This window comes from Oryx dammah, unplaced genomic scaffold, assembly GCF_014754425.2.
Source record: "Oryx dammah isolate SB20612 unplaced genomic scaffold, SCBI_Odam_1.1 HiC_scaffold_4, whole genome shotgun sequence".
Taxonomy (NCBI): domain Eukaryota; kingdom Metazoa; phylum Chordata; class Mammalia; order Artiodactyla; family Bovidae; genus Oryx; species Oryx dammah.
This window is the reverse complement of record NW_024070188.1, coordinates 55,343,322-55,415,410: the sequence shown is the minus strand read 5'-3', so window position 1 is coordinate 55,415,410 and position 72,089 is coordinate 55,343,322. Positions and strand designations below refer to the sequence as shown.

The 72,089-nt window shown below is 38.1% G+C and overlaps 1 protein-coding gene and 1 pseudogene across 1 annotated transcript; both read left to right on the top strand.

Moving 5' to 3' along the window:
- Positions 1-17,855: 17,855 nt before the first annotated feature.
- On the top strand, positions 17,856-18,362 carry LOC120862777 (annotated as a pseudogene).
- A 17,063-nt stretch (positions 18,363-35,425) lies between these two features.
- Positions 35,426-71,548, top strand: TMEM244 (transmembrane protein 244). Its single transcript, XM_040238877.1, has 6 exons — positions 35,426-35,550; positions 58,787-58,872; positions 60,726-60,799; positions 63,985-64,110; positions 68,667-68,711; positions 70,559-71,548. The coding sequence occupies exons 1-6, from the start codon at positions 35,518-35,520 to the stop codon at positions 70,651-70,653; spliced, it is 459 nt and encodes a 152-aa protein (XP_040094811.1). The 5' UTR covers positions 35,426-35,517; the 3' UTR covers positions 70,654-71,548.
- Positions 71,549-72,089: the final 541 nt, after the last annotated feature.

Sequence of the window (72,089 nt, the reverse complement as noted above, 5' to 3'; positions counted from 1 at the left end):
AAGCTCTTCCCTTGTCCTCCTGGAACATTCTCTCCCTGGCAAGCTCTGCTCTGGGCTGTGCTCCTGTATTGTCTGCAGTGAGACTGCAGAGGCTAATCCCATGGTAGGGAACAATATCTGTTCTCGCTATTCTTATTTTTGCAGCTAAATTTTAATCATATTTCATTTTTTTAATATTAGGATTCCAGGACAAGCAAAAGCTTTTATCAAACGAATTAAGAATAATTGGTAGAGCAATGTTTTACATCAGAAAAGTTTCTCTATCTCTCACATCATACCATACAAATATAATTGTTTCTCCCTCATTCAGGACAGTTCATTTTGATACATCTTTATTGAGCAACTCTACATAACAAGTATCACGCAGGAAACAGGGTGTTTAAAGATGAATACAAAATGATTCTTTCAATTTCAGGACTTCAAAGTTTGTTGGGAAAGACAGATGATAAGAAAATAGTTTTAATACCTTTCTGTTCGATAAAGGTCTACAGATATGGACCATATCTGTAGAGGGGAAATCAGCCAAGCTTGGGGTTTCAGAGAAGACTTTCTCAATATCTTTCCACCAGGTCTGGTGCAGTTCAATATCCCTGGAGTTTAGAGAAGAGTTTGTTCTGACTACATTGGACAGCAGGAAAGGTAATTTTAGAACTAAAGATGGTTTTGTCCTTTGGCAAGAACATAATCATTTATATTACTTAATTCAGCAAAGAGCTTTCTTTTTACACACAATAACTAATGAGTTGTCCATCCTGTCTCAACAGAGCAACTTGTAAAATAATGATATTATTAGGTCTATTGACTGGAGAGTGGACTTTGATAAACTTGTAAAGCAAAGTCTCCTCTATCTATCTCAAAAAAGAACTACTCTACTGACAACAGAGGACTGATCTTCAAATTAGAGTCTGTGCACACCTGGGAGCATCTGGAAGCTTTCCAAGGCCCAGGAATAGAACTGTGATTTTAAGGAAATCAGTTTCCAGATCTTCAACGTCCATGTGTATGCTGTCCCAAAACTCTGTTAAAATTGACTTTTGTACTTTCCTATTTTCCATGTCTCCTTTTATAATTCCCCTTCTCACACTCTACAAAAGAAAAGTAAAGGATTCCACCTTTCCTGAATTGAATTTTGCTCTATTGTATTTTTCTTGGTTGAAAAATTTCACCAGCAGAAAAGGAGAGGACAATTTCAAATAGTGGTGAAAAAGTGAATAACTCATGTGATTGGTTAACAAATCCTTCTAAGTAGAAGTTTCCTTAAAATTTTTTTTCATCAAAATTAAATGAGAATCTAACAAGTTCTTAATCAATAGATCACTAAAAAGCAATTTTTGTAATAGATCACTATGGATACAGTATTTGTTATGTAACTCAGGAGTTCAAAGAATTGAGTAACAGGGCTATAACAAATTTCCTCCCAGTTCTGCCTACTTATTTAGCTGCACTGTGTTTCTTAGTGCTTACATCTACAAAGATGAAGCCAAAATATAAGTTTTCCATTTTAATAATAAGTAATATTCATATGTAGGGCCTCCGTGGTGGCTCAGATGGTAAAGAATCTGCCTGCAATGTGGGAGACCGGGTTCAATCCCCGGGTCAGGAAGATCCCCTGGAGAAGTGAATGGCTACCCACTCCAGTATTCTTGCCTGGAGAATCCCATGGACAGAGGAGCCTGGCAAGCTACAGTCCATGGAGTCACAAAGAGTTGGACATGACTGAGCAACTAACACTTTCACTTTTTTTTCAATATTCATATATAGATATAACCTCATTTATCTCATTAAAAGATGCTATTTCTGAGAAATGTGTAGTGTTTAATGGACATTTATCAATATTTATAATAAATATTATTTTGATCATTTGAACATTAATAATCAGAATGATAACTCAATCCAGATGGAATTTTTAATACTTAGAGTCTCTGTTCACTAAATTTTTAAATGCAAATGATACACATAAAGTGTTATAGACTAATAAAAGGATCCTAAGTATAAATATTCATCATAAATATATATATATTACAGTTCTCATGAAGAAATTACAAATATGTTTTGGAAGATAAAAAGGGAAAAAATTAGGTCTCTTACATTTAAGGAACAATTTGTTTATATATTTAAACTGTATATGGGTAGATAAAATTGCTTTGATAAAAAATATCCAATTAAAAGAGCAACATAGCTTTTAGTTTAAAAGGCCAGTGTTTCCAATGTTCTGTTTTATTTTAAAAGGCCAATGTTCTCTTATCTTCTGAACTTTTAAAAAACTTTTGATGTTCAATATAATACAATAATTTAAAAATATTTGAAAAAATAAGGTACAGCATGGTGATTATAGTTAATAATACTGTCTTGTATATTTGAAAGTAGCTAAGACAGTAGATCTCAAAAGTTCTTGTCACAAGAAAAAAAAATCATAACTATGTGTGTTAATAGATATTAACTAGACTTTCTGTAATGATCATTTCACTATATATGAAAATATTGAATCATTATGTTGTATACCCAAAACTATAATGCTGGATGTCATTTTTTAATCTCAACAAAAAAATGAAAATAAAAATAAAGCAGAAGGAAAATTGAAGGAAAAGAGAGGCAGGAGAAAATGTTTGGGGTGATGGAAACATTCACTCTTCTGATACTGTTTATGGTTTTTTAGCAGGATATGCTAAACTGGAGAAGGCAATGGCACCCCACTCCAGTATTCTTGCCTGGAAAATCCCATGGATGGATGAGACTGATAGGCTGCAGTCCATGGGGTTGCAAAGAGTCAGACACGACTGAGTGACTTCACTTTCATTTTTCACTTTTCATTTTCATGCATTGGAGAAGGAAATGCCAACCCACTCCAGTGTTCTTGTCTGGAGAATCCCAGGGATGGGGAAGCCTGGTGGGCTGCCGTCTATGGGGTTGCAGAGTCGGACACGACTGAAGTGACTTAGCTGCAGCAGCAGCAGCTGCAGGATATGCAAATGGGGAAACATAAAAATGGATAATTTAAGCACATGCAGTTTATTGTATCCAATTGTATCTTCATAAAAGATGCTAAAAAGAAAACTAAATAAAAACTTACTGACTAAATAAATATATATATTTGAAAGGATAGAAATATTTCCAAAATTGGTTAAGAAAGTCCATGAGCAAAAACTGAATTTCCTGGACTAAAGGATGCCTCCTGACACGGTCCCTGCTTCACCTGGAGAAAGTTAAGCTTTTCAGGTACTGAAACTAGATGCTATAGACAGTCCTCACCTTTTTAACATCTGAAAACTCTTTCATGAATAAGATAAAGTGTTTCTGCTTGTCTTTAAACTGAGTATGAGCTCCTGGAGGAAACAGACAGGAAGGTCAAGGGAACTGTTTTATCAAGAAAGTTGAACTCACAAATACAGCTTACAGTATGCATTTATTTCGGTGACTCAGAAACAAAAAGACGGTAAATACATTCTTTAAATCTACTCCATTATTCTAGGCTGAAAACATTTAATGCTACAAATATGTCTGCACTTTAAATTACTCTTAGTGGTAATGCAGATAAGATCTCACACATATCAGTATTTAAGGGAAATGGAAATTAAAAATATACTAACGGCCTATTTGTAGAAATGTCTATTTAGGTCTTCTGCCCATTTTAGATTGGGTTGTTTGGTTTTCTGTTACTGAGTATAATAACTCATTTTTATTGTAGTTCCTCAAAGTATTAGCCCATGACTTTTTAGGGGGTATAAAAAGCTCCTTAGCCACATATGATCTGAGAATCACTGAAGTAGGAGGTTTTTCTGAGTCTCAGTCTCCTCTGTATGAAATAAGAACCTCAATACTTTAGAAATTTATTGTATGACTAAATAAAATCATAAGTAAAATCACCTAGACTACAGTAGTCATTCAGTAGATGAAAGCTCTTTTTGTACATACATATAGACTATTTTAATAATGATATCTAACTAATGTCATGGAATATACTGTTCTATATTCTTTATATTAACTTATCCCCCAAGCCCTCTGAGAAGGGTAAAATTATCAGCTTCATTTTATAGGTAAAGAGACTGAGGCCCAAGGTCATTGTAATTATCAGTTTTCACTAGGTATTGTTGTAATAACAAATAACCTCAAAGTTTCAGTAGCTTAAATAGTACATACTTATTTCTCACTGAAGTTATATTCTGGTAGCTGCCTGCCATTTTCCTCAGCTCTTTTTATGGGTCTTCTCAATGCAGACCCCAGGTTGAAAGAGTAGCCAGTTCTAACTGAGGGCACATCATTTTCTTGGTAGAGGGAAAGATCAAGAGAAATGGTGGAAACATACAACAGCTCCTAAAGCTGCTTGCTAGATACAGTATACATCATGTTTCCTCACATACCACTGGCCAGGGCACACACATGATCAAGCCCAAGATCAATAGTGTGAGGAATGCAATGTATTATCCGCTTACAAGAAGGGGAAATTATTATTTGGGAAGAATAATGCAGTCTATCACAATTATGCAACTTGTAGGTAACTGTGTTGATATCCAAATCTAGAACCAGAGTCTGCATTCTTCACCATAACATCATATTTTATTTCCAGAGGGATGAATCAAATGGAGAAATAAAATCCCAGCAGCACTCTTCTCCTATATTCAACATGCTATAAAAATTGAAAACCTTATAGAATACATGAAGCCAGACAAGAAGCCCTAGGACAAATTCAAGGTCACTCAAGGCAACAGTATTTTATCGTCAATGTATCTCCAATAATAGAGAGATACCTTACTTGGAAAGCACAGATGAGATCGAACCTAACAATATATGTCCCTATTCCAGTTCCATGGTAATGACAAACGTTTGATTTTAAGGCCAAATATCTGCTATCCTCATTGTTAAAAAAAAAAAAAAAATTTCATTTAAGACAAAATAAAGCTCACTTTCTCACCAAGTCCATTTGTCACTCTTTGTACCATTAGGCTTACATTCCTTAATCCACAGATGATATTGTATTAACCAGATATTTTGCACTGTCATAAATGCATATATGATAGTATCCTTATAATTTTCTCTTTTGTATAATTCTATGTGTAGATTGTTTGCCACCTAGTGGCAGTTGTTTTCAATTCAAACATTAATATTCATGACCAATTTTAATTAGTTTTTTTAAGGAAAGATCCCAAAGTCATAAAATGTTTAAAAGTGTTGACAATGACATTATTCTGCCCTAGCAATCTTTAAAAAAAATACCTTGCAAATTTGGTTTATATTTAATCCTTGACAATGATAGATGAGGCAGTGTATTCAGAAGTCATTTCCTGTTGCAAGAAGAATGTAGAGAATGATAAAATGAACATTTTAATTTTTAGTAAATAATACTAAGATGTTCTTTGGATGTGGTGGTTTTCTGTTTTGCTTTCAGAGTTGCAAAACTCACTGATTTATCACAAGCACTCTTTGGCCTATGTGACTCTGAGGATTTAGACACTGTTGCTGGTGGTCATGTTTATACTTTTACTATCTTATTAAAAGTTATTATAGAGTCAAATATAAAATACTAGGCAGCAAGTTTAGAAGAAAATTCTAAAATATTGCAAATAAAAATAAGATAGTAATTCACATCAATCAAACTAGCAAAAATTAGAATCTGGTTAGTGAAAAATGTGTGCAATGCTGGTAGAAATATAGGTCAGTGCTGCCATGCAAGCCAGCAATATGACAACACTTAAGTATACGCTTATTCTAGCTTTTGCACAGCAAAGGAAATAATAAACAAAATGAAAAGAAAACCTACAAACTGGGAGACAATATTTGTAAATGATGTGACTGACAAGGGATTTCCAAAATATACAAACAGCTCATACAACTCAATAACAAAGAGAAAACAACTCACTCAAAAAATGAGCAGAAGACCCAAATAGACATTTCTCCAAAGAAGACATCCAGATGGCCAATAAGCACAAGAAAAGATGCTCAACATTACTAATTATTTAGTTCAGTTCAGTTCAGTTGCTCAGTTGTGTCCAACTCTTTGCGACCCCATGAACCGCAGCACACCAGGCCTCCCTGTCCATTACCAACTCCCGGAGTTCACCCAAACCCATGTCCATTGAGTCGGTGATACCATCCAACCATCTCATCCTCTGTCGTCCCCTTCACCTCCTGCCCTCAATCTTTCCCAGCATCAGGGTCTTTTAAAATGAGTCAGCTCTTCGCATCAGGTGGCCAAAGATTGGAGTTTCAGCTTCAACATCAGTCCTTCCAATGAACACCCAGGACTGATCTCCTTTAGGATGGACTGGTTGGATCACCTTGCAGTCCAAGGGACTCTCAAGAGTCTTCTCCAACACCACAATTCAAAAGCATCAATTCTTCGTTGCTCAGCTTTCTTTATAGTCCAACTCTCACATCCATACATGACCACTGGAAAAACCATAGCCTTGACTAGACGGACCTTTGTTGACAAAGTAATGTCTCAGCTTTTTAATATGCTATGTAGGTTGGTCATAACTTTCCTTCCAAGGAGTAAGCGTCTTTTAATTTCATGGCTGCAATCACCATCTGCAGTGATTTTGGAGCCCAGAAAAACAAAGTCAGCCACTGTTTCCCCATCTATTTGCCATGAAGTGATGGGACCGGATGCCATGATCTTAGCTTTGTGAATGTTGAACTTTAAGCCAATTTTTTCACTCTCCTCTTTCACTTTCATCAAGAGGCTTTTTAGTTCTTCTTCACTTTCTGCCGTAAGGATGGTATAATCTGCATATCTGAGGTTATTGATATTTCTCCCAGCAATCTTGATTCCCACTTGTGCTTCATCCAGCCCAGCATTTCTCATGATGTACTCTGCATAGAAGTTAAATAAGCAGGGTGACAATATATAGCCTTGACGTACTCCTTTTCCTATTTGGAACCAGTCTGTTGTTCCATGTCCAGTTCTAACCATTGCTTCCTGACAGGTTTCTCACGAGGCATGTCAGGTGCTCTGGTATTCCCATCTCTTTCAGGATTTTCCACAGTTTATTGTGACCCACACAGTGAAAGGCTTTGGGTTAGTTAATAAAGCAGAAATAAATGTTTTTCTGGAATTCTCATGCTTTTTCAATGATCCAGTGGATGTTGACAATTGGATCTCTGGTTCCTCTGCCTTTTCTAAAACCAGCTCAAACATTTGGAAGTTCACGGTTCACATGTTCCTGAAGCCTGGCTTGGAGAATTTTAAGCACAACTTTCCTAGCGTGTGAGATGAGTGCAATTGTGTGGTAGTTTGAGCATTCTTTGGCATTGCCTTTCTTTGGGATGAATGAAAGGAATGAAAACTGACCTTTTCCAGTCCTGTGGCCACTGCTAATTATTAGAGAAATGCAAATCAAAATGACAATGAAGTATCACCTCATACTGGTCAAAATGGCCATTATTAAAAAGTTTACAAACAATAGATGGTGGACAGGATGTGGATAAAAGGGAACCCTCCTACACTATTGGTGGACATGTAAATTGATGTAGCCACTGTGAAAAAAAAGGGCTTCCCAAGTGGTGGTAGTGCTAAAGAACCCACATGCCAGTGCAGGAGTCACAGAGACGTGGGTTCGATCTCTGGGTCAGAAAGATCCCTTGGGAGAAGGCACGGCAATCCACTCCAGTATTCTGGCCTGGAGAATCCCATGATCAGAGAAGCATGGTGGGCTATAGTCTATAGGGTCACATAGACTCAGATAGGACTCAAAGGACTTAGCACACACTATGAAAAAAAGTATGGAGGTTCCTTCTGCTGTGTATGTGTGTGTGCTCAGTAACTTCAGTCGTGTCCAACTCTTTGTGACCCTGTGGACTGTAGCCCGCCAGCCTCCTCTGTCCATGGGATTTTTCCAGCAAGAATACTGGAATGGGTTGCCATGTCCTCCTCCAGGGGATCTTCCCGACCCAGGAATCAAACCAGCATCTCCTGTGTCTACATCGCTGGTGGAATTCTTTACCACTGAGCCACCATGGAGGTTCCTTAAAAACCTAAAAATAGAGTTACCATGCGATCCAACAATACCACTCCTGGGCATATATCTGGAGAAAACTCTCATTCAAAATGATACATATGCCCCAATGTTCATAGCAGCATTTACAATAGTCAAGATATGCTGCTGCTACTGCTGCTGCTGCTGCTAAGTCACTTCAGTCGTGTCCGACTCTGTGCAACCCCATAGATGGCAGCCCACCAGGCTCCCCCCGTCCCCGGGATTCTCCAGGCAAGAACACTGGAGTGGGATGTCATTTCCTTCTCCAATGCAGGAAAGTGAAAAGTGAAAGAGAAGTTGCTCAGTCATGTCCGACTCCTAGCAACCTCATGGACGGCAGCCCATCAGGCTCCTCCGTCCATGGGATTTTCCAGGCAAGAGTACTGGAGTGGGGTGCCATTGCCTTCTCCGAGTCAAGATATGGAAGCCACCTAAACTGACGAACGGATAAAGAAGATGTAGCATATATATACAATGAAATACTACTTAGCAATAAAAAAGAATGAAATAATGTTATTTGCAGCAACATGGATGGACATAGAGATTATCATACTAAGTAAAGTCAGTCAGATAGAAAAAGACAAATAAATACCACATGATACCACTTAAATGTGGAATCTAGAATATGATACAAATGAACTTATTTGCAATACAGAAACAGACTCATAGACATGGAAAACAAATTTATGATTACCAAAGGCGAAAGGGGATGGAGGAGGAATAAATTAGGAGTTTGGGATTAGTAGATACAGACTACTATATATAAAATAGACAAACAAGATCCTACTGTATAGCACATATTTATTCTAATCTATTTAATTCTAATAATTTAAGCAGATTAGAATAACTTGGAAAAGGACATGGAATTGGGAAATGGATATAAAAAGGAACAAGTGAAGGGACAAATAACTCAGCTAATATGAAAGAACCTCACAGGGGTCCATGGGCCTTAGACTGAGAACCAGTGATGATAAAGATCAACTCAGTCTCTGAACATGAGGTCAAAATAATGACGGTTGTGTCAAATTTAAGATCAAATTAAAAAGCAGTTGTTTTAAAAACAAAATTTCCTTTCCTAAGCAAAGGAAATTTTCTCTCAAATTGAAGTGACAATTTTTTTAGCTGGATGATTTTTGTTTGGGGTTAATTGTAGAAGTTATTTATATGTTAAGTGGTCGTTGAGATTTTGTTTTGTTTTATTTTATTTATTTATTTTGCTTGCTGCAGTCTTATTTATTACAGAGAAAAAAATGAAAGCCAAGTAAACATCCAGTAACAGAGAAATAGTTCAGCCAATTGGAATCACTGTAGGGATGTTATGTGAGATTTTTTTTATAGTTATTAAATGGACAAAGTTTTGAGCTTAAAGGTAACAGTCTGGTACAAACACTTGGTGGAATATAGATGGGAAGTGAATAAAAGGGAATAAGATAAAAGTAGAGATATTTAAGGGGAGAAATAGTTGTGGTCAGCATTTCTCAAAATCTGAGAGTCCTGCCTCAAGTGGGAAACCAATGCTAGGCTTGTGTGCTTAGTTGCTTCAGTCATGTCCAAACCTGTGTGACCCTAGGGACCACAGCCCTCCAGGCCCCTCTGTCCATGGAATTCTCCATGGGTTGCCATACCCTCCTCCAGGGGATCTTCCCAACCCAGGGATCGAACCCACATCTCTTACTTCTCCTGCATTGGCAGGCAGGTTCTTAACCACTAGCACCACCTGGGAAGCAATGTTGCACCTGCTCCATAGAGAATGATGGTGTTGTCAGAGCACCTTTTACTCCACTTTTCAGACTCACAGGGAACAGGAGCACCTTAAAGCTATAGAGATAACCTGTGTTAAGCAAATGCACCTGTTTACTTCACCTAACTTGGTGCTTCTCAGACTTACTTGATTAAGCCACCTCTGTTTCTACAAAGAAAGCCATTAATATCTGCCAAACATGGCTTTCACAGCCATTTGGGAAAACACTAGCTTTAGTGAACTGCCTACCATTATCCCTTCATTTTAACCTATATTTTCCATTTCACCTGTCTTTGCAATGCCTATAACTTATATCAGTTTCCTTAAATTATACACACACAAAATGGTAAAAGTACATGCTTCTTAAAAAATTTTAAACAAGAGTAGATTTTGTCTCAAAAATGAGACCATACCATACATCCAGAGCTGTATTTCCCTTTTTCATTAGCAGATCTTTTCAGTATAGTCACATCACATATATTGTGCTTTTCAAACAACCACAGAATATTCCAGAATAGGGACGTAAATGACCAAGGGCATGTTTTAGTACCAGGATGGAGGAAGGAGACAAACCCAAAGGACACAGATAGTCCTTTAAGGGAGGGACCCAGTGAAGGCTGCATCAGGCCAAGGAACATTAGCTCTGGACAGCATGAAGGAGTCAAGAGGCACTTTTAAACAGGGGCAGTGGAGGGGAAAATGCTGTAAAAAAACAAAGGCTATAAAATGAGAAATCATGGATATTAAGATTAGACTAGGGAGGAAAATGATATACGTATAGAATCAAAACAACATTAAATATAGTTTTAAATATTTGCAATATACCAGGTCCTAGGCTAGGTGCTTTAGCTATATTTTTTCCTTCAATCTTCAGCATTCCTTCCTCAAAATTTTGTAAGACAGGTTTTAATACCTCCATTATACCTGTAAGGAAACCGAGAATTCAAAAATTCAAGCAAGTTGGTAAAGGTAGCAGTGCTACTAAATGACAGGCTGAGTTGACTCCCCGTCTGTCTGACTTGAATGAGGCAGGACCCCAGTCATCACCTCACAAGTAGCATGTACTAGGGGAGAAAGGCTGTGACTGTTCATACTTGGTGGGGGTGGGGGTGGGTGGCGCCATGGCTCAGGACCAGCCATTTATGCTTGGTGACTTTTTTCACGGCACAGGTGATGTGGGTGGGGGTGTCAATATCAAGGTGGGGGAAAAAATGCCTCAAGGCTTCTTTTCCTGAATATAGAGGTTGTTTTCTATCTCTTTCCTTTCAAAATCAGCTGAAGAGTGTTATAAAACCATGTGGCTTGAAACTCTGTAAGCACACATCCTTCTGGGGTCTTCTCTACACTTTCTGACCACACTTTCTCAAAAAACGGTCACTGGCCCTCTACCTTCAGGAGGGGACTTCCCTTCCTCAGCTTCCCATCTCACAGAGCTCTCCCAGCTGCACCCTCAGCATGGCCCCAGGGTGTCTTCATGTCATTAAACTGAGAGTTTCTGGAGAGGAGAGTGACCCACATCTGCATGAGTTTAGTTCTTCACCCTGCTGGGGCTGGCACAGCAAGGGGCACAAAGGCAGGGACTCAGAAATGACTGTTGAATGGATGGGAAGACAACCAGCCATATTCAATAGGGAAGAGGAGACAAGTGTATAAGATCCACTTCCTTGGTTTCCATGGGAATGACATGAGTGGGAAAGGCAAAATGATATGAATGGACATAATGCTTAGATGATTCTCTGGGAAAGGAGCTGGAACATGCGCAGCTCACTTGACAAAGAGGAAGAAAAATAATTAAATGTTTGTATTTTCAAATGTTTTACTCAGTGTTAACTATCAATAGATCAGGTATAAAGTAAAAGTGCAACCATATACCCTTTATATATATGTGGGCTTCCCGGTGGCTCAAATGGTAAAGAATCTGCCTGCAATGCGGGAGACCCAGGTTCCATCCCTGGGTCTAGAAGATGCCCTGGAAAAGGGAATGGCAATCCACTCGAGGATTCTTGCCTGGAGAATTCCATGGACAGAGGAGCCTAGCAGGCTACATACACTACATGGGGTAGCAAAGAGTCGGACACAACTAAGAGACTAACACACACACACATATGTATTTGCGGGGCTTCCCTGGTGGCTCAGTGGTAAAGACTCTGCCTGCCAATGCAGGTATGTGAGTTTGATTCCCTAATTGGGAAGATCCTCTGGAGAAGGAAATGACAATCAACTCCTGTATTCTTGCCTGGGAAATTCCATGGACAGAGGAGCCTGACAGGGTACAGTCCATAGGGTCACACAGAGTTAGACATGACTTAGCAACTAAACAACAACAATGACATATTTGTACATGTCTACACATACAAAATACATATACAATTTTATCTTACAAATGTAATAACTATACAGAAATATCTGTGTGTAAATATCTATATCAAATATACTTTATAGGCCCCTAAGAAGCTTAGTCATCTGTATAGAAAAATCCAGCTCTTGCTGGTATATACAGTTATAGTCACTGACATATCATGGTTTTATTTTATGAAACACTTCATCATAAATTAGTCCCTTCCATGTTGAGGGAAGATTTCCCGAACAAAAAGTTCTCACAATAGAGATGTTGGTGAGTCACTCTCATTTTGGTGACTCATGCTACTTTGGTTTTATAACCTTTTGAGTAATATGATAACAGTAATGCTTAATTTGTATGTGCCTCTACAGACCTCTGAAAATCACCTAGGCAGTGTGGAGCCACAAATAGAGGCTTTCAAATTTTAATTCCAGCTATACTCCTTCTGAAGTATGTGCATTTGGGTAAGTGCTAAGCTTTCATTTCTCTCTGTGTAAAGAATCTACCTTAAAACAGCCACTTTGAGGATTAAAGAAGGTAGTCAAACAAACGTGTTTTGCTCCCAAATGTTAGAAGTATTTCTATCCTCCTGCTTCTCCTCTCAATGACAATAAAAGTGTAAGGGAGTGGGTAACTTCCCTGATGGTCAAGATGTTAAGACTCTGAACTTCCAATGCAGGGGGCACAGGTTTGATCCCTGGTCGGGGAACTAAGATCCCACATGTCTTGTGGCATGGCCAAAACAAATAAATAAATAAAGATTTTGGAAAAGGATGACTCCAACATTTAAAAAGTGTCACGAATTCGTCACTGGACATTCAATTAAGTTAAGCCATGAATTTATATACTGATTACCAGAGTGAGGCTAAGATCAGTTCCCACTTAGATGGTCTGTGTTGAATTCTCATTTATTGTCAAGGGCTTTCTGTGTTGTCTAGTCTGACATTCAGCCTTCCCTGCAAGGAAAGCCTGAAATCAAGAAGCACGTTGAGCCTTGATGTCTCACAGTATCTTTGAGGGTAGATCATATTGTGTAGATAATAAAAGTGAGCACAGAGAAATTAAGTAATCTTGCCCAAGGTTATAACAAAGCTAGAAAGCATGAGTGGACAAAATTGGAAAGCTAGTGCTTTATATTCCAGAACTCTCTGTGACTTCCTGTTATTGTTGTGACTCCTTTACTTCCTATGGTTTGTACGCTGCAGCGATTTGCAACAATCCAAGGAAGATAAATTAAAGGCCTCTCTGTGCCAGCCTCCAAATGTTTCAATTCAACCAGCATTTCCTGAGCCTAAATGGCAAATGTTAACTCTCATTGTTTTGTCCATTCTACTCAATCCTCCCTTACTCTTCTTCCTGATGACTGGAAATCTACCACTGAAAATTACATTTTAGATAAATGGTTAGCTCTCTGTTAAAATACAGACTTTTTTTCCAAATCAGTATCTATTCTTTCCCCCACCGTATCAGTAATCTGTGCCTTAAGTGAATTAGCTTGGCTGCATTTTTATAATGATGAGCAAGGAATGTCACAGGCCAGTAAAAAATGAAAAGGGAGGCTGTGGAAACACTGTACAGGGCTTCCTCATACAACACCCTGACTTTATTCTCTATTCAACTAGGTCTGTTTTGTCCCATAAAACAGTCCAGGAAAGGATGTGGGATGCGTACATGGTAGAACACCATGCAGTTGTTAAAATGATATTTTCAAAGAAAATTTAATGAAATGGTAGAATACTCCTAAAGAATCAGTAACTGAAAAACAGTGACATAAATTAGTTTACCACTTGACTGTAATTTTCTACTATATATATATACGTATGCATATATGTGAGTATGCATGTGAGTGTCCGTGAATGTGTGTGTGTGTGTGTTAGTACTGATATGTTGGCTGAGTCAGAGATGAGATTATGTGAGGTTGGCCTGCAGCATTCAATCCACCGCAACCTGGCAGAAGTCCTTGGTGAGTTTGGGGCAAACCAGTCTTCTGCCTATCATAAAATCTGTCAAAACCAGGAGCTGTTGCTGATGAAATACAAACAAAAGAACTCCAAACTGTAAGAAGGGTGAAGGTGAAAGGGCTCTGAGACCATCTACCTCCTTTCCATATCCCAGGGGTAAATGCAACATTTCTTGTGGTGGCTTCCAGAAATGTATTCTCATGCAAGTATGGATCTCACCCTTATCATTTTTTTTTTTTAGATATATGGAATTACAGTCTTCTGCATCATTTTACTTTATACTCCATGTACTTTAACTTTTCATATCAGTATTTGTTTTATTTCATAAAATTTTATGTAATGCTTTCTATGTGTCAAGCCATCATCTAGCACTTTGCAAACACTGAATCCTTTAATCCTCATAAAAACCTATGAGATGGGTATTGTTCTTGTGTCCACTTAATAGACAAGCAAAGTGAGGCACACAGAGACTGTAATTCATGCTGTAGTGGTGGGGTCAGGTTTTGAATGAAGGTATGGCTCCAGAGTCTGCACTGAGGTTTCAAAATCGATTTCTAATCACTAAGCTGAGCCTCTGTTTGGTATGTACAGACAGTATATACAAATCTTAGTATATACATGGGATTCCCTGGTAGCTCAGTCAGTAAAGAATCTGCCTGCAGTGCAAGAGACCCAGGTTTGATCCCTGGGTCAAGACAATCCCCTGGAGAAGGAAATGGCAATCCACTCCAGTATTCTTGTCTAGAAAATCCTATAGACAGAGGAGCCTGGCAGGCTGCAGTCCATGGACACAACTTAGCAGTCAACTAAACCACCACCAGTGTATACATAGACATCATTTTTCTTAACAACTGAGTGATATTTCATTTCATGAACAACCATGATCCAATAAATCTATAAATCTAATCTACTATTTATAAGTACTTTGGCTGTTTTCAGTTTTATATTATAAAAAAGTTACAAAAAATTGCATTTATCATCTATCTTTGTATAAACACACAAGATAGCCTCAGGATAAATGCTTGGCAGTGATGTTGCAAAATCAAAAGGCCAATTTTTTAAACATTTGATAAATAATGCCAAATTATCTCAGAAAAATTTGCTATCAACCTTTCTCTTATTAACAGTTTATGAGAATGCTTATTTTCTTCACACCCAAATGCTCTGGCTTGCCAATTTATCAACAAGGAAGGGAGGAAGCTGAGATTGGTTTCTATTTGTACTTGCATTTTAAAAATTAAAAAATGAGGTTGAACACATTTTTATATGTTTATTGAACAGATAATATTTTTCCTTTTATGAACTTCCTTTTATGCATTTTATCCTTTGTGGTTTCTGCAGTGAGTCTTTTTCTTATTGATTATCAAGTGCTTTTTGTTTTTGAAGGCTATTAGCCTTTTTCTGTCATATGTAATACATATGCATTTTCCCAGGTTGGAGGAAATCACTGTCAGCCAAGTGAACATTGTGGAATCAGTAGTCTGGATACTTCCAGCAACACGGTATCAAGATGTGCAGTAGTGAATGACTCAATGAATAAGTCATGGTGTTCCCTAGCATGTGAAAGTAGAGAGTTGAAGGCAAGGGCTCTGAATATGTGCAGCAAGGCATCATGCCCAACCATCCCAGAAGTTTCCAGAAGGGTAGTGTCACGAGATTCATCTCAGGATAAGACTGAGCTTCCAGTTAATCAAGTACATTGAAAGAGGTTTAAGTACATTGAACTTAGAAGGATTTTCAATAAATGTAATACTTGTTCTCAATGGTAGCTCAGGGCAAGGCATATACTTTCAAGTCAGTCCACCTAGGCTGAAACCAGAGTTTAAATATTATTAGCTCTAGGCCAATTACATAGTCTCTCTGTGTCTCAGAGTGTTGAGTAAAGGATGGCTCTGCAGATGGCCACAGGGGAGGCCAAGAGGTCTATCTGATGCATATTCTTCATGGAGACAAGATATTAAGGAGAATGACACCAAAAAACTAACAGCAGATATCTCTGGCTGGTGAAAAATGAAAGTGTTAGTCACTCAGTTGTGTCTGACTCTTTGCAACCCTATGGACTGTAACCCACCAGGCTCCTCTGTCCATGGAATTCCCCAGGCAAGAATACTGGAGTGGGTTGCCATTTCCTCCTCCAGGGGATCTTCCCAACCCAGGGATCAAACCTGGGTCCCCCTCATTGCAGCAGATTCTTTACCATCTGATCCACCTAGCTGGTAGGACTGTAGAAATTCTATGTTTTTCTCATTTGCCTGCATTTTCACTAGTGAACAAACATACACTTTTACCATTGACATAAAATATTACTTTTAATAACCTGTTCTCTCCCAGTAGACTTTGTTTATTAACCTCAACTAACTCTGATTCATACCAGTAGACTTTGTTTATTAACCTCAACTAACTCTGATTCCTGCCATGTTCCTCAGATCTATCAATCACATCTAGCTAGCTAGCTAGCTCTCCAGCCATGACCTTTCTACAAAGAATTCATTACATTCTAAAGTGAAAACAGGTTCAGAGGAGGAAAAAAGAGAACACAATGGAAAATACATGTAAGTAGGTCCTAAGATCCAACAGAGCTGTTATATTTTGAGAAAAGTACTTTGGCTCTGAGCTTCCAGGAAGACAAAGCAAAAAAAGGAAGGAAAAAAAAAATGTCATTTCCTTTACAGAAGAAAAAAGTTCCCCAGGGAACTTTTCCAGTTGAAGAGGGAGTAAGAGATAAAGAAGGCAACATTTTCAGAAATGTCAGCTCATACTAGTATTTCTTGAAATGTCTCTCAGTAAGAAGTAAGGTAACAAGAAAACCCAGTTAAGACAATTTGGGGATGGGGACTTATCTGATGGCTCCTGGGCTTCCCTGGTGGTTCAGAGGGTAAAGCGTCTGCCTACATTATGGGAGACCCAGGTTGGAACCCTGGGTCGGGAAAGTCCCCTGGAGGAGGAAATGGCACCCCACTCCAGTACTCTTGCCTGGAAAATCCCATGGACTGAGAAGCCTGGTAGGCTACAGTCCATGGGGTCGCAAAGAGTCGGACATGACTGAGTGACTTCACTTGCTTCACTTATCCGATGGCTCAGCGGCAAAGAATCTGCCTCCAATGCAGGAGACGTGGGTTTGATCCTTGGGTCAGGAACATCCCCTGGAGGAGAAGATGGCAACCCACTCCAGCAATCTTGCCTGGGAAATTCCGTGGACAGAGAAGTCTGGCGGGCTACAGTCCATGGGGTGGCAAAAGAATCAGACATGACTTAGGGGCTGAACAACAAGACAATTTTGCGAGTCAGTAAAGTAGCATGGTCCCAAAACATGGTTTTTGGAAAGTCAGAAATGATTAGAATTAGGCTATATAATAACATGGAGACATTGCTTGTCCTTCAAAGAAACCCATGTAACGAGCATTTTGCAATGCCTTCACCATAATGTGTGCGTCTTCCTACTGTGGAGATATTGGCTTGAACCATAGAATTTATACATGTATGAATTATCTTGAGAGCTAAATTATGTTTTCTACTTTTGTTTTGTTCTGCCACACCTAATACAGTTGGCATTTATAACTCACTAACTGCTTTGATCCAGTGTCATATATACATTCCTTTTCATCTTTAGCCATTGATATATGAATTTCAAACACAATTTCTTTTTAAATTTACTTTGGATAAAATCAATTTGGTGGTTTGAATCACATAAAGTTTTATGAGAAAATGTTACAAGTAAGGTCCTTTTATTGCATGAAATTCAGAAATGCCTTACTGTCAAAAATTGGGACTGAGAGAGGCATCAGCGACCGCAGCGGTAGAAGCAGCAATTTATCTGTGTGCAGCCCCAAATGGAGAGGAAGATGCTAATTAAAGTGAAGACGCTGCAGAAAGGAGATCGAGATTGACACTGAACCCACAGACAAGTGGAACAAATCAAGAAGCGTGTAGAGGAGAAAGAGGGAATTCCCCCAGAGCGACAGAGGCTCACTTCAGCGGTAGACAGATGAATGTTGAGAAGACATCAGCTGATTACCGGCTAGTAAGTGGCTCAGCCCTCCATCTGGCATTGGCTCTGAGAGGAGGGGGTGGTCTTCGGCAGTGATGGACCCTGCTCCATTTTACCTCCCTGCTCTGTCACTCATAATGAGGCATCATATGTCCTCTCACTCTGTGGGACACCAGAGCCACTGCCCCATCCCCTGGCTGCCCAGTCTTGTGTGTCTGTTGGTGGGAGACTGTGAGGACCCCAGGAAGCAGTGTTCCTGGCCCAGAGGGCCCTTGCTGGCTCCTGGGTTTTAGTTTGCAGTCCTGTGTGCTTCCCTCTCTTATGGCTGTGTCCCTGATTCTCAATAAAATCTTTCTTGGCCAAAAAAAAAAAAAAAATTGGGATTGAAATGCTCCTTTAACTTATATCTTTTAATCACTTTGCATATTTAGAAAACACTTCAAATTGATGAGATGCTGTCCTCATCAGAATGCTTGATGTTCAAATTTAGTTATTGCTCTGATCTCCCTGAATTGTGTGTTTTAAATATGAAATTTAAAATAATCCCCAGCTTTACTTAGGTATGATAAAAAGAGAGATAAAAATACACAAAATCACCTCTTTTTACATGCAGGTTGAGGCAAATAATCATAAATTATGACTACTTCAGTCACTCACTTCAAAAATGTATTCTGAAGAAAAATCTATTCTTAACTAACCAAATGGGGGTAAGGAGGATTGATTTTTTTTTTTTCAGAAATGGTTTTGTTTCTTTACTTTGTTGATATAAATCCAAGAAAAACTAAAAGATCACAAATGTGGGAGAATGACAGATTTATCTTTTTAACTGCTAGTATAATTAGATAGAAGATAATGATAGAAGATAGGCAGATAGAAGGAAAGAAAGAAAACGGATTTCTTTTGTGTCTATTTTATTAGTTGCCATTCTTTCATCAACTCAAATAATGGAGTTTTTTAACAGCTTATACTGTGGTTTTCTTTTTTCCCAATTGGTCTTTAATCTGCTTCTAAGATTTAGAAAGAAAGTTACAGCAATGTACCATACCTAGTAAACTCTTATTAGCTTCATTAGTGGCTTGTATTGTTTTAACATATTTCCTCTTGACACGGAAGACTATTTCATTATCAAAATATTAAAACCTTTGCAGGGCTCTATCTGAATTTATGTTGGCAGCTTATTATTTAATTTGACTTTTAGCACATGAAAACTGAAGCAATGTAAAATATGGCATTAACTTTTGGATACTAATACATACTCTTTTTACATTTTTGAAAAGCCTTGCTTCTTAGTCTAAGTGCCCTCTGAGAACTGAAGGACCCTTTTGGGGTGAATCATGCTGTAATGAGGCTTCTCTTCTTTTCTGATAACTAATCTCCCTTAGAGGCTGACCCAAATGTAGTCACATAAAGATAAACTTCACTGTAGTAGAGTGTGTAGTCTAAATCATTATTAACAAAATAATATGAATCAAAGTAATTTTTCAAAACTAAGTTACAAATTTTAGGCTCTTGTGAAATTTGAAGCATATTTTAAAACCTAACTGAATAGTTATATTGTTAATGTAAGCAATTTTTTTCAGTGTTTTTCTGAAAGCAGCTTTGAAACAAGAAGACAAAGATAAAATGATGCTCTAAGTAAAAAAAGGTTATTCAGAAAATGAAGCAAATTTAACAACATAAACAAATCATTACTGCTAGTAAAGATACCAAGCTAGACTAAATAGTGCTCAAATAGATGCAATAAGAACATTAGTCCAAATAATTTCTACACTAGATGAATTAAAGGGTCTCATGTAATAAATTTCTACCAAACTATGATGAGTATACACTATTGACAGCTAACAGTTAGTGGGTGCTTGTCAGATGACACACTTGAATAATATCATTGAATTCTCACATGAACTCTTAGAAGTAGATTCTATTATAATTGTGTTTTTTAAGTGAGGAGTCTGCCATACAGAGAGGTTAAGCAAATTTCCCAAAGTTACATGGTTATTAAGTGGTATACAGCCAGGATTTGAACCTATAATTAGGCATCACTGTCAAATATCTTAATCACCATATAGGCTAACCTGGCTCCTATCTATATTAATTAGTGGTATTTGCTTGTTATAAACAGAAGTTACTACATGACAAGTTAAGTAACAGTGGACTAGAAAAGTTAAGGGAATTATCCCAAGTCTTTGGGTTAGTTAGTAGCAAAGCCAAGAATCTCGGTTTCCCTATTCAGTGTGTTTCTCAAAAGTGTGCTGCCTCCCAGTTATATAATATGTGAAGAAAGCCAGAAAGTAAATTTAGAAAGATAATCTGTGATCACCACAGAATAATTAAACATCATCAAAGTCATCTAACCGTTTCAATTTACAGTGCCTGTCTAGGTGCTTCCTCCCAACCCCACCCCCACCCTCCAGTTTTCTATTCATTGGGGCATTTAAAAAAGTCACAAGATACTGATCTGACTGAATTTCTTAGACATGTGAAATTCTGCCACAAGTCCTGAGTTATGGCCATGAAGAAGACACAGTTCTAGCTCCCTCGCGCACTAGTAGAAGCTTGCTATTGTTTGGATCACAGATTAAGAAGGTAGGAGCCTTCTGAGCTACTCACCTACCATGTTTTATTAATTTTAAATTAACCTAGAAATTAAAGGGAGTTACTTTTATTAGAAAGAAAAATTGGTTTGGTAATTATCTGAATAGTCACCAGCTTGCATTTTATTCTCAGGTCAAGGCTTGAGTTGCTTACATAACCTTCAGAAACTCAATAAATTTCTCCCAGTCTTAAGATAAAAATTATGAAGCTTAATTTCATCCTGCTTTCTGCCACTTAACACTGTCCAGTGGTTCTCCTATCTGTAATGTGTTCCCCTTATCAGATGATATAGGATAGGCAGAGAAATCTGAGGAGGTGTGATTGCATTCAAGTCTGGCTGGACTTTCCCCTTTCTTTCCCAAATGCTCAGACTTGGGTACTATCCCTGTAAGAACTACTGAGGCACAGTTACAAGGAATGGGGCTGAGGCCTTGGAAAGAGACCCACATGACTACAGTGCTGGTTATCAGTCACCTAATCTTCCTAGGAGAACACTTTCAATACTCTACAGATGCCCAAAAAATAATATGCAAACCCATAAGCCTAGCAATTTCACTTTTAGCAACTCACCCTGGTGTCTCAGGATAAAGAATCTGGCAGAGACAGGGGTTCAGTCACCAGGTCAGGAAGTTCCCCTGAAGAAGGAAATAGAGACCTACTCCAGTATTCTTGCCTGGGAAATCTCATGGACAGAGGAGCCTGGTGGGCTACAGTCCATGGGGCTGCAAAAGAGTTGGACATGACTTAGTGACTAAACAACAATAACAGCAACTCACCATATACAAAGATTTATTCACAATCATAAAAGAATCCAAATCACAGCATCACTTCAAATAGTGAAAAAGCAACAATTCCAAATTATATACAGTACAACCAAATCTGTATATGGTAAAAGTCTAGCAATAAAGGACTTGTTAAGTAAAATACTTTAATGCCATGAAATATTTTATAGCCATTCTAAACACAGAATAACTGTTGATACATGAAAATGGCAATAAAGAGTTCACAAAATATGATCTCTATTTTTTAAAATGTTAATATTAATACTCCAAAATTTAATAAAGATTATAGTTGAGAGGTGCAATTACTGGTAGATTTTACTTTCTTCTTTATGAATTTTCATATTCCCTTAATTTTCCTAAATGAATTTGCCATATTCCCCCAGTCTCGTCTCTAAGTATTAACTCTTGAGTTACCACTAAATTTGCTTCATATCTTGTCTAGATTCCCATTCTAGCCAGGTGCTGTTGCCATGACATCTGTCATAGGTAATGGTGACTCATCACTATTTCCTGGTCTCAGTTTGGCCTGTTTTTTGGGGTTTGGTTTTGGTTGCCACTGTTTTGTCAATGTTCTCTTGGTAAGGTCAAGGGGAAGGCCTGATAGGAGAAAACCTTTTTCCTTTCAGTCATTCTTGGGCATCTTACTCACTGCTGTGAGTTAAATGATTAATTATTTATTCAAAGCAAAACTCTGGTGTAACAGAAAAGAGGAGAAATCTTTCTCAAATCAATTTTACTAATGTTATGTATGTCAGAGTACATTATGTCACAAGGATGATCAGGCCTGTGAATGAATATTTATATAAACACTGACAAACAGAATGGTGTGTATAATATGATGAGTTTCTCCAAATTCTCTTTCTTACATAATAAATGTGTCTCCAAAGTAAGCAGGCATAAAGAAAAAACTGTGACCTTGTAGTTGAAAGGAGAAGAAACAAAAATTTTCTTCTAAGACAAATATTCTATTTGTAAAGTTTCTGACTGAAAAGTTTGTCTCACATTTGTACTAAACATTCAATGTCTATAGAAGGGTATAGGAGAGTTTTCCTGAAGGAAACTGTTTATCTGAACAGTTTAAGTTTTGTGTGGGTTCAGTTTCATGCAATCAGGTTTCACTTCCTGTAATAGATTGCTATTTTTTTTAACCCATGATGAAGAAGCTATGTCAGTTTATATCACAGCAATTTGTTCCAGCTAGCCAACTTTAATTAATAATTGGGTTAAAAATAACTTCAGATCATCCAGGAACTTCATTGCTATGTGCAAACATAAATATCTTGTGTAGGCACAAAACTTTCAATGTAAGTTTGTATATATTTAACTGTGCTCAAAAGCCATTCTGACTGAATTTCACAAGAACACCATGCTGGAAATGCAAATACAGAGCTTATGGACTTATTTATGGAACACCTGTCTGCAACGTGGCAGTCTCCAATGCTATTATTGAATGGTTCTTTTCACAAATTTTGAATATGCTCAATTATGTAACATAGCATCTATTATAAATCCAGTAGTAGTTTGGGCTCATTTATTTCCAGGTAGTTTTCAAACGCTTCCGGTTTGGTAAAATTCAAAAGAACTTCACCAAACACCTCCTTACTCTCACCCATCTGGAGCTATTCATACCTCGAAGGGTAATGAAATCCTTCTACAGATACTTGCTAAGATTTTAAGCAAGTTATCAGAGTGTTGCTTTATCTGCACTGCCTAAGTTCTGAGAAGCTGCAGAAGTTAGTTCTCAAACTTATTCTGCTTTCAAATGATTGGAAAGATGATCTCCCTGGGGTTAGGCAAAGCAACATTTGGAGAGATCTGGAAAATTTGGTTTATTCCAAACAGATTCCATGAAGTTTCAGAGTGGGTCTACATTTGCTCAAACCTGTTCTCTCCTTCCTACAGTCAGCTTGGTTCACAGTCATCTGGACTTGATTTTCAGAGAAGAACCTGGAGATCAAAATGCAGCTGCACAACTTTTGTCAACCCGACACTTGCATGTGGGGCATGTGTGTGCCTGCATGTTTGTGTGTGTGTGCTCGTATGTGTCTTTAGATCAAAATTACGCTAGACATTAAAACTAGTGATTATTCAAATCAAGTTTTAAGGCTCTTACCCCTCCTCCCTAACTGTGGGTTTGCACTGGAAGGAACAGTGGAAAACTGTCAGGAAATAGATCTAAATGTTCCAAAACTTTTTTTGGAACTAATTTTTTTTAAGGCAGCAATCTATGCAGAGTCATTCCTTTCTGTAATTTCTTGGTCAAAGCACCAATACATTTATTGGCCTAAGTTCTTTTAGAAAAGAGGATGATAAAAATCATTTTTTTATAGCTGCTTTCACAGGACTATGTATAGAGCAGTTATTCAAGAAATTTTAGTAAAATGAATGTTTGGCTAAATGAATAAATGAAAGATGCTATCTAAAAGATATCTGGAATTTTTATGATTAGTACAATTTTGTATTCTTTTGTATAATTATGAACTTTCATTTTAAAAATAAGATTTTATTTAAAAATATAAAAATACATGAAGTATTTTTTAAATTATAATATTGATGGCTACAAGTGATTCATTTTCTTTAACTTTAGTTACAGAAAAATTCTTTCATGGTCCCTGGGCATCCTCTAAGCATATTATCTACCCCAAAAGCAAATATTTAATGAAATTTGCATTAGCAAGCCTCCGAAATGGCCCACAATGATCCACATCCCCTGTTATCCACATCCTTGTGTCATTTTCTCTTATGAATTCAGACTGGCTGTGTGTCACCAACAGACTATAAGAGCAACAGTGTATGACTCTCAAGGTTATCTGATCTCTTGAATCACTCACTCTGGAGGAAGCCAAGCATGTATTATGAGGTCACCAAAGCTGTACTTTGAAGAGGCCCATATGGAGAGAACTGAAGCACCTGGTCAACTTATCACACCTGTCAGGGAGCCACTTTGGAAGTAGGTCCTCAAGCCACAGTCAAACATTCAGATGAATGTCACCCTGATCTGACTCCCATTACAAAAGAGTCCTAAGTGAGAACTAATCAACTGTGCCTTTCTTGAATTACTGACCTAGAATTTGTGAGCATAATAACTCATTATTTTATCCCATTAAATTGTGTGGTTATCTGTTATACCATTGTAGTAACTGGAATAATATTTCAATATGCAGCAAATTCACAGATTTAGTTCTCACTTTTAAGAGTATAGAAAATCAACAGAAATTCTAAGATCAAGCACATACTTAAATCTTTCAATAATCTTCTATCAAATTTCTCATCTTAGAAAAGTTTATATATTAAGTATATTGAATTCTAGACCACTGAAATTCTGGGCTGGCTTTTCTGGCCTTTAGCTGCTTGTTGGATTTACATCTTATTCCTCTTTGAAGACCTGCCCCTTTTACTATCAATATCTACTGGTGCTCCTGGGTTTGGTGGACGACATCTACTGAGTGAATGTATAAAGCTATTAGTGAATAATGTGTGATAAATATGCAAACTTATGAGCAGATTTTGGTTCCTAATATGTGTCAGGCACTGTGTTAAATGTTTCACATATTATGTTACATGTTTTCACTTTCATTACCCTTTTGTATATGTGCAGTCCTTTTTATAGTATTTCATACACACTTTACCTTTCTAATGACCAAATGTATTTGGGAGGCTGGGGGGAGACAATCATGAACAAAGGGAGTTTGTCAGCATTTAGAATCTCCTTGACATGATTTTCTTTTTTAAGGATGTAATCAGCTTTTGGTTTACAGAAAAAAAATCTGAGAACTACCCATTAACCAATGGCTTCCACTTCCCCAAGAGACACAGACAGGTTCCTGCTCTCAAAGAGCTTCATGCTTATGAGAAACTTGACAATCAACAACCAAAAGGAAAGTTAGTACAGAGCAATGACTTCCATGTAAGAGCAATGACTTCCACGTAAGATGCAAAATAAGAGCGATGGCTGCTTTAGAGGACAGATAGCCTGAGATCTAAAAAAAAAAAAAAAAGGCGGGGAGGGGGTTGAAGAGGAAAGGAAAATATTACAGGCAGCAGGAGCAGAGCATTAAGGTATCCCCTTGGTGTTTTGGGGACAAAATGAAGACCAATGGGCAGGAGAAGAGTACACAAGGATGGTGCAGGATGACAGGCAGACTGGCCCAATCAGTTAGGCCTTTGTGCAACAGAGTAAGAAATCAGTCTTATTTCTAAAAAACAATTAAAAGCCAATGAGGATTTTAAGCCAATGACATATTTCTAAAGGATCCTTCTGGCCACTCTGTGGTATATGGGATACTCTATGGGGGCAGAACTCAAAGCAAGGGTTGTTAGGAGACTAATACAGCAGCATAGGGAGGAGTGATGATGCCTTGACTATGGCGCCTGTAACAGGGTGGAAAAGAAGTGGATATATACAAGGCATGCTTTGGAAGAAGATCGCAAGGAACTTGCTGATGGATTACATGTGGGGGTCTACTGCTGCCTGCCAAACCTCAGCTGTTCTGGCACAGTCACCTTTCTGGCCCATACAGCACTGTTTGTACAATCATTTAAATCTTCACTAACCTTTACCTTATTATCTTATAAAATAAAAATTGGAAAAAATGAAAAAATGTTGGTGTTAGTGATAAAAAGCATGGATCTCTTTAATGTGACATCTTGAGACAGAGATGGATACCATTTGGTATGCTGAAAGCAACAAGTTTTAGCCTCAGTGGTTTCTCAATGAATTCTAAAGCAGTCAATGGTGTATTCAACACTGAGGAATACAAGAAAATTAAAGATTGAAGAAAATGGATTAATGTATTGTTGAATATTGTTTCTAAAGGAAAAGGTACACAGCTTCCCAGGTGGCTCGATGGTAAAGAATCCACCTGCAGGAGATGCCGGAGACACAGGTTTGATCTCTGGATTGGGAAGACCCTCTGGAGAAGGAAATGGCAACTCACTCCAGTATTCTTGCGTGGAGAATCCCATGGATAGAGGAGCTTGGTAGGCTATGTCCATGGGGTCGCAAAGAGTCAGAAATGACTGAGCAACTTCACTTCACTTTGATACCAGTCATGTTTTCATACTTTTAAATGTATACAGCCTTTTAATAAATATCACATCTCATTTACTATCACATTATATATACTGTCACCAGATGAAAGTGAAAGTGAAGTCGCTCAGTCATGTCCAACTCTTTGAGACCCCGTGGACTGTAGCCCTCCAGGCTCCTCCGTCCATGGGATTCTCCAGACAAGAATACTGCAGTGGGTGGCCATTTCCTTCTCCAGGGGATCTTCCCGACCCAGGGATCGAACCCAGGTCTCCCGCATTGCAGGCAGACACTTTAACCTCTGAGCCACCAGGGAAGCCCAATACATTCATTCAAATATTAAAACATATTGAGTTTCTGCCTTGTCCCAGACACCTTTCTATGTGCTTCAGTTACAGAAATGAATAAACTAGGTCAAATATAGTACTTGCCTTCAAGAAGCTTACAATCTATATGATAGAAACATAAGTAAACAGACAATCTCAATGGAAAGTGACAAGAGCTGTGATGGGCAATGTTCAGGTTGCCAAGGAACATACAGGTATAAGCACAAATTAATAAGAAGGTGGGCAACTTAGGGTGGGAGATAGTATTGGAAAATCCCACTAGAGGAGGTGACTTCCAGGCTAAAACCCCAGTTTGAGTTGCATATGCTATGAAACTTATTGGTAAGAACTGGCCACTGTCCTAAGAATGAGCCCAGTCATTCATTCAGCAGACACTCCTCGATGTAGCATCTTTTCTTCTCCTAGTGTGGAACATGCCAGAAATGTTCCAACGTGATAAAGAGAAAAAAATTGTATTCATTTTTAAAAACAGGCCCTGAAAAGAAAGTCAGTTGTCAAGGCCAAAGATGGAGGTGCAGATGAAGCAAACTGATATAAAAAAATCCAAGGCTTTCAGCCAAGACATAGAAATCTCTGATGTATTGAAAAGTGGCATGTTGGGGTTCACAAAGGTTCTACTCTATAAGGCAGCTGAGCTCCCCTGTTGAGTTCTACATGGAAACACATAAAAGCTGACTGCAAAACAGACTCAGCAAGTACCAGAAATAGTAAAATGTACTTATTAGGTGAGAGAGATAAATCACTGCATGTCTGAAGAGGTACACTGATGTCCATTTGTGGTTTTGCTTTTGTTTTGTGAGAAAATATGAACAGTATATTATGATGAACTTTGCATATTTTGACATTCATGAAGGGCTCACGCCTTCCTCTCTGGAAACAAAAGGGCTTTATCCCCTTCAGCTGGATACAATATTTTCTCTAAAGAAAGACTTAACAGAAACCCAGAATTTGTATCTTGGGGCTCTGTTACTGTCTTCTGAGCTAACTTTTGCATTGTGTGCAATGCAAATTTCCAAGTTCCTCTTCCCTACATATGATATGATATTACTGGAGTTAAAAAGCCAGAGGGACTAAGTTTCAAGTATTTCAAATGTTATTTATACAACTAATTTAGTCTGCCTAAGTAATAATGTACACACCTAGAAGGATCTGCTCTGTAAATGACTCCTCAGTTCACCTTGGTTTCCACTTAAAAACTGCCCTTATGACAGCTTATTAGCCAGAAAGTGAAGTGCTTACAGGAGCCTTTCTTCTGAGGAGCTAGCACCTATCTGCAAGGTAAGAAAAAGTGAGTTTACTTACCTGGGATCAAGAGCAAGTCTGAAGAAAGTCAAGGTTTCTAATGTCCTTGCTTGTTTCTATACAGTAAGTTCAAATTTTAAGTCCATGGATTAAATACTACATCTTTTCGGATCTCCATATCCATAAATGCTCCCCTTCTTTAACTCTCTTTACAACCAAACAGTGAATATTTAGAAAATGTATGTCTTCATATAGTAGTTACTTTCTAAGCTATTACACAAATGTAATTATTGAATAGGATCTCATATGAGCCCTGTATGAATGGGACGTTAGTATTTGGTCCTCCAGAAAAAGGCATGGGGAAAAAATGCTACATGAAGAACTTTTCTGAGGCTGAAAAAATACTTAGCACAATGAAAACCATAAAACTGAGATTTTTAATGTATTTTCCTCATAAACATTTTGTTAATGACTTTGTAAATGCTTATAAAGTAACTCAAAGCTTGTTTTGACTTGTTAAAGTGCCAGTGTCTGTACAGATCTGGCTCTGTCTCACCTGATACTAACTAGAAGCACCAGAGGCACTTGCAGTAGTCTCAGCCCCAGACTTTGATCTTACTGATATGCTGTGTAAGAAAAATACCAAAACAAACAAACAAACCAAAAGCTAGTAATATAATATAAATAGGCACACTATGTGTTCTTCTTAAAATTATATTTTAGTTATTGTTGGTATTGATCTTAATTTCCTTTAGGTGAGGAAGAAAAATGGCCAGCAAATAAAATGTTCTCTCCCAGCCTCAGCTTGTGTTCAGGCTGTATCTGTAGGCCTACAGCATTTGTAGCTTGCAAAACTATTGCTCCTACTTGATTGAGATTTGTTCTCAAACACTCAAGAATTGGACACTACTTAGTGACTAAACCACCACCACCCATATCCTGATCTCTTAAAAAGCTGGTGCTTATCTGCAGAGCTTGCTAGCTGCTGTACAAGCAGTATTTCATGTCTTCATTAAATTACAATTAGGTCATTTTCTTTTTCATTTTTATTGTAGTGCAGTTTATAAAAGTGAAAGAATTTGGCACTGTTTTGTGTTCACCAAAGCACCTCAGATTATTTCTCAAATGTTTTTGGTTGGATAAAATCTCAAAGGTATCTTGCCAAGTGCCCTTTTCTCCATGACTTCCAAATCCATGTAAATTTCAGGGAAAATTTAATCCGTATGTTTCTGATTCATTCACTCTTAACTCATCATAATGTTGTTTTCAAAAAACAATTTTATGTCCAAGAAACCCTAGGGGCATTTTTTTTAAAATAATCTGTTTTTGGTCAAATTTTCCCCCTGTTGGAGCATTGAAGTTGTGCATTTTCAAGTATTAAGCATTCAACTTAAACTCCCCCCCACCCCTAGTTAACTTCAAATTATTCTTATAGGAGGTAAGTTCCAATCAGAATACAGAGAATGTGAAATGAGTGCACAATTCTGCCAGCAGCTGCCTTGCCAGAACCGAGGCTGACTCAATCAGCCAGAGCCTGCTGAACAAAGCCAAGTTCACCCCTTAAGTCTCAGGCGAACTTCTCTCTGCTGAGTCACCCCTTAAAGAGCTGCACTTGTGGGTCTGAACCTGCCATTTTGTAAAAAGTGTGAGTTTAGGCAGATCTGAACCCTTTGGGAACAATGGAACATCACACTTGGTAACCATTATCTCTGGAAGTGGAAAAGGAAAAAGTCTTTCTGTGAATCATGTACTGTGTGTCTTCCACAATGTTGTTTGTTTACTTCTTTACACACCATTGTAGGGGCATCAAGTCACACTATAGAGGACTTCAGGATTCATGTGAAAAACATCAAAATATGTCAAGATGCCGAACACATTAACAAGTAAATAACAAACACATGTTTATGCATTGGCTTCTAGTTGAAGCAATCTGGTTGGCATTTTCTCAAAAGAGTTATTTAAATTTTAAATGGAACAACATCTCATTTAGATTTCTGCAAATATGCAAGGGCACAGAAGTGATTTATATGTACATGAAACTCTTCACTGAAGCACCTGGGTACTTGACAATAATTAAAATACAAAGTAGACTTATTAAGTTTTCCTTTTAACTTTCTACCTTTTGCTTCTTTACAGAGAGTGAAAGGAAGTTTCTAGGGTAGACTGCCAAATACCTAGAGGTCCTTTATTCCTACTACCACATGCAACTTGTTCCTACATCTCTTTCTGCTGCATCCATCGAAAGCTATGCCTGATATTCCCTTATACACCCATCTATTTTCAAAATCAGTGTTTTTATTTCTTTAAGTATCCGTCCCTTTTCCCAGCTGCCAGAGACTGAACATTTATTTCGCTTTAATGTCAGCACTATAATTAAGGAAACAGATGATAGAGAGTATAAAAATGATGGAAAGTGCTATCAATCAGAAATTTCCACAACACAATTTCAACCATGACCTATGTACAGATAATTCCCACACTTATGTTGTTGGCCTCAGACCCCCTTACTCCATCATCATTAACTGTCACTGAAGGATATGACTTACATACATGGTTCTCAAAGTTTGGTACCCAAAAACCCTTGGTTCATCCGCAACCTGTGGAATCAGAAACTCTAGGAGTGGGTCCCAGGAATTTGTGTTCTGTTAGCAAGACTGTCAGAAGATTCTGATACTCACTGAAGTTTGAACTGGCCCTGAAACTTAATGTGTTAAACCCAACAGTTTGCTTCTCATTTCCTGTTTTCTTAACCTCACCATTTTTACTAATAGCATCACAATCACCTTCATTTGCTGCCATCAACATCTTGGAAGTCATTTTTACTTTTTCATTTTGCCTTCTTTTTTAGTCCTTTATCGTGAAAACAGCCCATTTTGCACCCAAGATATTTTTTAAAATCTATTCCTTCTCACTTATTCTAGGCCCACAAAAACCAAATCCCAAGCCTTCTCTAACAAGCCAACCGATACTCTCTCTGTAGTCTTTTATTCTATTCTGCTCTTAAAATGATTTTCCTTACATGATGATTTCATCTGTTAAACCACTACTCAAGAACAATGCTATTTTATTTTGAACCAAAAATAATTATCCGTCTTTTCAGGCATCCACCAATAAGCGGCATTCCACTGCCTTAGTCTCATTTATCAGTTTCTAGCAAAGCAGATCTCACTGGCTTGTTCTCACTGCCTTGTATTTTACATTTCTCTTATCTGGAATGCCCTTCCTCTCCTTCCACTCTGTGTTCTCTTCCTATCGGAAATCCAGTTTGCATTCTTTGATTCAGGACTCTAACTTAATCATTCAATATTTATTTTTACCCTGTGATCATTGTATTAAATTTGCCCTAACTTGTACATTTCTTTTCCAGGCATCATTTCAAGCTGATACAATGGATATACTCTCCATTCTTTCCTATAACTTCTTCAAGTTATTCTACTGTGTAAGGCCCATTTCAGCCCAAGAACTGTGGTCAACTGACTTACAGGTAGGTAAGTAAAACGAAAGTGTTAGTTGCTCAGTCATGTCCAACTCTTTGCAACCCCGGGGACTATAGCCCACTAAGCTCCTCTGTCTATGGAATTCTCCAGGCAAGAATACTAGAGTGAGTAGCCATTCCCTTCTCCAGAGGATCTTCCCAACCCAGGGATCAAACCTGGGTCTTCCCACACTGCAGGAAGATTCTTTACAATCTGAAGCACCAAGGAGGACTAAAGTGATATATTAAAACTCAAGTGTCCACATTTGCAGTTATTAGTAGCCCTGGCTTAAGCTCATGGGAAGGAATAAGAAAGTTGCCATCTAATAAGGGTTTAAATATACATAACTACTCACTTATGCCAACTGTTTCTGATTCTGTGCCATTACTGTTTAGACGTACTGTCCCTTATTGTGATTTTATCTTTCAAGACACAATTTATTACTTCATAAATCTGAAACAATGAAATCAGTGTGTACTTATAAGTGTAGACATATATCTTCTCTTTAATATGGACTCAAACCTAAAGAAAACTCCATTAAGGCTATAAACAGAAAAAAATTCACCTCAATTTTGATTGGTATTTCCATGGCTCCCTGAAATAAAATAGAGCCTGCTTGTTCTTAATATATTTTATGGTTTAGTGATATCCTGTAGAGTACTTTATTTTAATTTCAAAAAGGCAGTGAACAACAGATGTGGTAGAAGGCCATGAAAAGGAGAAATGGGTTTTAAAAAATCAGTTAAAACTAAAAATATACAGCATTGAGCTCCCGAAGCAAAGCCAACTGTAAAAGAGGAATAGAAAGCACTAGTGGGAACTGGTTTCATTCAGTCCTGGCACAGGAGGCAAAGAATTTTACTCTTTTACTTCTTACAGATAATTTGACTTTGTAAAAGAAGCATCTTTATCTTCATTACATCATTTTAAATTTTATTCTGAGTTCTATCATCAATACCAATCTTCAGATTCTTATGATTACATTTGTACATGTCCACAATTTGTTAGCTATGAATCCCAAAATCTAAAATGTTCTGAAGGTTAATTATTTTTCTAACTCTTATGTATGTGTTAGTCGCTCAGTCCAACTCTTTGTGACCCCATGGACTGTAGCCCGCCAAGCTCCTCTGTCCATGGAATTCTCCAGGCAAAATTACTAGAGTGGATTGTCATTTCCTTCTCTAGGGGATCTTCCCAACTCAGGGTTTGGGCCCAGATCTCCTGAATTGCAGGCAGATTCTTTATTGCCTGAGCCACCTGACCTAAATTAATTTGGTGGCAAAACCTAACCTGAATTGACATAAAATTATTTACCATTTTTATGTATCTTCCTTGCAGTGAATATTCATACATTTTGCTGTTCAAACAATGCATTTGAATACAGAATGAAGTTCCAGTCCTCTTGGGAGTGTGATGTAATATGGATCCTATTATCTGTCTAAAATTCAAATTTTTTAAATTTGGAAACAATCTGGCTCCAGAGATTTAGGATTGGTGATTGTGGATCTGAACTCATTTTCTCTTCTGGTTTTCTCAGGAAGAGGTTGGAAATTATTTACTATTATCTTGAGAATATCTCTTTAATACCTTTGTTTTTTAATGTCTCCACTATGAAGGAAGTAGCTAAATTAGGTTTTAACAAAGAAGGACTTTGGACTCAAGTTATACAAAAGGACTAAGAACATTTTAAAATATGATTGCAAGGAAAGTTCAAGAGGGAGGAGACGTATGTATACCTATGGCTGATTCATGTTGATATTTGGCAGAAAACAAAATTCTGTAAAGCAATTATCCTCCAATTAAAAATAAATAAATTTTAAAAATATGATTGCATGTCAAGGGGCATAATTTTAGAATCCAAGAGTGTGAGGTTTTTCATATTTTATGTCTTTACTTCCATATGTGGGTGCTGAATAAAAAAATAAATATATGTGTACATGTACATATATACACAGGGCTTCTCAGGTGGCTCAGTGCTAAAAATTCTGCCTGCAATGCAGATGTGGGTTTGATCCCTGATTTGGGAAGAGTCTCTGGAGAAGGAAATGGCAACCCACTCTAGTATTCTTGACTGGGAAATCCCACGGACAGAGGAGTCTAGCCGGCTATAGTCCATGAGGTCGCAGAAGAATCAGACGTGACTTAGCAACTAAACAACAATGACCACACACACACATACATATATATAGTACGTTCACATGCATATATTTTGTCAATCTAATGGCAAACTTGAAATGCAGAATTAAAGCTATTGAATGTGTATATAATGTTAAATTCTTACAATAGATAATATTAGTAGTTCAAATAAAAGATACTTATTGTTGCAAATGCAACCAACCACACACACACATCCAAACACTCCATTCAATGTACTCTACGGGTCACTTAAGTTTTCTAGTATAATTATACAAAGTTAGTACTTTTCAATGTTTTATCCAGTGGGATGTTTGTAATAAAATTAGTATTGGCTCCCAATGTATAGTGCCAACTTCCTGAGGTTTGGGGTAGATACTATTGAATTAAATAATTCCAGTGGAGTCTGAGTTGTACACAAAACACATGAATGTGTTGGGACTACAGCAAGTGAGCACTTTGCTCTTCACTGGGCTAGGACTTCCTGCCCTCTTTAGGGAGAAAGGCTGGCCAGTTGCTATTACAAACAAGGCAAAGCTCAGGATTCAAACAGTGAATCAACATTTACTGAATGTCCACCATGTGTCAAAATCTGAAGCAGACACTGGGAGCTGTTGCAAAATTACCAGCCAGCAAAAGAGCCTTTTTCAGAAGAACTCACAATATAATTACATATGGAGGGCAACCACATATTAAAGGAATTATCTAAGGCATATTAATAAAAGAGCATTGATAGTGTCATTAAAACCCATTATGAAAATCAAGCTTAAAACATTTTGAGAAGAAAAATATCAAGTTCTGGGATTGCTAAAGACACTCTTTTCACCTTTACTAGAGACGTACTTTAATGTATGGGGATATATATATATATATATATATATATATCTTAGTTGCAGGATCTTTCGTTGCAGCGTTTGGGATCTAATTCCCTGATGAGGGATTGAACTTGGGCCCCATCTTTTGGGAGCTTGAAGTCTTATTCACTGGACTACTAGGAAGTCCCAGGGATACATATTGCTTAATGTAATCTATATAGAGGCTAAGAAGATGTAATGGGAAAAGAATTACAGAACATAGTTGAATTCCCATCTACAAGTGAGCACCAATCAAAAGATGGGGGAAAAAATGTGATAAATGCAGCACTGGTTCTAGAAAGACACAGAGTTCCCATCCTGACAGCATCCTGGCAGTCTTTGAAAACATTTCGTTGACTGTATAAAAGCCATTATTTTAGGACATGAGACTCCTTCCACTCCAAACAGAAAGTCAGAATTTTTACACTGCTTTGTTATGATGTGAAAAGGACTAATGATTTCTTTCTCCATTTGTCTCTGATCCCTGCAAATGAAACAGAGAGGCTGCTGCTGCTGCTAAGTCACTTCAGTCGTGTCCGACTCTGTGTGACCCCATAGACGGCAGCCCACCAGGCTCCCCCATCCCTGGGATTCTCCAGGCAAGAACACTGGAGTGGGTTGCCACAGAGAGGAGGTCATGCTTTAACATGAATGGCAGCAGCCTCCTTTAGAGACAACCTCAGGACTTCCTAACTGAAAAGCCAAGTCTCTAATTTAAGTAGGAGACAGTAATTACTCTTCCAGCCAGGGAGAATGTTAAGTCCCTGCCTATTTGTAGCCCTGTCTAAAAACAATTGGCTCATCTTCCAAACTTGACCAAACTACAAATGGTATGAGAACTCGGTCGCCTAATAAGGATGTTCATTTTGGCACTCAGCAGCTTATGCATGGCTCACAGATGGCTTCTGTCTCGTTCTGTGTAATCCAATCATCCTGCACTACTGCGTCTCACAGTCTTCAGGAGTAATTTGCAAAGCTCGCCGTGACAATTGTCTCTTCTTCCAGATGTCGAGGATGTAAGGAGGGTGGCTTTCACCACTGCTTTGCCATAGGATGTGTACATGGCTCTCCAAGTCAGAGTGGCACCCAGCAAGGTAAAGAGAAATGACTTCTTTGCATTGCCTCTGAGTTACTGCCTAGCCCGGGGATAAGCAAATATGTTCTATAAATGGCCTCTCTGTCTGTAGGCAACTTGTTTCACTTTTGGCTGGGTACCATGCAGAAAACATTCTGCAGTACTCCTCGCATTGTGTGCTAATGGTGGCAATATAGAGGCACCCGGGCCCAAGAAAAGATTCAAAAAACCTCCAAATAGTGCTTGTTTCAGAGGGATCATTTTACTCATAGAGACTTTCTAGTATTAACACCTGCACTTCTGCTATCATCTTCTGAAATCATGACAGTTTGTCCTCAGTCTTTTTTTTGGCTGGGGGTGGTTTTTGTTTTTCCTACTTCTAAAGGATGTACAAGATTTTAAAGGCAAAGTACTGAAACATTTTAAAGCTGTAGGTTTGTTAATTTCTTTTTCCCTTGAGGCTGGTGTTAATAGCTGTGTTTTATTTCAGTATAAAAATATCCCTTTTTAAAAAATCAAAGTGCCTAAAACAAGGAAATATGCAAAGACTCAAAACAGCTGTGTAAATTCACGTAGGCTTCAGGGCTATAAACATTCAGCCTTAAGGGAATGACACTCTGGAAAGTCTGATTTTTATTTCAAATTTAAATTATGATTATGAATTAGTGCTACATTCATGTTAGTAAAATATCAGTGCTTGTATGTACTTCCTTAAGTTTTTCCTGCTTACTGCCATCATCACAACATAGATCATCAGTAAGAAATGTTAAGCACGGCAACTAAGAAAAATTTTCTAGGTCAGTAAAAACAGTATTTTAGGCGAAATATTTTTTCGAAACACTTTTAAGAAGATTTTAAGCTGTTCATAATTTGTGTATAGTTTTGGGTTTGAACTGGCAGTTATAACTTCGCTTGAGAAACGAAAATTAGAAGACAATATCCTTCCCTTAAGTAGCTTAAAGAATGAAGACTCTATATTTAGTCTGGTCTTACACACACACACACACACACACACACACACACATATACTCTTTCCAGTGGAAATATCTAGGTAACTCCTGCCAGGAGGAGGAGCTTTATAGAATCCCAGAGCTTTATATGTAGAATACCGTCTTAGAACATTAAACCAGTAGTGAATATGTTCAAGGGAGAGTTGTTGAAAATCTGAATTCTCATGATACATTCTTATAAATTATGAGCTAACTTTTCTTAAGTCCTTGCTCATTGTCAATATTATCAGCGCAGGAATTACTGATATGCTCATAAATTAATAGTAATAGCAAAACTGACCTTTGTCTAAAGAATTCCAAAACAACAGACATTTATGGAGTGCATGTAATGTGCCAGGCATTGGGCTAATTAAATCCCCCCTATCTCTACACTTTAAATGAGAGAAAAGCTGACTCAAGGGAAAGAGTTATGGCCAAAGGCCATTTAATTAATTTGCTGTCTGGGGAAACAGCACAGGAACTGGGAAGAAAGCCCAGGTATGAGAACTGCTAAGTTGTTGTTCAGGATACAGTGCATTGTTTTTCAGAACTCCAGTGGAAGACTCATTTCAAAACTATAGTCAACTAATGTAAAATTACCATTCTAAAACAAATACTGCATGTAAAAATCTCAGAGGCACAACACATGCCTGCCTTTCCTTATGGCTGTTGAGCTCAGTTGGAGAATTTCATCCCTAGACATTTTCAGAGGGAACTACTATCAGCAGGGTCTGGTTCCTTTGTTATAATACCATAGGCAATAGAGAAATTTTGTGACTTCTCTAGGAATTTTCCAAAGAACCAAACAACAGGCTTTCACATGGGAATAACATGTTACCTTGTGAGCATATAGAGTACCTAACGCTAGGAATCTTACTTGTGTTCTGAATGCAAACCCCCCCCCCCATGAGATTTCACCTATCTTTTACTGGTTTTTCCTGTGGTCATGTATGGATGTGAGAGTTGGACTGTGAAGAAGGCTGAGCCCCGAAGAATTGATGCTTTTGAACTGTGGTGTTGGAGAAGACTCTTGAGAGTCCCTTGGACTGAAAGGAGAGCCAACCAGTCCATGCTGAAGGAGATCAACCCTGGGATTTCTTTGGAAGGAATGATGCTAAACCTGAAACTCCAGTACTTTGGCCACCTAATGCAAAGACTTGACTCATTGGAAAAGACTCTGATGCTGGGAGGGATTGGGGGCAGGAGGAGAAGGGGATGACAGAGGATGAGATGGCTGGATGGCATCACTGACTCGATGGACACGAGTCTGAGTGAACTCCGGGATTTGGTGATGAACAGGGAAGCCTGGCGTGCTGCGATTCATGAGGTTGCAAAGAGTCGGACATGACTGAGCGACTGAACTGAACTGAGAACAAAACACAGAGAGCAACTGGCCAAGGTTACGTACTTGCCAGTGAGAAACCAGAAAAGAACCCTGGTATATTTGACCCTAGAGTCCACATTTTTAATAAACAGACATTTCCCACTGAAGTGGGCATTCATTGGTGTTTCCCACCCCCCCCACTCTTCATTCATTATTATTCAAAATATATTTCTTGAACACTTACCAAGGGCTAAGCAATATTTTGTGGCTGAAGAATCAAATGTGGTTAAATTAGTGTCTCTGTCTTTGAGAGTCTAGAGAAAACCGTCACCTCCATAAATAAGTATGCTACAACACATGTGATCAAATCTGTAAGACATATGCATAATGCTGTGGATGTAAAGAAATAAGGAGGGTTTGATTCTGTCCTTGAGTGGAGGGTGGAGTGTGAATATAATATGTGAGCAAGACTGGAAGAACATATAGATACTCGCTGTGAAAAGCTGTTAGTTGCTTGGAATATTCCACTTTGTAGAATCATATAATGTCTTCCAGTTTCCATAGAATAAATGGAGAAAGTTATTATAAAAGGACTAGGCTCAGTTTTCACAAAGGAACCCTCCTAAATCTGCAGAGATAATATACTCTCAATTTACTTAAATTATTTCTGAGTATAGAGAAAGATGAAAAGCCACAAGATATTTTTATGAAACAAGAATTATATTGTCATCTAAACCTTATAAAGAAAGTGAAAGTGAAGTCGCTCAGTCCTGTCCGACTCAGTCCGACTCTTTGCGACCCCATGGACAGTCCTACAAGGCTCCTCCATCCATGGAATTTTCCAGTGGGTTGCCACTTCCTTCATCCAGGGGATCTTCCCCACTCAGGGATCGAACCTGGTCTCCCGCACTGCAGGCAGACACTTTACCATCTGAGCCACCTGGGAAGCCTAGCAAAAAATAAAGATAGCAAAAAAATAAACTATAGGTCAATCTCACTTATAAATATGGAAGTAAAAATATAAATAACATACAAGCAAACAATCCAAGAACTCATCATAAAAGTTAAACAGCATGACCAAGTGATATTTATTCCCAAAATTTACGAGGAAAATCAGAGATCATCTTCACAGATGTTAAAGTGGGCTTTGACAAAAATTAACAACCATTTCTAATAATCAAAACACTGAATAAAATAGGAACTGAACTAATTCTTCTTTGATGTTAATATATGATTATAACTAGACATACACACATGCAAAATGCATGTGTGAGAATACTAGAGGCATTCATATTAAGGTCAAGAACAAGACAAGGATACCCACTAACTTCACTATTATTTAAAAATATATTAAAGGTGTCTGAGGAGGGGGAATGCGGGGCAGGGGGAGGCGAGGGCTGGGTGGGATCAGTGCACTGCGTTGCTAGTGATCCGAGCCCTGGGCCAAGATTGCTTTCCAAGCGTCTATTAGGGTTCAGGCAAGGAAGCAGGGAGAAGAAAACAGGACCTACCTCTACGCCTTTAAGCAAGCCGCGACCCCCTCTTGACTGCCAGCTTTTTCTGCTCCGCACCAACCCTCCTTCCTCCGGGTGCCTGGAGGCGGTGCCCTGAGCCTTTCTTACACGGGGCGGGAAACTGAGTCTTCGAGCGCGGGTCAGCCGAGGTCACACCTGAAAGAAGGGGGAGTCCAAAAAGCTTGAAGGCCCCGCCCTGGTCCCGCCCAGTTCACAGGGTCAGCGGGCTATAGGGAGTTGGACACCAGTGAGTGGGTGGGCTTCAGGCAGCCAGCCACTGGGACTGCAGTCCAATTAGCCTCAGGGCTGGGTCGCCCTAGGGCTTTTATCCTCTTGCTCTCTCTGCCCTAGAGTTCGGGGTGCCCAGAGGTGAGTCATTCTTGGAGCATTATCCATCATCCAGACCAGGGATTGTTTGGAGCATTTTTAATTTCTGGAACCCAGTAGGATGAGGTAAGGAAGGGTTTCCAGGCGCAAGAACTAGCATGTACACATGCTTGGATGTGGCAATGAACTCGGGAAGTTATGTTTTGTATTAATATTGAGTTGCTTCACAATGCTGTGTTTTTACTGTACAACATGAATCAACCATATGTATGCATATATCCCCTCCCTCATGAGTCTCTCTCCCATTCCCCCATTTCACCCCTCTAGTCATCATGGAGCACTGAGCTGGGTTCCCTGTCTTATGCTGTAGCTTTCCGCCAGCTAGCTATTTTTCATACCTCCGTGCTAACTCACTTCAGTCCTGTGCACTCTTTGCAACTCTATGGTCTGTAGCCCACCAGGCTCCTCTGTCCACAGGATTCTCCAGGCAAGAATACCACAGTGGATTGCCATTTCCTACTCCAGGGGATCTTCCCGATCCAGGAATCAAACCCCCTTCTTTTACCTCTCCTGCATTGACAGCTGTGTTCTTTACCATTAGCACCACCTGGGAAACCCCAGTATTTCCTGGTGGCTCAGATGGTAAGAATCTGAGTGCAATGCAAGAAACTCAGGTTTGATCCCTGGATTGGGATGATTCCCTGAAAAAGGAAATGGTAACCCACTCCAGTATCCTTGCCTGGAGAATCCCATGGACAGAGGAGCCTGGTGGGCTGCAGTCCATGAGGTTGCAAAGAGTCTGGAACAACTGAGCAATTAACACATCCACTCCAGTATAATTACGATTTTTTGTACTCATTAAAATTTTCTATCAGTAAATAAATAATAATAAATAAAAATATAGTAGAGACACTAATCAATGCAGAATAAACAACAGAGCTCCAAGAAATGGAATAGAAGTGAAACTATCTCTGTTTACAGGTGGTATTGCAGTATATTTGGAAAAATCCAAGAGAGCTAATGAAAACACTAATAGCATTTTTAAAATTCAGTAAAGTAATAAAATATTAAACTGAAAACAAATCATAAGCCTTTTTATACACAAACAATAGCTGATGACAGGATGTAACAAAGATAAAACTTCAGGTACATTAATAGCAAAAAAAGAATTCATTTAAGAATACCTAAACAGAAAATCACTGCAGATGGTGACTGCAGCCATGAAATTAAAAGATGCTTACTCCTTGGAAAGAAAGTTATGACCAACCTAGATAGCATATTCAAAAGCAGAGACATTACTTTGCCAACAAAGGTCCATCTAGGCAAGGTTATGGTCTTTCCAGTGGGCATGTATGGATGTGAGAGTTGGACTGTGAAGAAAACTGAGCGCCAAAGAATTGATGCTTTTGAACTGTGGTGTTGGAGAAGACTCTTGAGAGTCCCTTGGACTGCAAGGAGATCCAACCAGTCCATTCTAAAGGAGATCAGTCCTCGGTGTTCTTTGGAAGGAATGATGCTAAAGCTGAAACTCCAGTACTTTGGCTACCTCATGCGAAGAATTGACTCATTGGAAAAGACTCTGATGCTGGGAGGGATTGGGGGCAAGAGGAGAAGGGGACGACAGAGGATGAGATGGCTGGGTGGCATCACCGACTCAATGGAAGTGAGTTTGAGTGAACTCTGAGAATTGGAGATAGACAGGGAGGCCTGGCATGCTGCATTCATGGGGTCGCAAAGAGTTGGACACAGCTGACCAACTGAACTGAACTGAACTGAACTGAAACACAAAATGTGAAAAATCTATGTGAAGAAAAATTAAAGATTTTTGAAAGGAAAATTTGAATTAATTTGGAGATTTTTCTTGCTGTTAAATAGTATGAGTGAATATTATAAAACTATCATTTATTCCTATCTTGTTAATAAATTTAGCATGATCATAATAAGAATAACTTCCAGATGTTCAAGCTGGTTCTGGAAAAGGCAGAGGAACCAGAGATCAAATTGCCAACATCCACTGGATCATGGAAAAAGCAAGAGAGTTCCAGAAAAACATCTATTTCTGCTTTATTGACTATGCCAAAGCCTTTGACTGTGTGGATCACAATAAACTGTGGAAAATTCTGAGAGATGGGAATACCAGACCACCTGACGTGCCTCTTGAGAAATCTGTATGCAGGTCAGGAAGCAGCAGTTACAACTGGACATGGAACAACAGACTGGTTCCAAATAGGAAAAGGCGTATGTCAAGGCTGTATATTGTCACCTTGCTTATGTAACTTATATGCAGAGTACATCATGAGAAATGCTGGGCTAGAAGAAGCACAAGCTGGAATCAAGATTGCCAGGAGAAATATCAATAAGCTCAGATATGCAGATGACACCACCCTTATGGCAGAAAGTGAAAAGGAACTAAAAAGCCTCTTGATGAAAGTGAAAGAGGAGAGTGAAAAAGTTGGCTTAAAGCTCAACACTCAGAAAATGAAGATCATGGCATCTGGTCCCTCACTTCATGGCAAATAAATGGGGAAACAGTGGAAACAGTGTCAGACTTTATTTCTGGGGGCTCCAAAATCACTGCAGATGTTGCTTGCAGCCATGAAATTAAAAGACACTTACTCCTTGGAAGGAAAGTTATGCTCAACCTAGATAGCATATTCAAAAGCAGAGACATTGCTTTGCCAACAAAGGTCTGTGTAGTCAAGGCTATAGTTTTTCCAGTGGTCATGTATGAATGTGAAAGTTGGACTATAAAAACCTGAGCACCGAGGAATTGATGCTTTTGAACTGTGGTGTTAGAGAAGACTCTTGAGAGTCCCTTGGGCTGCAAGGAGATCCAACCAGTCCATTCTAAAGGAGATCAGCCCTGGGATTTCTTTGGAGGGAATGATGCTAAAGCTGAAACTCCAGTACTTTTGCCACCTCATGCGAAGAGTTGACTCATTGGAAAAGACTCTGATGCTAGGGATTGGGGGCAGGAGGAGAAGAGGACGACAGAGGATGAGATGGCTGGATGGCATTACTGACTTGATGGAACTGAGTCTGAGTGAACTCCGGGAGTTGGTGATGGACAGGGAGGCCTGGTGTGCTACGATTCATGGGGTCGCAAAGAGTCGGACACGACTGAGCAACTGAACTGACTGAAGTACTTTGGGGACTGAATTAATGAATGTATATTATCTAAATCTCTAGAATTCAGAAAATCAAAGAGGCAACTGGGGCCTCTTTAGCACATTAGAACTTTTTGAACTTTAGAAGCTAGGAAATAAATTGAGAAGACCTGAATTGACTGAAAACTACTAACCAGTACAGGAAAACAAAAGAATTTATTTTGTCTTCCCCTACCCCCTGGAGCTACCTCAATCTAATAACCAACACTATCATATAGGTTTTTAAAAGTTTATATACAGCCCTGTTTTCCAGATGTTTGTCTTACTAATAGTTTAACAGCAGACCTGCTATTAAATACAGGTTGTTATTTGCTGTTGAATACAAATACAAATCGGTATTTTGCTGTTAAATACAAATACACAGACCTGCTGGTTACTCTGCCACTTTCTGAGAAGTATTCTAGGTACTGTCCCTATTCAGTTCAGTTCAGTTCAGTTCAGTCGCTCAGTCGTGTCTAACTCTTCATGACCCATGGACTGCAGCACGCCCAACACCTGAAGTTTACTCAAACTCATCTCCATTGAGTCGGTGATGCCATCCAACCATCTTATCCACTGTCATCCCCTTCTCCTCCTGCCTTCAATCTTTCCCAGCACGAGGGTCTTTTCCAATGAGTCAGCTCTTCGCATCAGGTGGCCAGAGTATTGGAGTTTCAGCTTCAACATCCGTCCTCCCAATGAACACTCAGGACTGATCTCCTTTAGGATGGACTGGTTGGATCTCCTTGCAATCCAAGGGACTCTCAAGAGTCTTCTCCAGAACCACAGTTCAAAAGCATCAATTCTTTAGCACTCAGCTTTCTTTATAGTCCAACTCTCAGATCCATACATGACTACTGGAAAAACCATAGCCTTGACTAGATGGACCTTTGTTAGCAAAGTAATGTCTCTACTTTTTAATATGCTGTCTAAGTTGGTCATAACTTTCCTTCCAAGGAGTAAGTGTCTTTTAATTTCATGACTGCAGTCATCATGTGCATTGATTTTGGAGCCCAAAAAGTTAAAGTCACTGTTTCCACTGTTTCCCCATCTATTTGCCATGAAGTGATGGGACCAGATGCCATGATCTTAGTTTTCTGAATGTTGAGTATTAAACCAACTTCTTCACTCTCCTCTTTCACTTTCATCAAGAGGCTCTTTAGTTCTTCGCTTTCTGCCATAAGGGTGGTGTCATCTGCATATTGAGGTTGCTGGTGTTTCTCCTGGTAATCTTGATTCTAGCTTGTGCTTCATCCAGCCCAGCATTTCACATGATGTACTCTGCATATAAGTTAAATAGGCCTTGACATACTCCTTTCCCAATTTGGAACCAGTCTGTTGTTCCATGTCCAGTTCTAACTGTTGCTTCCTGACCTGCATACAGATTTCTCAAGAGGCAGGTCAGTGGTCTAGTATTCCCTTTTCTTTCAGAATTTTCCACAGTTTATTGTGATCCACACAGTCAAAGGCTTTGACATAGTCAATAAAGCAGAAGTAGATGTTTTTCTGGAACTCTCTTGCTTTTTCCATGATCCAGAGGATGTTGGCAATTTGATCTCTGGATCCTCTGCCTTTTCTAAATCCAGCTTGAACATCTGGAAGTTCACAGTTCACGTATTACTGGTGATCAGGGGAGAAATAACTCCAGAAAGAATGAAGAGACAGAGCCAAAGAAAAAAAAAACACCCAGTTGTGGATGTGACTGGTGATAGAAGCAAGCTCCAATGCTGTAAAGAGCAATGTTGCATAGGAACCTGGAATGTTAGGTCCATGAATCAAGGCAAATTGGAAGTGGTCAAACAGAAGAGTGAATGTTGACATTTTAGGAATCAGCTAACTAAAATGGACTGGAATGGGTGAATTTAACTCAGATGACCATTATATCTACTACTGTGGGCAAGAATCCCTTAGAAGAACAAAAGAGTCTGAAATGCAGTACTTGGATGCAATCTCAAAAACAACAGAATGATCTCTGTTCGTTTCCAAGGCAAACCATTCAATATCATGGTAATCCAAGTCTGTGCCCTGACCAGTAATGCTGAAGAAGCTGAAGTTGAATGGTTCTATGAAGACCTACAAGACCTTTTGGAACTAACACCCGCAAAAGTTGTCCTTTTCATTATAGGGGACTGGAATGCAGATTTAGGAAGTCAAGAAACACCTGGAGTAACAGGCAAATTTGTCCTTGGAGTATAGAATAAAGCAGGGCAAAGGCTAACAGAGTTTTGCCAAGAAAACACACTGGTCCCTATTCATACAGTACCTTTAACATAGGTTGCTGTGCTTCATATGAGGTGAACTCTGTAACTGGAGACCCCTATTTGATTTGGAGAAGTTCATTTTCTGCAAAGACAGCCATTCACAGCCCAGCCAGCTGTTCATGAGCACCTTTTGATAACACTCTATCCAACCAGAGTGCCGCCACGTACCAGATAGTGATTGGCTTCTCGAATTGGATTCTCACTTTCACTCTGTCTCTCTCTCTTGTTTTTGTTTTTTTGTTTTTTTTGCATGAGCGGGAGTTAATTAGTTAAGAGTTAAAAGAAGGAACAGAGAGAAACAGAGACCAGGAGAGTTTAGTCCTAAACATATAGTGACTTTGCAGTGTCATTGTTTGCTTATCTTTTGAGTTGCTGCTGGTCCTAAATGGTGACAAAGTATAGTCGAGCAACTAATACAGTGGTTTTTTTGATTCTGAAATTTTTTTCAGTTATCACCATGATAATTCTGTTCCCTACAACTAGAAAAAGAGCCTAATGAACATATTGAAATTTGAAATATAATTTAAAATACTAGTCCTACAAATAATATTTATATAGCCTATTGTATCTGCCATAGTTGTTGACAAGATGAGTAGGTCGATGCTTTTTTTTTTTTTAGCTCTTCTAGAGATAAGCACTTACCTACAGAATTTTAGATGCTCTTAAATGGCACTAGTATAATTGTTGTCGTTCAGTCTCTGAGTCTTGTTGACTCTTTTTGACCCCATGGACCACAGCACGCTGGGCTTCCCTGTTCATCACCACTCCTGGAGCTTGCTCAGATTCATGTCCGTTGAGTCTGTGATGCCATCCAACCATCTCATCCTCTGTCTCTCCCCCTTCTCCTCCTGCCCTCAATCTTTCCCAGCGTCAGTCTTTTCCAGTAAATCAGCTGTTTGCACCAGATGGCCAAAGCACTGGAGCCTCAGACCTTCCAGTGAATATTCAGGGTTGATTTCCTTTAGGATTGACTGGGAGAGTTGGAATTATCCTTCAAGATTAGGAATTCTTGATCTGGGATCCACAGGGGGCTTCTGAGATTCTGGACAATACTGAATTTGCACACATGGTTTGTTGTGTGTATCCTTGAGCATGTCTATTTTTCACACAGTTCACAGTTTACATTAGCTATTCCACAAGACAGTCAAGTACAGAAGGGTTAAAAACCTCACCGCCTAATTTTACAGATAAAAATATCACTCAGAGTAATTTACCCACAGTCTAGCAATCTGTAACTACTAGAGACTAGGTTTCTTTCATTCTTTCATTAAAAATTTATAAAATACAGTAAAAAAGAAAAAGAAGAAATGCTTTTAACATGTAAGGACAAACACCATTAAAAATTTTCTATTTCTTACCAGCAGTATACATTTGGGTTCAGAATAACACCTTTGAAAATACATATTGATATATGCTTTCTAATAGACTTGCACTAAATTCCACTCACATCAGCAGTCTAGAATAGTGAATATTTTATCACCAGAACTAGTTATTCTTTTTTTAAAAAAGAAAATATTTTGGCTAACTTGGTAAGAGTTCAATAGTGTCTCATTGTAGTGTGTGTTTATTATTAGTGAAGTAAAAAGTTTTATTAATTTTTTTTTATTTCTGTTGGAAATATGTCTCTTGTCTGTCTTGTCCAGCTAAGAACCCAGTTTTCTTAGCTGTCCATCCAATCTTGTTAAGAAATCCTACCTCAGGAGAAAACTATAGGGGAAAGCAAGGCTTCTGTTTAACTCCTGGATTTGTTCTTGCATTCTCAGTAGATCTTTGCTTTGCAATCATCTGAGAGGTTTGTTAAAATGTAAATACCTGGGTCCTACCCAATGTCTACAGACTCCAAGTATCTAGGTACGGGGTGTGAGAAATTTGTACTTTTAACATGCAAACACTTCATATTTCTTAAGAATAATAAAATTTGAGGAGTGCTTAAAGGACAAGTAGGCTGATATTAAATATGTGTGTAACATTATACTTCTTACTAAAAGTCTCTTTATGAAACCCAGGTTATCTCTCTTCTATGAGGTAATTTTCCCTTTTTAAAGTTTAATATCTGCTTCAGGGTCAATAAACTTGGTATAAAATTACAGATCTACCAGTGACCAGCTTTGTAAATATCCTTAATTTCTATGAACTTCTCTTTATCTATAAAGAGGTGATTATAATCCTAGCTCATGTGTTTATTTTGAAGGGTGAGCTAATCTACACAAGTACACTGTAAACGGTCATATAAATGTTGGATATATTTTCTTGTTCTAATTATTTATCATATGGTAATTTTGGCTGCCTCGCTTCCTTTGTAATGCCAGGAAGTCTGAAACAGCTTTGGGCACAGTATCAACACTTGATAATTATCTACGGATTGATTACCATCTCGAGGTACATCAAAGACTGCTTTCATATGAGGTGGTGTTCATTGTGGTCTGGGTTCCGACTAATCATAATGGATACTCCTTAAACAATTCCTGTGCAGACTGAAAGTCAGCCATGCTTCTATTAACCCTAAGACTGTAATGAGTCATTCAGTTCATTTCACTATGTGAAGGTACTATGTGAGTACCTACTATGTGCCAGGAACCACAGCAGACACTAAAAGTACATTAGTGAGCACAATGGACAAATCCCTTCCCTCCCAGTCCCTTCTAGATGAAATGGTATCATAGAGCAATTACACATGGTATCTTTTAGCAGTTCCTTGAAGAAATTCCATACATGTGGAAGACATCCCATCAGACTGTTATCAGACAATAAGAGAAATTCAGCACACAAAAAGAGTGAAATGTAGCTATCAATTCCAGAAGGACAGAATTAGTAGGAGCTATTCCTGTTTTAATTATGCCCAGTCAAACCAGGATATGATCTGGCAAGACAGTAGAGTGAGTTATGCAGTTGAAGTTCTTAGGCTCCACTGAAGCTCTGAGTCCTCAGGGAGCCACCTGCACAAACTCATACTCTGTTTTAGTTCCAGTCTAGTTTTTACGAAGGAAATGGTCCCGGTTTGGCCAGATTCTGAAACCTCAAATGAATAGAACTTTCCTTTATTCTTTTATAGTGAGCACAGTTCTTCCTTAATTTCAACTCATTTAAAAAAATGTTTTATTGTTTAGGACAGAGGAAGGAAGTCTGGCATCCAAATATCTTAATCAAAAGGTGATAAAGTCTAGTTGTAGCAGATAGTTTTTTTTTAAAAAAAAAAACAACATATTTATTATATCCTACATTTGCACACTTTAAAGACTTGTGAACTTATATTCTCTCAAAATAATTTTGCAGTTTTTCACAAACACAAAAGGGAAGATGTTTTTTAATGAAGAAATTGCATTATTAATCTGTGTGTGAACATGATAAATCTCCAGTTACAAATCAATTACTGTTGGTGATGGACAGGGAGGCCTGGCGTGCTGCAATTTATGGGGTCACAAAGAGTTGGACATGACAGAGCGACTGAACTGAACTGAACTGAAGGATGGCTAGAGTGCCAAAGAGGAGGTAAACAGCAAGGAAATAGCAGAATCTAAAAGAATGACCTTCACATAGGTACAAGGTAGTATTGAAAAACATGTATGTGTGTGTGTGTGTGTGTGTGTGTGTGTGAGAGAGAGAGAGAGAGAGAGAGAGAGAAAACCTGAAGAATTAGGCTTGCTGTTCCAGGAATGCACCCAAAAGGAACATACAATGTTTTTAGCTAAATGCCTCCTCATTGCCTTGGAGAGTCCAGCAGAACAATATACCCGCCAGTCCCTGGGGCTTTGCTGAGTCTATGAAACTGCCCAGTGACCCTCTTCCTCCATCTCAATAGTCCATATTACATGTTTATAACATCCCTGAAAACGTGGTGTCCTTGATCTCAGAGGGACACACAAGGCAAAGTGTCAGCATTTGTTTTCTTATAAGCCTTGCCGTGTGGGGCCACCCAAGACAGAAGGGTCATGGTGGAGAGGTCTGACAGAATGTGGTCCACTGGAGAAGGGAATGGCAGACCACTTCAGTATTCTTGCCTGGAGAACCCCATGAACAGTATGAAAAGGCAAAAAGATAGGACACTGAAAGATGAACTCCCCATGTCAGTAGGTGCCCAATATGCTACTGGAGATCAGTGGAGAAATAACTTCAGAAAGAATGAAGGGATGGAGCCAAAGCGAAAACAACACCCAGTTGTGGATGTGACTGGTGATAGAAGCAAGGTTTGATGCTGTAAAGAGCAATATTGCATAGGAACCTGGAATGTTAGGTCCATGAATCAAGGCAAATTGGAAGTGGTCAAACAAGAGATGGCAAGAGTGAACATTGACATGTTAGGAATCAGCAAACTAAGATGGACTGGAATGGGTGAATTTAACTCAGATGACCATTATATCTGCTACGGTGGGCAAGAATCCCTTAGAAGAAATGGAGTAGCCATCATAGTCAACAAAAGAATCTGAAATGCAGTATTTGTAGGCAATCTTAAAAATGACAGAATGATCTCTGTTCATTTCCAAGGCAAACCATTCAATATCACGGTAATCCAAGTCTATGCCCTGACCAGTAATGCTGAAGAAGCTGAAGTTGAGCGGTTCTATGAAGACCTACAAGACTTTCTAGAACTAAACCCCACAAAAGATGTCTTTTTCATTATAGGGGACTGGAATGCAAAAGTAGGAAGTCAAGAAACACCTGGAGTAACAGGAAAATTTGGCCTTGGAGCACAGAATGAAGCAGGGCAAAGGCTAATAGAGTTCTGCCAAGACAATGCACCGGTCATAGCAGACACCCTCTTCCAACAACACAGGAGAAGACTCTACACATGGACATCACCAGATGGTCAACACCGAAATCAGATTGATTATATTCTTTGCAGCCAAAGATGGAGAAGCTCTATACAGTCAGTAAAAATAAGATGGGGAGATAACTGTGGCTCACATCATGACCTCCTTATTGTCAAATTCAGATTGAAATTGAAGAAAGTGGGGAAAACCACTAGACCATTCAGATATGACCTAAATCAAATCCCTTATGATTATACAGTGGAAGTGAGAAATAGATTTAAGGGACTAGATCTGATAGAGTGCCTGATGAATTATGGATGGAGGTTCATGACATTGTACAGGAGACAGGAATCAAGACCATCCCCAAGAAAAAGAAATATAAAAAACCAAAATGGCTGTCTGAGGAGGCCTTACAAATAGCTGTGAAAAGGAGAAGTGAAAAGCAAAGGAGAAAAGGAAAGATACACCCATTTGAATGCAGAGTTCCAAAGAATAGCAAGGAGAGATAAGAAAGCCTTCCCCAGCAATCAGTGCAAAGAAATAGAAGAAAACAACAGAATGGGAAAGACTAGAGATCTCTTCAAGAAAATTAGAGATACCAAGAGAACATTTCATGCAAAGATGGGCTCAATAAAGGACAGAAATGATATGGACCTAACAGAAGCAGAAGATATTAAGAAGAGGTGGCAAGAACACACAGAACAACTGTAGAAAAAAAATCTTCATGACCCAGATAATCATGATGGTGTGATCACTCACACTCATCTAGAGCCAGACATCCTGGAATGTGAAGTCAAGTAGGCCTTAGAAAGCATCACTACAAACAAAGCTAGTGGAGGTGATGGAATTCCAGTTGAGCTATTTCAAATCCTGGAAGATGATGCTGTGAAAATGCTGCACTCAATATGCCAGCAAATTTGGAAAACTCAGCAGTGGCCACAGGACTGGAAAAGGTCAGTTTTCATTCCAATCCCAAAGAAAGACAGTGCCAAAGAATGCTCAAACTACTGCACAATTGCACTCATCTCACATGCTAGTAAAGTAATGCTCAAAATTCTCCTAGCCAGGCTTCAGCAATACGTGAACCATGAACTGCCAGATGTTCAAGCTGGTTTTAGAAAAGGCAGAGGAACCAGAGAACAAATTGCCAACATTCACTGGATCATTGAAAAAGCAAGAGAGTTCCAGAAAAAGATCTATTTCTGCCTTATTGACTATGCCAAAGCCTTTGACTGTGGATCACAATAAACTGTAGAAAATTCTGAAAGAGATGGGAATACCAGACCACCTGACCTGCCTCTTGAGAAATCTGTATGCAGGTCAGGAAGCAACAGTTAGAAGTGGACCTGAAACAACAGACTGGTTCCAAATAGGAAAAGGAGTACGTCAAGGCTGTATATTGTCACCCTGCTTATTTAACTTCTATGCAGAGTACATCAAGAGAAATGCTGGGTTGGATGAAGCACAAGTTGGAATCAAGATTGCCAGGAGAAATATCAATAACCTCAGATATGCAAATGACACCACCCTTATGGCAGAAAGTGAAGAAGAACTAAAAATTCTCTTGATGAAATTGAAAGAGGAGAGTGAAGAAGTTGGCTTAAAGCTCAACATTCAGAAAGCTAAGATCATGGCATCCAGTCCCATCCCTTCTTGGCAAATAGATGGGGAAACAGTGAAAACAGTGGCTGACTTTATTTTGGGGGTCTCCAAAATCACTGCAGATGGTGACTGCAACCATGAAATTAAAAGACGCTTACTCCTTGAAGGAAAGTTATGACCAACCTAGACAGTATATTAAAAAGCAGAGACATTACTTTGCCAACAAAGGTCCATCTAGTCAAGGCTATGGTTTTTCCAGTGGTCATGTATGGATGTGAGAGTTGGACTATAAAAACCTGAGCGCCGAGGAATTGATGCTTTTGAACTGTGGTGTTGGAGAAGACTCTTGAGAGTCCCTTGGACTGCAAGGTGATCCAACCTGTGCATCTTAAAGGAGATCAGTCCTGGGTGTTCATTGGAAAGACTGATGTTGAAGTGAAACTCCAATACTTTGGCCACCTGATGGGAAGAACTGACTCATTTGAAAGGACCCTGATGCTGGGAAAGATTGAGGGCAGGAGGAGAAGGGGACGACAGCGGATGAGATGGTTGAATGGCATCACCAACTCAATGGACGTGGGTTTGGGTAGACTCTGGCAATTGGTATACGACAGGGAAGCCTGGCAAGCTGCGGTTCGTGGGATCACAAAGAGTTGGACACGACTGAGCGACTATACTGAGCTGAATATATGGATAAGACATCATATTGGGCAGTGTTGTGAGGAGTAGAGAAGATGAGGTATTTGCAAAGTTGCTAGCTCAGCCCTGGTACGTGTAAGAATTAAACAAGTTGACTCTCCTACCCCAGCCCTAGGAAACAGGGATGTTCCTCAAATTTTTATTTAAAAAATTATATTTTTACAGTTTATAAAGATGTTTACCAGTTACATAAACTTATTGAGAACTTTTTACAAAATTATTATGGAAAAATAAGCATATAGTAATGCAAATAGAAAAATAGAATGAATTTCATTTATCCATGACCTAACTTTGCAATTATCAACTCAGTTCAATCTTGTTACATCTACATAGCCACCTATTCTCCCAAGTTTTTACTTTGAGGCTAACTCAGAAATATTATTATTTCATCTGCAAGTATCTCCATATGTATCTTTAAAAATAAGGACTCAAAAAATAGTCATCATACCACCATAATACCTTAAAATATTAACAATAATTCTTTAGCATTATCAAATATCCAGTCAAGTTCACATAGCCAAAACTCTCATAAATATCTTATATTTCGTAGTTTAATTCAGGATCCAAATATATATTCTAAAAGAATAAATTAACATTTTGGTGCTAGCTATGTACTGAGACTGGTACAAATTCTGACTCTTATATATTGAATTTTTCTAAAGTACAGTAATAATATTTGTATCAGAATGAAATTTTGTGTTCAGTCATTTGCAGCATTTTTAAGTGTCTTTCCTTTGGTAATTCAATACCTTTTTTTTTTTTTCTAATTCACCTCTGCCACTAAATAAAGGTTTGACCTTGGACCATTCATTCAACATATCCAAATCTCAGTTTCTATAATTTTAAAAAGAAACTGTTGAACTAGGATTGATTATTCAGCATGCTTTTCTTCCAAGCCAACCAGGTTGAAGGCAGGACAGCCCAGGGTGAAGAGAGTTCAGACATCCAGCAGATCTGGACTGGAGCCCTGCCACATACAGGTCGTGTGAGCTGGGATAAGTTTAACCTCTCTCTGCCTCAGTTTCTAAATCTGTGAAGTATAGTTGATAGTTATGCAGATTAATGATGGAGTGGTATGGGGAGGGTGGATAAAATGAGAATATATGGGTACAGTGCTTGACACATAGTAATCCCACAATAAATAGTAAGTGTAGTTAGACTCTCAAGAGTTTGGAGCAGGGTTAAGAGGATGAGGCTGGAAGGAAAGGGAGTGGTGAGAGCTGTATTGTCTAATACAGTACCCGGTGGCTACACAAGGCTATGAGCACTTGAATGTGAGTAGGCCAAATTGAGATGTGTTATTAGTAAAATTCACCCTGGGATTCTAAGATGTACTGTGAACAAGCAAGAAATACCACAATAGTAACTTCTAATATTTACTACATGTTGAAATTTTATGTCGGATATATTGGGTTAAATAAAATATCAAAATTAGCTTTTCTTTCTTTACTTTTATGAAAGTGATTCATAGAGAAATTTCAATGACATACATGTGGCTTGCATTATAAATATCTATTTATAGACTATATATTACTTATTTATAGAAATTTATTGGACAGAATTAGGTTAGATCAAATGACCCTCTCCCTTAAGCGCCCACAATTTGTTGATTTTATTTCTTCACTGGCCCTCACATTTGTCTTCTCCATCTCCACTGCTGGTCAAGAATATTAAAAACCCCTGTATTTTATTCTTTGCATTTTTAATCAAGATATAATTGGCATATAACATTGTGTTAGTTTAAGGTGCACAGAAAGTTGATTTGATATATTTATATACTGCAGTATGATTACCACTAGCGCATGAACTAACACTTCTATCATGTCACAAAGTTAGCATTTCTTTCAATGCTTTCCTTACTTAATAGCCCCTCTCCAGCCTCCACTGTGCTCAGTTGCTAAGTATGTCTGACTCTTTGTGACCGCATGGACTGTGTAGCCCACCAGGCACCTCTGTCCATGGGATTTCCCAGGCAAGAATACTGGAGTGGGTTTCCATTTCCAGTCTACTATTCTTAAATCTTTCACAGTCTTCTCTTCAGAGACATTGGAAATTTTATCAAAGCATAAAGTTCCCTTCATGATCTTTTTTAAAATTTTTATTTATTTTAATTGGAGGCTAATTACTTTACAATATTGTAGTGGTTTTTGCCATACATTGACATGAATCAGCCATGGGTGTACATGTGTTCCCCATCCTCTTTAAACTCTCTTACCACGCCCCCCACCACCCAGCACATCTTTGCAGGTACTTCTCTTCTTTTGCCTTGAGCAGAACCCTGACCTCCACCCCAGCATAATGGTTAAGAGTTAGCAGAATTTGAATCGCAGCTCTGCAATTTACTGAGAAGCTTTGAAAAACTAACTAGACCTCTTTGAGCCTCATTGTTCTCTCTAAAAAAAAAAAATAATAATAATAGACTTGGACTACATGAATAAACTTATCTTTCAGAATTTTTATGAGGATTACATGAGATGACGCAAGCATGAGATGACGGGTGTGTGCTGCTCAGTTGCTTCTGTCATGTCCAGCTCTTTGCGACCTAATGGACTGTAGCCCACCTCTGTCTGCGGGATTCTCCAGGCAAAAATACTGGAGTGGGTAGCCTTTCCCTTTTCCAGGGGATCTTCCCAAACCAGGGATCAAACCCAGGTCTCCCGCATTGCAGGCGGATTCTTTTTTTTTTTTTTTTAATACGCTTTATGTTTATTACATGTTTGAATGATAATATTTTGGCTACATTGGATTAGATAAAATATATTACTAAAATAATTTTACCTGTTTGCTTTATTTTACTTTTTTTTTTTTTTTTTTTACTGTACAATTCTGTATTGGTTTTGCCATACATTGACATGCAAAATAGATATTTCTCCAAAGAAGACATACGGATGGCTAACAAACACATGAAAAGATGCTCAACATCACTCATTATTAGAGAAATGCAAATCAGGCGGATTCTTTACCAGCTGAGTCACAAGGGAAGCCCGAGAATACTGGAATGAGCAGCCTTTCCCTTCTCCAGGGGATCTTCCTGACCCAGGAATCGAACCAGGATCTCCTGCATTACAGGCAGATTTTTTACCAACTGAGCTATGAGGGAAGTACACAGTTAACCTACAATGAATGTTAGTGTTGAATGTTTCCCCCTGGAAAAATGTTCCTTGTCACCCTACCCTCCACAAACCCCTGTCTCTCGCTCGGATTTCCATAGCACTCTGTGTGTGTATGCGTGCTAAGTTGCTTCGGATGTGTTGGACTCTTTGCAACACTTTAGACTGTAGCCTGTCAGCCGCTTCTGTCCATGGGATTCTCTAGACAAGAATTCTGGAATGAGTTGCCATGCCCCCCTCCAGGGGATCCTTCTGACCCGGGGATTGAACTCAGATTTCCGGCATTCAGCTGGTTTCTTTACTATTGAGCCACCAGGGAAGCCCCATAGCACTGTGTACACTCCTCAATCCCAGCTTCTGTCTGTATTATAGCCATCCACCAGTCTTGCCTCTAGATCAGCAGTCTTCAAAGCTTGGTCTTAGAAGTAGCAGTGCTAGCATCCCCTGGAAACTTGTTAGGAATGCAAATTCCTCGAGCCCACCCTAGGACTACTGAATAAAAAAGTCTGGGGCTAGGGCCCAGAAATCTGTTTTAACAGGGCCTCAATGTGAGTTCTGATATTCATACAGTTGATGGACACTGCTACACTGGGTATTTATGCCTGGGACCACATCCAGTTCATCTTGCAATGCCACCCAGCCCAGTGACTATTTGTCAAATGAAAAAAATGGATGAATGAATCCTGATGACAGTGTGGGGCCATTGAAGGATAGCCAGTAGGGGAATGTCATGGTCTGATTGCCTTTTAGAAAGTTACTTTTGTAGGCTGTATAGAGAAAAGATTATAGGCAGAAATTACTAGAGGCAACTGAATTTGCTTATAGGAAAATTATGATTTGAAAATCTAGATTTATTATGCAGGCAGGAAAAATAGTTATTTATAAAAAGAGTGCCTTGTTTTTCAATATATTCCATACAAAACAGTTTTAAAATATGTATTATACCATTCTATTGACAAGCAGTGTTTTATAAATTTGTTGGGGAAAGTAGGTATACCTATATGTTATAAATTTGTCAATAAATGTGTTCTCTCACAAATTATGATTTCATTAAAAAGTAGTTCCAGATATCTTACACATTTTTAGCATTTGTGGGTTTTCAAAGTGTGAAGCACAATCCTCTGCTTGGATTATGAAAGCAAAATTCTATAGCAAATAAGTATATTTAAAAATTAAAATGTTACTTAAATTTCAGGATTAACATAGAAATAAAAAAAGTTTCATGTTTGACTACATATTAGTATAGAGACTACATATTATTTATCTTTTTTGGATGGAAATTGAGTAAACAATCATCTAGAAATATTTCAACTAGAGGTTATTAATGCCCAAATTAAAAGAAAAGCAAATTTATATTAATGTATAGAATAAAGAGTAAAGCAAATCCAGATATATGACCTTTCAGAAAACTGTAAGACTGCAGAAGCCCCAAAGTTGCTCCCTATCATAATACTCATATTCCATCAGCAGATCCTCATCCCAACAACTGGGCAGGAATTGACCCAACTTAAATGTGGGAACAGTATGTGGACCTTCAACTCAGGTGAAGCTTTCATATTTTCTCTTGACCTCTAAGTCATCTTCTCTACAAATGAGACAAAGTAGAGACATCCATCACTTTGCCAACAAGGGTCCATATAGTCAGAGATATGGTTTTTCCATTAATCATGTACCAATGTGAGAGTTAGACCATAAAGAAGGCTGAGCACCAAAGAATTGATGCTTTTGAACAGTGGTGCTCAAGAATACTCTTGAGCAAGAAGATCAAGCCAGTCAATCCTAAAGGAAATCAACCCTGAATATTCACTGGAAGGACTGATCCTGAAGCTCCAATACTTTAGCCACCTGATGTAAAAAGCTCACTCATTAGAAAAGACCCTGATGCTGGGAAAGGTTGAGGGCAGAAAGAGAAGGGGGCAACAGAGGATGAGATGGTTGGATGGCATCACTGACTCAATGGACATGAGTTTGAGCAAACTCAAGGAGAAAGTGAAGGACAGGTAAGCCTGGCCTGCTGCAGTCCATGGAGTCACAAAGTGTCAGACCTGACTTAGTGAATGAATACACACAAAAGAAGGGTCATGAAGGAAGAAAGAACAGGAGACAATGAATGGAAAATATTGAAAAGCAAAAGGAGGTTGAGAACAATGGGCAGAAAGAGAAGGGATTTGGTGAGCAAAGAGAAGTCTACAGACAAAGGGTATGAGAGGCCAAGAATGACATGGGGTGGGGAGAGAGAGAGGTAGGGTTCTGAAGGTCTCAAAACTCTGGAGTCTCATATGAACCCTGGGTTTCCTATGGCCCTCTTAGGCCCAAGAGGTCACCTAGTTTTAGTAGTTGAAAGAAGTCAGTTGTTAGTAAATCTATAAATTTAATCCATTCAGCCAATTGGTTGTGATGGGCTCTGTGCTACTGTCTTCTCTTCTTGCCTCTACAGAAGGAGGGCTCCTTCTGCACCCAGCCAATTAAAAGACTCGGTCAAGTTGGTGGATCGGTTATTCAGAGAAAAGAGCTATCCTAAAGTGTTAAGGGTTGAGTAAATAAGATGACTTCTTAAAAGATTCCAAAGGAGAAGAACAAACAAAAAAAAATCCCATATGAAATGCTAACATTTTTACTATATTCACAAGAATATATTTTAAAAGATCAATAATGAGGTCTTCTAAACATTTTCAATTGCTCATTGGCTTTTCAAATGTTTATTCATATGAGCTGCCTATTTATATACCTTGTCCCTTTTTCATTGGTTTGTCTGTCTCTTTTATATTCAAATGTGTTTAAATATTGCAGATATCAACCCTTTGCCTGTGATATATGTTGCACATGTTTTCTCTTGTTCTAGTTTTTGACATTTAAACCTTAAATCCATCTGAAGTTTATTTTGGTGTTTCATACAAGACTGCAATCTAATGAGATTTTTTTTTTTTAATCTAGAAGTTAGACAATTTTCACAACACTATTTGTTGAATAATCCATCTATTCTTCATTCATCTGCAGTTCTTCCTTCTTAAGTCTCACAGGTGGTAAAATCCTTCTCAGGACCATCTATTGTGTTTTAGCCAATTGCTCTGTAAACTCTAGCACAGGAATTTAACTATTGTTGCATAATTTTTTTGTTTATACTTTTCAAAATTTCTTAGCCTTTCTCATATTTTCCTATCATGGCAGCTGCGATTTAGAATCATTTCACCAGGTAAAAACATAAATATTGACACATTATTGTAAAACATAAATTTTGTAAAATTTATGTAATTTTGTAAAAACATAAATATTATTGTGGTAGATGATGGATAGGTAGTGTGGATTTATGTACTGCATTAACCCTTCCTGCAGACATGTACTATGCCAGCTTCTCTAGTCGGCAACACTTTTATTGTGTACTTTGAAGTCCTTCCCAAGCCATAGGTCTCCAGGCAAAACAAGACTAGCCAACGTGATCTAGCAGTCATTCATTGTCTTTTGTTTGTCAGATTCCTTACCAACAACCATGTGAAAAAGCCCAGGCTCTTGGAGCTCACCCCTGTGTTCTCTGCAGGTTGTTTGGCAGAACCTTCTCATATGTGTCATCCTTTTCTACACTGTGTACTACGTGGTTCTGGGCATGTGCTGTGTGATGCTCAAGTAAGTACAATATCACCTTCAAACAATTCAAAAGGTCAGATCCAACACGAAAGAAATTCACATAGAATACTCAACGTGTATTGAATAAAGGGTGCAGATTTTTTCCCACGGTATATTTTCTTCATTTTTTTTTTTAAGTGAAACTAAGCAAATGTGTCATCTTTGAAAATGATACGAGTAGCAATCATGAAATGAATAGAACCAGGTAGGATTGTTCCTCTTATGAGGATGATCATAGAAAGAAAGTGAAGTTATTACTCCCTGGGCTGGTGTTGCATCAGAGATCAGAGGGCATTTGAACTAGAAGGGAATTTAGATATAATCTACATCCAATTTAAATATTTTCTGTAAATACTGGAAATAGCTTTAGACTGAGAGTCAGGAGATCTGCATTCCAGCCCAGGTTCTTACTAACTTCCTCAATCATCCTGACTAAGCCAGAGAGCTTCTCTTACTTCAATTATCTCCGTTTGTCAAGTGAAGGTAATAATCAAAAGAGAGTTATCATGAGGACCAAGTAATACATGTATTTTTAAAGATATTTTTAAGTGTGAGGCTTTTTTTTAAGGTATTTTTTCTTTGTCTTGTTAAGGTTGGATTTTATCTTTACAGATTTACTTGCCAATATATTGATTTCCTTGAAATACATTATGTATAGCTACAAAGAATTTCCTAGAAATTGATTGTTTATACAACTGAATTTTATTATGTAAGCAGGGAATTGGGACTTTTCAATTTCAGTGTGCAAATCAATGCCCAGAAATGATTATATTGACTTTTGCAGTGGGAATGATGCTATAAAGCTTGCTTGCAGGCAAGCCCCCTGAGGAGAAGTCTGGTATGTTCACACATAGTTTCAGCTATTGCCTGGGACTGGAGGTGGTGAGACAGTGCCTAGAGCAGTGAAGGTCTTAGAATAGTCAGAGTTCTCTGAGCATGGGATTCCAAGGGTTTGTAGTTAATGTGAATCAGAGGTGAGGAATTTGAAGTAACTTAAAGCCCCAGGAGGCAGATAACTGATTGACCAGTTGCACACAACCACAAACTTGGGCATGTTAGGAGATGCAGAGTTTATAGTCAGACTTAATTTTCTTTTTTTTCCATTTTAAATCATTTTACTTTTGTATTGATATATAGTTGGTTTACAATGTTGTGTTAGATTCTGGTGTATAACAAAGTGATTCAGATTTTTGTCCCATATAGATAATTACAAGATATTGAATATAGTTCCCTGTGCTATACAGTAGGTCCTTGTTGTTTATTTTATATGTAGTAGCATGTATCTGTTAATCCCAAGCTTGTAATTTATCCCTCTTCAAGCTTTTCCCCTTTGGTAACTGTAACTTTGTCTTCTATGTCTACTATGAAAATGTAGACTCATCTTATGTCTAATGTGAGTGTATACTCAGATTTTAGAACAGGAAGGGACCTCAGAGATTAATTGCTTCAATGTACAGGTAAGAAATGAAAGCTCAGAGAGGTTAAGCAACTGCCCAAGTTCACAGTTAATAGCATCATCAGAATTAGAGCTGGGCTCTGTTGCTTCCCAGTATATGCCCTCATCATAGTATGAGGTTTTACACCCACATTTGACGGAAGGGACCTCCAAGACTAGAGCTGAGACCTCAGATACAATGAAGTCCACTTGGAGAACAGACTTCATTGGACAAAGAAGACAGTGTGGATAAAGAAGATATTTGGCTTCCATTCAAGTCAGCCAGTTTTTAAATGTGCCACAAAGTGATTAAAGCTGACTTGTCCTTGTATGGGAACATTTGAGGTGCAAAATGTTAATGTGCAACCTTATGAACTACCTCCTCCAGAGTAAACTATTTTCGTTGTAACATCCTCAGGGTGTATGAGTTGGATGTCCTGGCACCATTTGATTTCAAAACAAATCCTTCATGGCTCAACACAAATTATAAAGGTAACTGGTTTTAGTTTCCAATCTTTGTTAATTAGTGAAATAAATGCCTCCAAAAATCAAAATAGTTTTTGTTTTAGAAAAATTTTAAAAATATCAAGCCTTCTTCTCAGCCATCTGTATCCTATATCTGACTCCAAAAATGTGGAAAAGTGCCATCATTTTTTTAAAAATGACTATTGCTAAAAGATTGAATAGGATGAAATAAGAAGATAGTTTTCCTAAATGAATTTTTATTTTAGTGATATTATGGATAAAATTTTGTGCATTAAATATTTTTCAAAGAAAAGGCAGAAAAATGGCTTAATGGAATGATGTAGAAAGATATTTGTGACATACGAAATGGAAAATAAAGACTACAAAAGAGTTTTTATAGTATAATTATTCATTTTTGTAGAATAGAGTAAAATACATCATGTCAGTGGTAAGAAATCTGGAGAATTATGCAACAAACTGTTATCTCCCAGCTGGAATGACAGAGGACTTTCATTTTCTGCTATGTACATTTCTGCTTAGTTTGATTTTTTTCCTTCCCCAAAATAGTGTAAAACTTGTTGCAAAGGAAAAATGATAAGACAGAATATAGTAGGAAAATTTTTTTATCTCTTTTAAACTTACTATTTTTGTTGAAATAATTATTCTTAACATTCTGTTAAATTTCTTCCCACACTTAAAAAAAAATGAATTGTGGATTCTTCGAACAGTGCAGTTCTTTAGAAAACCACTGGACATCTTTTTTTGGAACAAATATGCAAATATACAAAAATTGCCTGAAGCCAAATGTGACTTGTATAGGAAACTTGGTCAGCTAGAACTAGTGAATTTAAACTAAAAGTTTCAGAACAGCCTCTTCAAATGGGTAAGCTTTTTTCATGCCGTTATTGATTCAATTTGGGATAGACAAAGATATCTTAGGACAAGAAACTTTCATTCTAATGAGATATGAGTTCTAGCATTCTATCTTAACTTCTACTTCACACATTTCCCTGTTGAGGATTGAATTAACTTTTTCTTCCAAGTGGATCCACAAATGATAAAGAAATAGTCACAAGAAAGAGTTACATATGGGTTGTGTGTTTGGGGTAGAGAAAGAGATTTAAAATCCAACTGTTATTTAATTCTTGCATTTGAGATGGTTAGTGATAGATAGGACAGACACAGGCTTATTGGAGAAAGCTGTGTTTTGACATAGCAGAGATTAGTGAAAATCCTCAGAATGCCATGCGCAGTCAACGTTGTTCTCTCAAAAAACAACTAACATTTGTACAAAGATATCAATAAACCCTTAGCCTATTAGATCTTTAGTTTGGGGCTTGGAGAGATAAGTGTCATAACTCTTGAAAGTTATTGCTTTGAGCATCCAGACTTGTTTAATCTCGGAGATAAAATGTAAGAGTAATCTCAGAGCCTTGAGCATGTATTGAGGGGTCAGGCTCTTGTCTGTTTCAACAGTTTTGTTACCTAGGAGATCAGGCTTAGCAAGGACACTGAAAAGTGTCAGTCCTATTGAGACATTTGACTACTAACATCTTTCCCTTGCATCATAGAGATTGGATTATAAACTGTTTTTGTTCTAAAACAAAATCCTCTCAACAGTTTTTGAGATAGATATGATAGTAATCCATTTCCCAATTTATCAAGGAATAATTAGACTGACCTAGAGGTTATATTCCTACTCAAGGTCATAGCACTCTTAAGCTATAAGGTGAGACTAGAACACTGGTATCCTGACTTCAAATTTTGTATGACTTCCTTTAAATCATGCTGTCTCATATCATAGACAAAGCACAATCCTCCTCTATCAATATATGTAAATACAGTTTGTTCAAGACTGAAATCACTGTCTCTAAGCAGCTGCAAGTTAACTTGTAAAATCTGTAAATACTGATAAAATAGGCATCTCTATTTCCTTATAGTAACATGGAGGCTCCGTGAGCCACTGGTGAAGGCAGAAATGGAGATGTGATGGGAAGAGCTAACAGCAATACGATACCTCTGTATAGCTCCTTCCACAGCCTTGAGTCCCAGAGATCAGGACATGCTATAATTGTAATTCCATACAATACAAAAGGAGCTAGTAGGAGTCCTCCATTCAATTTTAGAAATCTGTTGAGTTGAATGAAGTAGAATTGAAGAGGAATAAGTGTGAGGTCTTTTAAGAGGCTAGCACCTGAGACTTCCTTACTTATTTCATGTCTTGCTGACCCACTAGGCAATGGCTGGCGTGTCTGTTAATAAATTACTTCTGCACAATAACAGATCATGTGACTATTTTAATTTTAGCTTTGAAAGCAAAAAAAAAAAAAAAGTAAAATAGCCTGCCTAGACTGATCAATTCGTTAATTATTTATATGAGCATACCTATCATTTTCTGTGTTTTAAAAGCAAGGTAACTTTTATGGAAATTGATATCATTATGAAGGAACCTTGGTGGTATGTCACATGTATTTTCATTTTGAAGTTTGATGAATCTCATCTTTGGAACCACCACAATCTTAAGATCTATATCAAGGAAAAAGGCAAAGGTTGACTCTTCACATGTTCAAGGCTTTTAGAGATTTATGGTACTGACCTAGGAATAACTAGCTCTTTATATATGTTCAGGGAAAGCACTCTGAAAAAGCATTCTGGATTTAGAAAAGTACTTCCATCCACACAAGTCATTTATGAGACGTTCTTTCATCCATGGTTATCCATTATGTTTCCCAGATGACTATCTGAACATACCCTTTTATTACAAAGACACAAAGGAACTCATTTCCAAGTAAGGCAATAACTGGTACTAAAGAAACATTATTGTTCAATAAACTATTAACATTTTTTTTCTGAAAATCCAGAGCTGAATTTTTCATTAGTTTTTAATATATCTTCAAATGAGATTTGAAATCTAGTTACAGATCAGTTACTTTGTAACTTTTCTTTATTGTATTTACCTTCTAAAATGCTAAATATAAAGAATATAAACAGAAATTATGTACTGTTATTTCTCTATAAGTCCAACATTTATTAACAGATGGAATATTTTTAAAGTTCTTATTCAAATTTGAGGAATGTTAAGAGATGGAATGTTAAAAGTTTCTTATAAAAATTTTTTGCAGAATAAGTTGTGGTGGTCCTGTTACTAATTGTGTTTTAGAATTATTAATTGCTCTAATTCCCAATAATTCTATTCTTCCTTTTATTTGCAGTTCTTTTAGTCTCAACAGAGGTCACCTACTTTGTTTGTGGATTACTTTTCGTTCTGGTAGTGGAAGAGTGGGTTTGGGATTATGGTATTTCAGTAACTATTCTTCATGTTGCCATCACTTCAACTGGTAAGCAAACTAAAATAAAGGAAACAAAATGCATTCAATCGGGATATTGTACCTAAATCGACATATAAGAGTAAAACTTTGTTGTATTCATAGTGTCCTCTGGTGGAGAAATAATAAAAACTGATGATAAAATTTCTTCATCACCTCCTTCACACTTTCTCCCCCATCAGTTTCCTCTACCATTTCCTCAGAGAGGTTTTGATTAGCTACATTTGTCCAATTCAAAACTGTATTGAACTGTTCAGTTCAGTTCAGTCGCTCAGTTGTATCCAACTCCTTGCGACCCCGTAAATCGCAGCAGGCCACGACTCCCTGTCCATCACCAACTCCCAGAGTTCACTCAAACATGTTCATCAAGTAGGTGATGCCATCCAGCCATCTCATCCTCTGTCGTCCCCTTCTCCTCCTGCCCCCAATCCCTCCCAGCATCAGGGTCTTTTCCAATGAGTCAACTCTTCGCATCAGGTGGCCAAAGTACTAGAGTTTCAGCTTTAGCATCATTCCTTCCAATGAACACCCAGGACTGATCCCCTTGAGGATGGACTGGCTGGAGTTCCTTGCAATCCAAGGGACTCTCAAAAGCATCAATTCTACAGTGCTCAGCTTAGCTTTCTTCACAGTCCAACTCTCACATCCATACAGGACCACTGGAAAAACCATAGCCTTGACTAGAAGGACCTTTGTTGGCAAAGGAATGTCTCTGCTTTTGAATATGTTATCTAGGTTGGTCATAACTTTCCTTCTAAGGAGTAAGCGTCTTTTAATTTCATGGCTGCAAGTAACTTCTGCAGTGATTTTGGAGCCCCCCAAAATAAAGTCTGACACTGTTTCCCCATCTATCTGCCATGAGGTGATGGGACCAGATGCCATGATCTTCATTTTATGAAAGTTGAGCTTTAAGCCAACTTTTTCACTCTCCCCTTTCACTTTCATCAAGAGGCTTTTTAGTTCCTCTTCACTTTCTGCCGTAAGGGTGGTGTCATCCGCATATCTGAGGTTATTGATATTTCTCCTGGCAATCTTGATTCCAGCTTGTGCTTCTTCCAGCCCAACGTGTCTCAGAGTACATCATGAGATGTACTCTGCATATAAGTTAAATAAGCAGGAGGACAATATGCAGCCTTGACGTATTCCTTTTCCTATTTGGAACCAGTCTGTTGTTCCATGTCCATTTCTAACTGTTGCTTCCTGACCTGCATACAGGTTTCTCAAGAGGCATGTCAGGTGGTCTGGTATTCCCATCTCTTTCAGAATTTTCCACAGTTGATTGTGATCCACACAGTCAAAGGCTTTGGCATAGTCAATAAAGCAGAAATAGATCTTTTTCTGGAACTCTCTTGCTTTTTCCATGATCCAGCAGATGTTGGCAATTTGATCTCTGGTTCCTCTGCTCTTTCTAAAACCAGCTTGAACATCTGGAAGTTCATGATTCACGTATTGCTGAAGCCTGGCTTGGAGAATTTTAAGCATTACTTTACTAGCGTGTGAGATGAGTGCAATTGTGCAATAGTTTGAGCATTCTTTGACATTGCCCTCCTTTGGGATTGGAATGAAAACTGACCTTTTCCAGTCCTGTGGCCACTGCTGAGTTTTCCAAATTTGCTGGCATATTGAGTGCTGCACTTTCACAGCATCATCTTTCAGGATTTGAAATAGCTCAACTGGAATTCCATCACCTCCACTAGCTTTGTTCATAGTGATGCTTTCTAAGGCCCACTTGACTTCACATTCCAGGATGTCTGGCTCTAGGTGAGTGATCACACCATCATGATCATCTGGGTCATGAAGATCTTTTTTGTACAGTTCTCCTGTGTATTCTTGCCACCTCTTCTTAATATCTTCTGCTTCTGTTAGGTTCGTACCATTTCTGTCCTTTATCGAGTCCATCTTTGCATGAAATATTCCCTTGGTATCTCTAATTTTCTTGAAGAGATATCTAGTCTTTTCCATTCTGTTGTTTTCCTCTATTTCTTTGCATTGATCTCTGAGGAAGGCTTTCTTATCTCTCCTTGCTATTCTTTGGAACTCTGCATTCAAATGGGTGTATCTTTCCTTTTCTCCTTTGCTTTTCACTTCTCTTCCTTTCACAGCTATTTGTAAGGCCTCCCCAGACAGCCATTTTGCTTTTTTGCATTTCTTTTCCATGGGGATGGTCTTGATTCCTGTCTCCTGTGCAATGTCACAAACCTCCATCCATAGTTCATCAGGCACTCTGTCTCTCAGATCTAGTCCCTTCAATCTACTTCTCACTTCCACTGTATAATCATAAGGGATTTGATTTAGGTCATATCTGAATGGTCTAGTGGTTTTCCCTACTTTCTTCAGTTTAAGTTTGAATTAGGCAATAAGGAGTTCATGATCTGAGCCACAGTCAGCTCCCGGTCTTGTTTGTGCTGACTGTATAGAGCTTCTCCATCTTTGGCTGCAAAGAATATAATCAATCTGATTTCAGTGTTGACTATCTGGTGATGTCCATGTGTAGAGTCTTCTCTTGTGTTGTTGGAAGAGGGTATTGAAATGTAGCAGTTTCCTATTCTCTCTCATTCAACTTTTTATCAGTTGCTCCCATTCAACTTGCTATCAGTTGTAAAGGGTTTGCCGCTGTTAGAATTCTTTCCCTCCAAATCCTTTCTTGAAGCAGATATTGGCCAAAGACTGGGAGCTAGGGCCTGAGGAAATCTGTACTTCCAGGCTTGCAAACTTCCTAATAATTATTTTAACAAAAATATGACTTCCCTTGTGGCTCAGTGGTAAAGAATCTGCTTGCCAGTGCAGGAAACGCAGGTTCAGTCCCTAGGTAGGGAAGATCTCCTGGAGAAGGAAATGGCAACCTGCTGCAGTATTCTTGCCTGGGAAATCCCTAGGGCATAGGAGCCTGGTGGGCTACAGCCCATGGGGTCTCAAGAGTCAAACACAACTTAGCGACTAAACCACTACCACCACCAGGTTCTAAGACTAAAGGATTTTTATTTTTACTTGTGAGCTTTGGAGTTTGAATAAAACAGATTCAAATCCCAGTCCTAACTTTCTGTCAGATGTTTGTCTGAGGCAAGATATAACATCATTTATATTGCTAGACATAATTTCCTCATCTACAAAATGGGTGGTGTCTTGTGAAGCTTGTGTGAGAGCAGCTGTCTGACATGGCGTTTGGCCTATAATTACTGAGTAAAGGTAATTTTATCGATTCCTTCATCCATTTATTCAAGGTTTACTCTTCCCTTGTAACTTTATTTCTTACTGCCTTCCATTATTAAAGAGAAATACATTAGTAAAAGCATGAGTGGTAATCAACCACAAGTTATAACTCAACGTTATTATTATTTATTAACTACTTATGTTTAGTTGCTCAGTCATGACTGACTCTGTGATCCTGTCAACTGTAGTCCACCAGGCTCTTCTGTCCATGGAATTTCCCGGGCAAGAATACTGGAGTAGGTTGCCATTTCCCAGTTATCTCTCCCAGTTATCTTCCTGGCCCATGGATCAAACCCACGCATCTTTCATCAAAGGTGGATTATTTACCACTGAGCCCGATAATTGATTGGCAACCCTAATTACATGAGAATAACCAGTTTTGATGTGAAGTCATCCTCACTGAAATCCCTCAAACTATTGCCTAAGGTTCACTGAAGGATGCGTGACTGCATGCTCCTGATTCAACAGGCCTTCATATTGAAGGAATAGAGCCCTGGAATTCCCACAGGTCGCAGTAGGACTTAGGAGTCAACTCTTGTTTTCTCTGGAATCCATGGGCTGTCCTCTTGCTGCAGGAGATTGTGTTTAACTACTATGTAACTACTTAAATATCACTCATATTTTCAGTGCTCTGATCTATTGATGGGGATAATCAGTCTCTGACTTAAGAACACACAATTTCAAAATGAATTGCTATGTCTCAGCCTCAGTGCTATTAGAAAATGCCAGTACATCAATCTCCTAGCATCAGTTTCCTCAGATACAAACTCTTTTAGTAACTTGGAGGACCAGTGAAGCCCATCTCAAATTCTCTATTTTACTTTGGGGTTTAAGTTTTCCTGGAAGACAGTCATAGGATATTTGTAAGAAAGATTTTGGAGCATATGGTGGCTCAGTCTTCAGGGTCTCAGCCTTCAGACAATAGGTTTTCTGGATCCAGAGAAGTTACAAGTTAATCATTCAATACATGGCACATAAAAAACACTTTAAAAATATTGCTCAATAGATCTTTCAGAGGAAAGTCACCCAGAACTCCAGAGGGCCAGGTACTGGGGATTCAGAACAGTTTTAGGATCATTTCTGCTGCATATGACTTCAAGTCGACCGTGTGAATTTGATCTGAGAATCTGACAGATCATGACATCATTCCTAGGAGAGGAGTTTCAAATACTTGACTTAACAAATGACCTTTTTAGACAATGACTTAAGTACCACTTTGGCGCTACTTGATTTCATGAATTTAGACAAGATTTCTCTTTGTTATGAAGATATGATTTGACCAAACAAGTATTTCTTCATGAGTAAAACAATAATGTGTATTTCAAAAATGAACAAGACCTTTTTCTTTTCTATTGCAGTTATGCTGGAATTCCCCTTGACGTCACATTGGTGGGCTGCCTTAGGTATATATAGAGAGATTAGATATAGATATATATTATATAAATATATATATTATATAAATATATATATTATATACATATATATGATATATATATTATATACATATATATGATACATATACATGATACTTATTTAATAGAAATATATATTTATAAATAAACTAGTGGCATAAAATATTTTTATGGGGGTCAGATAATTGGACCAGATTAGTCAATGGTTTTATCATTCTAGGATAAAACATTGGATATATATTTGTGACATATTCTTTTAGTTATCTTTCTCCATGAATGACAATATAGTCTTTATAGTAGTACAGAAGAAAGAAAACTATTTTATCTCAATTTTTTTTATCCACCAATTGAACAACTGAATTCATCAGTCACATACGTACTAAGAAAATTAGCCAAGTAAAAGACTTCTCTAAAGCTTTTTCTTTAGATTAAGCCAGACACTGGCCTCAAAATATTTTTAGATTTTCTCTTTTCAGTAAGCTTGGCAATAGTTGTTATCTAATTATTGTCATGCTTATCAATGAGAAATGGGAATGCAGCACTTTACCACATTCTTTCTCCTAAAGTTATCTACTTTTAGTACCAGTATTATTTATATTATTTACTAACCCCCTTCCCTCAAGTTTAATTCTCTACTTACCTTGCATATCCATAATTCTCCAATATTGTTTAGTGCATACAGAAAACACTTGTAGAAAGTAGATTTTTTATTTTGCATAAACCTTCCCAAGATGTCAATTTTTAATAAATCAGAAAATATGATACCGAAAGAAATACTTTAATGAGCCCAAGTGGAAATCATCTTGTCTCTGTGGAAAACAAGAACTTCTCTCTGGGGATTTTATTTACAGTACTACAAAATTTATTGAGGCCTAGCCAGCTTAGTCACATATCAAATGCAACCCTGATGACAAGGAAAGTCAACTTTGGCATAATGAAAGAACTTATAGAATTTGCTAAAATAATTGGGTAACGATTTCAGTTTCAATAATCAAGTTTGGATTCCTCAGAGGACACTTGCCCAATGATGTCCAAGGTAGCCTTCTTTGGTTTTTCTTTGCATTAACAATTTAAAAGTAAGAGAATAGTGGCTAAACATCTTGGAAATTCTATCTTGTGGTCTCACACTGGATGTGCGTCTTTGTGTGGGGAAGTTGTGTGGTCCTGCCAGGCCTCTGACTCACAAAGGGCACTTACCTCAGCAACTTTTACTTTTCATGGGAGTTACGGAGTTACTGCCTTGCAAGGAACAACAGATTTATGGGAGCCCTGTAAGGCTAGATTAATATTTTAAAACAAACAAGAATCATTAGGCCAATGAAATCAGAGCTAAAGGCCTTTTCATAAAACCAAATATCTCAGGTAGGTGGAATTCTTGTGTTCAAAATCTTTTCTCTACTCAAAAATAGTTTCCACATTAGTAAGCACGTTTTTCTTTTACAATTAGAGGGGGAAAATATCTTATAAAGAATATTTTAAAATAGCAACAACACAAACAAATTGCAGGTCACATGAGCTAAAAGAATTGAGCACTGTAAATTCCTTGGCATGTGCTTTGACTCTGTTGTCTTTGAATTTCTGAGTTTTAAGAGCTCCTTAACATTAATTTGACAGAACCATGTACCTATTCCCTGAAGGAAGTTTTGAATTTCAATAATTTACCAGCACAGAATACATACCTACTCTCTTTTAGCTGAATCTATAAACTCCTCTTTTGCAAATGCTGTGTCAGTTTCAGGAACATTATTTTAGTCATGATGATTGTTCTTATTCATAATCTCACCAATGAATTATTCATTATTAGTAGTTAACCAAAACTTCCCTTTCATTACTTGCAGGATTCGGCTTAATTTCAATGATATGTGGAGGCCAGACTTTAGCATACTGTTTGTTCAAAGATAATTTTATCTATCCAGATCTGGATGATTTCTAACAGAACAGCCAATTCTATGTTATTACATATATGGTATCCAAGCTAGACTGTATTTTTTCTTCACACCTATTTTCAAGGTTGAATTTATTCTAGATACATTTTAACTGTAATAAGACTAGATGCTTTTTAACTGTAAAAAGAAACAAGAGAAATTAATGGAGAGCAAACGAATCCTAGTAAAGAATTCATGAGCAAAATATGCAAAGTCATAAATACAGTGTTTCCCAAAGTATATTCCATAGAACCCTAGTTCCAAACAATGTTAATAATGCCTTGCAAAGAAAAGTTTCATGTTTAAGTATATTAGTAAAACAGGCTTATTTATTTTGGACTTCTTAGAATCTTTAACATGCTATTGTGAACACAGCATCACTAAGTAGTAGTTGATAACCTCATGTGTTGTTTCTCAAACATATTTGACCAGAGGCACAGTTTAGAAAATGCTCATACGTCATGTGGAAACTATAACATAGAAAAAGGCAGATTTGAAATTACTGCAAATCCTTGTAACCAGAATTAGATTCTTATTATTGTCCCACAGTATCTGTTAGAGCACTTCTTATGAGAATATTGCCTTCTAAAAAGCGTTAGTGCCTACATCTTTCTTTAGATTATGGTGTTTTAACACAATACTTCTCAAAATTTAATGTGTATTTGAGTCACCTGGAGGTCTTGTTACAGTGTGGATTTTGGTTTAGAAGGGGTGGAATGGAGCATGAAATTCTGTATTCCTAACAATTATTGGGAAATGCCTGTGCTGCTGGTCCACGGACCACACTTTAAGAAGTAAGGTCTCAGCAGTTTGAACGATGTATTTTTTAAGGTTATCTAGCTCTGTACTGTCATCCTATGGTTTTTATATCATGGTTATTCAATAAATGCTTGTTGAATTGTATTAAAACTGAGCTGAGTTAAATTTATATATCTAAAATTTATATGTTTAAGACATATTTATATGTCAAATATTTCCCACTTTTTAGTACAACTAAAGATGTCCATATACAAAAGAAATGCACAACATGGTTACGATTAAAATGTAAGCATAGGAAAAATGATAGGAAAGTGACAACCCTCCTTGTCCCCCAACCCCCACCCCCAACACACACACTCCCACAAAAACATCTTGGGAAACAATTAGAAACTATCTCTAGAATTGTTTCCAAAATGGATCTTTTTATCCTAAAAGTCTATTTCTTCCTTAAAGACATGCATTCAACCTCTAAGAAACGTCATGCTAATTGTATATATTCCAGATAACCTTCCAAAAACTACTTTGTGTTCATCAGTTATTTGTTAAATAATTTAAGCTTCTTGTGCACATGTAAGTATGAAAATAATGATACTGTCTCCCTTTCTTCTGTCTCACATCTACTGACTCACACAAATTTTTGTTTTCCATCCATTATCTCATTCTTCCTGTTAATTTCCTTCAAAAT

Excerpts from the sequence above, each read along its gene's own strand:
- TMEM244 (XM_040238877.1), top strand. The coding sequence starts at position 35,518 with ATGGCTCTCCAAGTCAGAGTGGCACCCAGCAAG. Across the intron at positions 60,800-63,984 it reads GCTCAACACAAATTATAAAG|TTCTTTTAGTCTCAACAGAG; the intron begins GTAACTGGTTTT and ends TTTTATTTGCAG. Across the intron at positions 68,712-70,558 it reads ACATTGGTGGGCTGCCTTAG|GATTCGGCTTAATTTCAATG; the intron begins GTATATATAGAG and ends CATTACTTGCAG.